The sequence below is a fragment of the Cynara cardunculus genome (assembly GCF_001531365.2).
Source record: "Cynara cardunculus var. scolymus isolate 2C chromosome LG 8, CcrdV1, whole genome shotgun sequence".
NCBI lineage: Eukaryota > Viridiplantae > Streptophyta > Magnoliopsida > Asterales > Asteraceae > Cynara > Cynara cardunculus.
Genome location: NC_037535.1, coordinates 7,267,196 through 7,327,242, shown reverse-complemented (window position 1 = coordinate 7,327,242; position 60,047 = coordinate 7,267,196). Strand labels below are relative to the sequence as shown.

Genomic DNA, 60,047 nt, shown 5'->3' with positions numbered 1-60,047 from the left:
GACAGCTCACTGAGTGTCTTGAAGTTGAGATGAGATAGCCTTTTGTGCCATAACCAGTTAATATCTGATGAGGCTTTGGAGAAGAAGCAGCTATTCTCAGTTAGAGGAGAATTCATGTTGATGATATAAACATTCTCTAGATGAGAACCAGTTAGAGCAACCTTATCATCTTTGTCGAGAACATGACAAGAATTCTTTGAGAATTTAGTTGTATAATCTTTATCACATAGTTGGCTGATGCTAAGAAGATTGTGCTTCAGTCCTTCAACATATGCAACGTGTTTGAAAGTTGTTGTACCGTTGGATAATATACCAAAACCTTTGGTATATTCTTTTCCATTTCCACCGAAGGTTACAAAAKGTCCTCTTTCTTCCTTGAAGTGAGTTAAAAGAGATTTATCTCCAGTCATATGTCTCGAACAACCACTGTCCAGATACCATATGCCTTTGATAACCTGAGCAAGGAAACAAAATAAGAATGCTATTGGTACCCAGCTATTAGGGTCCAGCTTTGTTAGAGGCTTCATCATCTGATGCTAACGAATTAGTATCAGTACATGGCATCACTGAACCTAAAAAGGTTTGAGTGGAAAGAGGAACAACCCTTGACACTACCAATGTAGTTTCAGTGGAAGTATTCACTGAGTCTGAAGAAGAGACTTTAGTGGTAGGGATTACAACGTCTGATACTGAAGACTTTTCAGCAAGAGTTGTCTTCGCTGAGCCTGAAGATGAGGCTTCAATGATTTTCTTCACCATGACTGTAGGAGCAGCCTTTGTGGATATTTTCACCTTAGTTGATTTTCTCAGCCTTGGTTACTTTCTTGCTCAAAGCTGGTGAACCAGCTTTAGCGGCAGAAGGACACTTATTGGCAATATGTGTTCTCTCACCATAGTGTTTATACTTCCTAAAGCTAAGAGTTGCTTTAGGGACAGGAAGTATCAGACTAGAAGCGGGACCAACTCCAAGGATTCCCTTCTCATTAGTTCTAGGAGGAACCTTTGAGGAATTGGATTCCTTAGGTGAAAAGTTCACCTTGAGCTGTGACTTATATTTCTGATGCGATTTAGATTTTTTAGTCCCTGAAGAAGAATAAGATTTACAAGCTGAAGGAATAGACCTAGATCTATTAGACTTGTTAGACTTCTTAGGACAGGATGTTGTGACAATGGATTTACTTTTGTCTTTGCACCCAGAACTCGAAGGAGTTCCTTCAAGATGACTCTCAGTAAAAGAAGAGGACTGAGAGGAAGAAGTGTTAGGAATAGAGGAGACGAAGGTACCAAACTTGAGCATGGACCTGTGAACAACACGTTCTTCCTGATCATAGGAAAATCCTAGACCAGTCATTATCTTGGCGGGGATCTGAGCGTTAATGATCTCAGAGGCTTTGATGGAATCTTTGCACCACCCTTCAATGGTAGCTTTCTCAGCCTTGAGTTCAGCGATAGCTTGCTCACGCTCAGCGACAGCTATCTCACGTTCAACAGTGATGGCTTGGTTTACCATAACCTGATCTTTAAGATTTTCCTCAACATAGGTCAGTTCTTTGATCTTAGAAAGACAAATTTTCAATTTCTCTTGAAGGTCAACGTTAAGCATCTTAGCTTTTGATTTGCCATTGAGGGCATTGTAAAGGTCAACAGTCAGTGTATCTAGTGCAGAAAGACTAGAAGAATAAGAGGGTTCATTCAGGAAACATACCTGAATAGAAGAAGATGGCTCAGAGGAGGTAGATGCTTCAGAAGATCCTTCATCAGCATCAATGGCCATCAAGCAGATGTAGGCTTTATCCTCTTCGTCAAAAGATGATTCATCAAATGATTCAGCCTAGTCATGCTCTTCAGCAATAAGGCCATTAGCCTTTCGCTAGATGTTCTTCATCTTCTTGTATTTATCCTTCAGTTTTAAGTATTTTTCATCTTTGGTCCTGAAGGAGGAAGGAGCTTTAGAAGATGGCGTCGCAGTTTTCTTTGATCTGCATTCACCTGCAAATGTCCGGGCCAGTGACAATTGTAGCAGACAGCTGAAGCCTTGTCTATTCTTTCAGACTTTGGCTTCTCCCTGAGGGATAGCTGAGGAGACCTGCGGAAGTTGCTCTTACTGGAAAACCTCCTAAATGACTTAGTTAGGAGTGCCAGGGACTCATCAAAATCGTTAAATCAGATTCTGAAATGTCCTCAGAAGAATCTATCTCTGTGATGACCACGGGAGGTAGAGAAAAGACGAAAGGGGTAGAAGACATTTCAACTGAAGAAGCTTCAGAGATCAAAGCTAGAGGAGAGCTTTTCATTTCCCTGGATTCTCTTACAAGATTCCTTTTCAGTTGACAAGATTGCTCAAGAAGAGAAAGAAAACACTGCTCTGATACCACTTGTTGGTCCCGTAAGGGTCTACAAGAAGAGAAATAGTTTGTAGAAGGGGGGGATGAATACAAACACAGTATTTTCAAATTTAAAATATATATTGATAGAGAAGATCAATACAGGTTTTACAAGATTGTTTACGAAAAGATAAGGTATTAAAAACTTATCTAAACAATCTTTGGTTACACACAAAGCTTTAGCAATTACAAGAAAAGAAGTTGCTAAAAGAAAGATCATTTACTTAAGCTAGAAGATGCCTGAAGTAAGAATTAGGTTAGAGAGAGAGATACGCTCACTCTGCATGGAGAAGAAACACTTCTATTTATTCCCAGTGCATTAAATGTCCATTTAATGCAATATGGTAGGTTTAAAGTGTGTGTCAAGCCTTAAGAGGAAGGTTTGTCCTTTGCTACAGTGAATAGTACAAAAGCACTATTCATGAGCAGACATCCTTACCTAAAGTTGGTGGACAAAGAGTCGACTAGTCGGCTCCGTACCGTACTAACTTTTGTAAGGGTATGGGTTTTGTCCTTTGTGTGCATAAGGACAAGACAATAACAATCGTGCTAAGCAAGCTTCCTTTGATTGCTGAATGCTGGAATGACTTGAAGGTCTCATCATCATTCGCTGAAGCTTGAGCAGTCTTCACACATGTGTAGACATGCTTGTAATCACTGAATATCGCTTCAAATCAGTACTCGCCGGTCTCTAATCTTCAGTTTCAGTCTTCGACGTTTGCTGAAGGTTCTTTGGTGTGAGTGTTGTCTTCTTGAAGTATTGCAAAAGTCTTGTAATTATCTGTGTTGATCCAGGAATAAGAAGCCTTCAACAAAATTGAAGATTAGTTGAAGTGAGACCAAGATCGTCACTAAAGAGGATTGGATTGTCATCTAGCCGAAAGAAGATCAATATAAGATAAGTTAAAAGTAGTCTAAAAAATACTACTTTTGGCAAGCCGAAATTAGAGTGCAAGATTATCTAGCAAGTTTGGCTCATGAACTCTACCAACTCTCATCCTGGTATGGGCACATGTTTGGCATGTCAAATAAAGTAAGTTCTAAAGTACTATTTTATTAGTACCATACTTCCTTTATTAGTCCCTCTACATACAGAAGGATGAGTTGGGTTAACAAATGTCTACATCAACTTCAAAGGATGAAATGAGGAGTACAGGTATGCACTGACAAATCAGATGAAGACAATCATTAAAGTTGGATTGAAACATTTAAGGCATTGATGACTATAAAAGGTCATCATCGTCATTTGTTTCAACTCACCGATTTTTAAAAGAAATCCGAGTGATAGTTTCTTAGGCAAATTCGGCGTCAATCATCTGAAGGATGATGTCAGCACTTCAAATCTGATAGCGTACCTTCTTCTCTTACTCCTTCAGTTGTTAGTAAATTGATCACTAGTTAGATTGTTTAGGATCAGGTCTGACCATTATAGGTTATGAACAAATTTGTAATTCTTTCTTATCTTCAATAAACATACATAATAAAAAGTGAAATTTTTTTGTGTTTGTATTCAACTCCCTTCTTCTGCAAACATACTCTGTGCTAGTCATTACATTCCACTATCAACAAGTGGTATCAGAGAAATTTGTATAAATTCATAAACAAGATCCATAATGGCTCCACAACTAATGACAATGGCTCCTATCCAAACCACCTCGTTTTCAGAAAGACAATTTATCTCTTTGGAAAAACTGGATGACACTCTTTGTTGAAAGAGTTGACAACCAAATACTAAACATTCTAAAAAATGATCCATATATCCCTACGACCTTTTGTCCTGGTGATAGAGATGAAAATGACAACGTTATCGGACCAGGAAGTCAAATCATTAAAACTCTGTATCTATGGACAGAAGATGATAAGAAGCAAGTTGTTGTTGTTATCAAAGCCAAAACTATCATTGTAATGTCACTTCCAGATGATGTCTATCTTCTATCATGAATCTTACCACACCAAGAGATATGTGGAACACCCTCATAGTTTTGTACGAAGTGACATCAGAAGTTAAACAGAACAAAGGATTTGTCTTATCAGACAGTACGAACTGTTTGTGTCAAACAACAACAAATCTCTCACCAATTTCTACAAGATGTTCAACTCTCTTCTAAATGATCTCAGAGTGATGCTCAAGTACTGTGTAAATTTATGGACTGTTTACCAGAGTCATGGGAAAATATAACTATATGTTTATAAACTTCTAAGGATTTTCATCATATTCTTCTTACTGCTTTATATAGAACATTATATAACCATGAGCAAACTAAGGTTCTTAGAAATAATGTCTATCAAGAAGTTAGAAATACAAATGTTGCCTTTGTTTCCTTAGATTTCAAAAAGTCAGAATGTGTTACTTCTAAAAAATGACACAAATTCAGATAATTCTGAGGAGTACCACAAAAGTGTCACCATTGATACAATGAATCCAATAGTAAAAAAAATAAAATAAAGACATTAGTGACTCGATTTTCTTTGGTAGTGTCAAACTTCAACAAAGTGGCTAGAAAAGGTAATATTCAATGAAGATCCAAAGGAAGATTCTCAAAAAGGATTGTCTTTCATAAATCAAAAGATGTCTTCCCAAAATAAATCTAAGAATGAGTGTTACAACTTTGGAAAGAGAGGTCACTTCGCAACAGACTGCAAATCAAACTCCTTTTTTTCTTCAAAAGGTTCTTCTACCTCTCATCCTTCCGATAAAAGGTTAATAGATAACAGACTAAGAGAAAAGCTTAAAAGTGAGATATCAAGAAATTTTTAGAGAAAAGAAAAAGAAATGATGGCTGACGGACAAGACTAGATGAATCCACAAACTTGTTAGAAAATAAGCTAGAATAAAGAACATATGTGTGCTATATGGCTTATCTAACTGAAATAAGTGATTCAAATAAAAGAACTATTGATGGCTCAACATCTGTATCCAAAAGTGTCTCAAACAAAAATTCATAATCTCGAAAACAGGTACACTTTACTTCTTCCTTCTTCAAATTTTTTAGAAAATATCTTGATTTATCTTTTCATGCTGATAATTATTATCTCAAAAGAAAAAAAAATAATACACTAATTTCTCTACTAACCATAAAAGATCTATTACTGGATGGGCATCTAGACATTAACCTCTTGTTGCTTGTAGGAACCAGGTCATACCTAAATATGATATTTGGACAGTGGATGTTCAAAACACATGACTGGTTATATTTCCTTGCTTAAATATTTCTCGATGAAGGGACCATCTGTCACATTTGGAGATACTTAAAAGTGTCAACACTAGGTTATGGTCTTCTAACAAATAGGTCAATAACTTTCAACAAAGTTGCTTATGTAGAAGGACTTAAGTGCAAACATAATTCTACTTTGTGACAAAGGTTTTTCTGTTAAGTTTGTTGAAGGAAAATGAACCGTTCTCTCTTGACAACAAAGAAATTCTTTCAGGATTTCTCAAAAAACAATGTTTATGTAATTGACATGTCTTTTGCTCGATCCTCAATTCTTCAAAATGTCTGTTTCTTTCCTAAAGATTCATCTGAACAAAAATGGTTGTGGTATAAACATCTTTATATCTGAATTTTAAAACAATCAATAGACTATCACAAAAGGGTTAGCTAAAGGTCTTCCCTCTGTGTATTTTTCAAAAAGTTGTGTAGATCTTCTGAAAAGGGGAAGCATTCAAAGTCAAATTTTTAGATCCAAAAGATGTTCATCTATCACCTCTCGTCTTCATCTTCTTCATTTGGATTTAAGTGGACATGTAAATGTATAAATTTTGGGTGGAAAACGATACACTCTAGTTATTGTAGATGCTTATATCTGGGTATTCCTTTTACAGGCAAAAAATGATGCGACTGAATAAATTATTCACTTTATCAAAAGAATTGAGGTGTTGAATAATACTTCAGTTCGATCGTTAAGAAGTGACAATTAAGAACTACATTCTAGAAAACTTTTGTTCAAACAAAGGAATTTCTCATAACTTCTCTGCTGCTAGAACTCCAAATGGAGTCATGGAAAGAAGAAATAGAACTTTGTGTGAGCCAGCTAGATCAACAATTAGTAAGGGGTGTCTTCCTTTTTACTTCTGGGATCAAAATATAAATACCGCATGTTTTACTCAAATTTGAGCCACAATTATAAAAAGACATCAAAATTTTCCCTACGAATTATTTCGTGGACGTAAACCAAATATCAGTTTCTTCCATATTTTTGGATGTATTTGTTACATCTTGAGCGATAGAGAGTTCATCTTGGAAACTTAATCCTAAATCTGATGAACAAATATTTGTCGAGTACTTTTTGGTTTCAAAAGCCTTCAGAGTCTACAATCGACGAAGAAAATTCATTGATGAATCAATTCATGTTCATTTTGATGAAAATGAAACTGCACCATCCTCATCCACTGATACTTTCAATGAGGATGAACTCAAGGAATGGATTTCATCCCATATCATGAAATCCAGTCAAAACTCCCCTCTAACCATACTCAAGATTCTACTTCTAACCCTTCTTCATTTTCAGAACCTGTCAATGATCAATGTGATTCACCAACATTTCTATCATTGCTCAAATTAAAAATGATGTTTCAAACCCCATCATTACTTCCTCTTAAATTTTTCCCTAATCGAATTACTCTCTTTCATATCCCTCAAATGTCTCATCGTTAATATCAATATCCCATTTTCCCTTCCCCTCCCTCTGCCATAAAAATGGACAAAAATCCATATTATAGAGAAAATTATAGGGGATCGTTACACATGGGTCAAAACAAGGAATTTTTCAAACATGTGCCTATATGTTAACTTCTTATGCTTTATTGGACCAAAACGAATTGAAGAAATCATTGAAAATCCAAGTTAGGTAAGTGTTATACAAGAAAAACTGATCCAATTTGAATGGAACATGTTATGGAAACTTGTTCCCAAACCTTTTCACAAATCCATTATTTGCACCAAATAAATATTCCAAAACAAGATGGATGAAGATGGCACAATCATTAGAAAGAAATCTAGACATGTGGCTTAAGGATATAGTCAAGAAGAAGGTATTGAGTATGATGTAACCTTTGCCCTTGTAGCAAGCTTGAACCATCAGAATCTCTCTACATATGTTTCTTATAGGGATTTCAAAGTTTATTAGAAAGATGTCAAGAGTGTCTTTCTAAATGGTAAATTATCAAAAGAAGTATATGTGAAACAACCTCCAGGATTTGAAGATCCAATAAATCATGGACACATATACAAACGTGATAAAGCTCTATATGGTCATAAACAAGCTCCTTTGGCACGGTATGACACTGTATCCTCCTTCCTTCTTGAAAATAAATTTATTCGTGGCAAGATTGACAACACTCTTTATTGTAAGAAATGTAACGTTGATGTTATTATTGTTCAAATCTTTGAGATGACATAGTTTTACTGCAACAAATGTTTCTCTTTGTGAGAATTTTGCTAAACTCATGAAGAGCAAATATGAAATGAGCATGATTGGTGAATTAATCTTTTTCTTAGGATTGTAGGTCAAACAAACAAATGATGACATTTTTATAAGTCAAAGTAAATACGTCAAAGATTTGATAAAGAAATTAAAGTTTAACCACTGTTCACCTATGAAAACACCAACGACTCCTCCAGTAAAGTTATACTCTAATCCAAATGGAAAATCAGTTGATGTAACCAATTATAGAGGAATGATTGGTTCTCTCTTATATCTCACTACGAGTCATCCATATATTATGTTTTCTACATGTCTAACTGCTAGATAGCAAGCTAATCCGAAAGAATCACATTTGTTTACATGAAAGAAAAATCAAGTATCTAAAAGGAACTCCTAATCTAGGTTTTGGTACCCCAATAACACAATATTTGAACTATTTAAATACTCAAATTCTGACTATGCAGGTTGTTAAATAGACAAAATAAGTACTATCGGAAGTTATCAACTTCTTGGTAGAAAGATTGCAAGTCAGTAAAGCAAGAAACATAATCAGTTTCAATATCTACTGTTGAAGTTGAGTATATGGCTGTTGGTGGCTATACAACTCAAAATTTATGGATGAAAAATCAACTGTTGATTATGATATAAATTTTTCTGCTATACCTATTTTATGTGATAATTATAGTGTCATTGTAATTGTCAACAATCTTAGTCTACATTCCAGGACCAAGCACATTGATATCATATATCATTTCATCAGAGATTTCATATCCAAATGACATGTAGAACTTCATTTTATTCCAACAAACAATCAATTGGCTGATTTATTTACTAAATCATTGAATGAATCAAGGTTAAAGTTCTTAGTAAGTGAATTAAGAATGCTAAATGTTTAAAAATGAAAATGATATGAATAATTAGGCTATATGTTAGCTGATCAGCTCATTGAATTTTATTCAAAACCTTCCATTCAAATGTATAGAGGAATAATATGAGGCATACGTTTTTTTTTTATCTAAAGTGTAAAAATCTGAAACCATCAAGTATGATTATTTTTCTTAATCAAATCATCAATAAATTTCTTCTCTCATCTTTCGGATTCTTACTCATCCGATTATATTCTTTCTTCTATCCTTCGGGTTCATATATAGTAATTTATTTTCATTTCTGAAATCTTGGTGCTCGGATATTCAGAAGTCATTGATAGATACATCTACACCATTCTCTCTAAAATATTCAGTAATTTTGGATTTTCTTTTCATCCGAATGCCTTTTTCTTTCCTTTCAAAGCTCAACCTACCCATTAAAGAAAACCAAGGGATTTTAGTATATGCCCTCTGCGATAATCATGACGAACTGTCAGAAGTTTAAGCGACTGTATAGTTATCAAGACTAAATTGTCTAATCAACCACCAGTTTTGCTCTAAACTCATGATTTTCTTCTGCTTATAATCCCCACATAAGTACATCCTTTATCCTCCAAAGTCACTTTCACCGTTCTTCAAATCCATTGACCTTATTGTACACATGTCTGAACATATTCTCCATCTTCCATCGTCTTCACTCTTCTTCTTAAATGGTTCTCTTCTTCCAAGCTCCATTTGTACCTAACACTTCATTCTCCTCAAATGAATGTCAGTTTAGAACATCAAACTACATAGCTTATCTCTCCAAAGGTGAAAGAACTTCTCAACATCACAACATGATGGACTTTCTTGCTAAGAGTCCCCTTTCTCATGCCCTAACTACCACTATAAAAATGAGCACCATTTTACTGGGAAACTTTTGGTGCTCACGTATCTATGATGATGAAATAAATAAAGTAACAACAAGCACACTCTTAAACAAAGAGTTTACCATCAATGTTGATGATGTTGCGAGAATGTTCCATCTTCCTCTTTTTAGAACGATGGTGTTCCAGAACCTTGCCTCAAATGAGGATCTTGAAGATGTTTTGACCATTCTTGAGTACAAATCAACTGACTCCTCTGTGAACATTACAAGCACCATATTATGAAAGAACATATGCAACGTGTGGCATTACTTGCGCACCCAACTGACATATTGTTTAAGTAACAAAACTGGAGGATACGATCAGACTTCTAGCTACATCAACCACTTAGCTCGTGCATTAATCTTCCAGCGATACATCAATTTGGAAAGTACTTTTTCAAAGACTTCATGAAAAAATATTACAACCAAAAACAAGCAAAAAAAGGTGCATGCATCCATTTCTTGGCCATGATGATTGCAGACAAACTTGGAAACAAGATTCCTTAAGAGATTTCTTTTAATATACATCCAAACTTTGTGTCCTTCCAATTAGTAAACATTGAAGTCTTGTCTTCAGACCCTATAATTTCGACAGGTATGGTTGTTTTTGCAAAAAATGATGGTCTTTTTCGGAGTAATCATTCTTCTAGAGAAGCAACTAGGTTGTTTCTTAAAGAAAAAATTGATCTCTAGCTAGAACACATTCCAAGAAATCATCATTCTCTTCTATTACCAAGAAATCATCCTCCTCTTTTGTTACCAAGAAATACAACAAGAGATAGAGAAGTCGATTTGAGAATTTTGAAACTGTCCTTCAGATTCAAACTTTATCATCTCAAGATCTCTCTTTTATTGGTTAAACGCCTCTTCCTCTCTCCTATATGATGCCAAAAGAACCGTTAACATTTAACCAAATCTTACACCATTCTAAAACAAGACAGGAAAGGAGGCTTGTATACCGAGCCAAATGTGACGCATTACTAATGCTTAGATATACCTTCAGGGTTCATCAAATCCTACAAGATAATAACTCCTCATATAAAGTCATCTGTATTGGTCACTCCATACCAGTAAGCATCCTAACCCCAAGCCAACTCCTCAATGGCCTCTTAACAGGACATTGTTGACAAATCAACACCTAACCCTAATACAACTACTATATCTCAATATGTATCTAGTAGTGATTCAGAATCCTCTGAGTCCTACACATTAAATTCCTTCTCTCAAGCCCCACTATCACACCCTTGTTTGAAAAAAACTCTAGCTTCACACCAATCTCACTATTCAAAGATTGGACACTCATCCAACACCCTATCTAATGCGCACTCCTCCTCTTCATCCTCACAACACCACTATGTCACCTTTAGCCTCTCTATCTCAGCAACTAGAAGAGCTTAAAAGATAAATATCTGCCTTCAAACAGCTTACATCTCTCCTAATAAACAATTGGAGAAAGTTTTAAGCTGCATGAGAAAATAGCCACTAATTTGGTTCATTACTTTGTTACATCTTTGAAACAATTACATTCCAAAGTAATTGATCAGAATCTCATTGTCCAACTGTTGTTTCAAGACAATGCCACTTTTTCTGATCATGTGTCCTTCACTCTTGAGGATCAAGCTCGGATGATTTAGATTGAGGAACATCAAGAAAGAATCGACATTTCTCTTCCGATAATGTGTGAATATGTTGGAAAATTTCTTGCTTCCTCTGGTGCTACTGAGGGGGAGAAATTTGGATCAAATAATTCCAGCAGCTTAAATAGCAAAGGACAAAAAGAAGCAAACTGATAAGGGGGAGCAAGCTAAAGACAAATGGGGTTTTTTTGCTAATCTCACATGGCATGGAGTAAGTCTCAATGCCCAAGCACAAAACCCGAGCTAGAATGAATGAGTGGATTCCATATGCTTCTGCAATTGGATCCATCATGTATAGGATGTTATGCACCATGCTAGATGGCTCGTATGCTTTGAGCATGACAAGTAGATACCATTAAAATCTAGGTGACAGTCATTGGATGGCAGTCAAGAACATTCTTAAGTACCTAAGAAGGACAAAAGACATGTCCTTAATCTATGGGGGTTTGGAAGAAGATCTTAGTGTAAACTGTTACCACAGATGCTAGTTTCCAAACTGATCAAGATGATTTTGGATTACAACCGGGCTATGTTTTCACATTAAACGGGGATATATAACTTGAAAAAGTTCCAAGCAAAAGGTTGTTGCACAATCCACTACAGAAGCTGAATACATTGCTTTTTCGGAAGCATCGCAAGAAGCTGCTTGGATGAAGAATTCATTGCAGAGTTTGGGGTAATATCGAGCATAGAAGACCCTATAAATATATTTTATGAAAATAAAGTTGCCATTGCCTGAACAAAGGAACCTAGGTCACATTGTAGCACCAAAAATATTCACAGGCGTTTTCACTATATTCGTGAAATAGTGGAAAGAGGAGATGTTTGTATTCGCAAAGTTCAGACAAATCAAATCTGGCCAATCCATTTACGAATCCCCTATCGTAACCTAAACATGAGGGTCATGCTAGGTCTATAGGACTTCGTTATGCTAAAGATTGGATTTGAATCAGTATTTTAGTATTTGGATATTTTTAGAGCTTATAAATCATAATTGTTTTATCTGATATGATATACAAGTATGTGATCATATTTACTAATATTTGTTGTGTTCTATGTTAGCATGTTTAAATCTAGGAATAACTCAGTTATCTAAAACATCTATAGTCAATTATAATTACGAGAATAGTTATGAATTAAGATTAATGTGAATTAGTTGGTTGCTTTTCACAAATGATGAAAGTAAGCAATATATTACAGCCAAATTCACATATGTTTTGTTGGAGAACAAACATTGGAATTGACCTACTTTTAAGATCACTTCATGGATCGGTGTTATGAGTGAATCTTGAAAATGATAATATTCTTATCCCTAGACCTGAGATACATATTAGGTCTTAAGTGAGAGGAATGTTATGCTTTGATATGGTCAAACGTTGTTCTTTAGCCAAGCGGTTATAAAGGTTATCATTAGGTATGCCATGATACACACAACAGGCATATGTAGTCGATATGGAATTTGTTCTCTCATTTGATGAGAGAGTGACATCTCTAGGCCCCTTGATAATTCAAAACTGATGAAACGCATGGCCATGCTCAAACTAAGTTGATTTATTCAACGGTGTTTGGAGAAATCATTTTAGATCTTGATCGAGAAACAAAATGGTTGAACACCATATGAGATTGATGTTGATCCATGTCTCACGTTCAATGGATGTTGGCAACAACGGGATAACGAAAACCCTACCTATAACATTGATACGTTACTTGTAAGCTTAGAGATCAATAAATGCTAGGATGACGCATATTTGTGTGTTATATGGGTCATAACATCTTGCAAGATGGTTACTACTGTTTGTTTCGAGGTATGTTGAATCTTGTGCAAGTGAGAGATTATTGATCTTAAGTGTCCAACACACAACATGTAATGATATGACTAATAACACATGAACCTATAGCATCACACACATAGAGCAAACAGACACCAACTACATATTTGAAAGATACTTATACATACCTTTGTTTTATATGTATATAATTTATGTTTGACATAAATTATATTTATGTACAAAATAGATTAAAAAGGAAAAGATAAAGGGAACCAAATGATGGTGTTTGGTAACACTTTTTGTTACTTTTAAAAGACAAGTATATGTTATATATAGAGTTGGCAAAAAGTGACTCAACCCGAACCTAGTTGGGTTGAGATTTTCAACTCGTTTAAGTAAATGGGTCAATCACGTAACCTATTTAAATGGATTGGGTTGGATTGAAATTTGCGGCATGTTTCAACTCCTATGTTTCAACCCGTTTTCAACTCATTTATAATATTATATTATATTATTTTTAGTTAAATATCATTATTAAAAACGAATATGAAAATGAAATACTTAAATATCATTATTATAACCAGTTCTCTCCCTCTCGTTTTTAATTAAATATCATTATTTTATTAAATTATTCTCCCTCTCGCTTGTTAAATACTTAAATGTGAAAGTGAAACCCTGATAAGTAATAATCAGTTTATGTTCATCGCGTCCCCCTCCAAGTCTTCAAATGGAAGTTGAGTTACTTAAAAATTAAAGGTTTTCAATGATATTTAAACAATTTATTTGCATTTATGGTTGTGTTTTATTCAAACTTTGAATAATATATTTATATTTGTCACAAAAATTAAATAGTCTAATCCTTTTATTTTATTTAAAATTTTAGAATTAAATGTGTCAACTAAGGTTCAACGTATTTATTTGACAAGTTGGGTTGAAAAAACTATAAATAAGTCAAACTCGCTGTCAATCCATTTATAACAGGTCGGATTGTGTTGAAAATCTCAACCCATTTAATTAAACAAGCCGGATTGGATTAAAATTTTCAATTTGTTTAATAAATGGATTGAGTTTTCGATAAAATCTTTAATACTATCCTAAAACTTTGAACCCGAATCCAACCCAACCCAACCCAACCTAACATAATTCATTGCCATCCTAGTTATATATTATTAATCAAAGTACATGTGTATGTCATCTTTGACTTGACTTTTGCTTATAAAATGTATGACGTCTATAACATATTAATGGAAGCATGGAGGAATACCAAAAAGTGAGGAAACATCTTTTTGGTCCTTGTAATTGGACAAAAAGAATGTGAGTCCACGAAATGATCAATCTTTATATAATCTTCAATAATCCATGGCAGAATCATATAACATGTAAGAACACTTGAGAGGAGATTGAGAGAATTAGTCAAATAGTCAATGCTCTTATTATGTACGTATTGTTTACAATGAAAGTTCTCCTACAAATTACACTAAAGACAAAACTATATATAGGGTCAAACTAGGAACCCTTCTAGTCAAAGTCAAACTGACTTACAAAGTCGAACACGATATCTTTACAATTATAGACAATGATAAAACTTTCAAGACGAATACAATTTAATACTGAAATTCAGTCATAACAAAGAAAGAGGAGGGTGTGACTCTCTTTCATGTTGTCTCTCATATATAAACATGCATACCTTAGACAATGTTGTTGGTTGAACCTTTTTGTAAGTTCTCTCTCAAAAACACTTCAATATACAAGAAGTTTTATGAAGTTCTTTTAGTTAGTTTTCTAAGTGTATAAAAATACTAGAAACTCCAAATGATCGAAGGTTAACACCTTCTTGATGTTGGAACTTTGCTCAGGTGTGGACCTTTTAATAGAGGGAGGCTAGTTGGTTCATCATCATCTAAAGGATCCATGCTTCTGCAGTTCACGTTTCAAAGGTCAAATTCTAAACTCCTTGTAATTGTGTTTTTGTATCTTAAATTTCATGCATGTGGATCCTTGGTGGGAATTTTAAGTACTAAAAATTGTTGTATGCTAATTGTTGTATGCTTTTGTTTCGTTGCCATGATATAAAGTTATTGGAAAATCCTCATACAAACCCCATAGATAATAATACAAATACATCTTATCCAACACTTAGAATAGTTCTTAATATCTGCCTTTTAATAGTTATATCTGAAGTATGACATCCATTCGGCTTAACAAAGAGTACTAACATCCGACCTCGATTCTTATAGTCAGATTCCATGTTTGTATTTCATATTAAGAACTCAGATTTCAACAGTCAAGAATCATATTTGGATTTACATCTTAGAAAATGCTTTTGGGATCAATTTTCCGATTTGATATTTCATCTTCTGAAATTAAGAATTCAAATTGAACATATCACATGTTTACTCAGTCTTGATTTCTGTAAACTCAAAATCTTCTAAGTCTATGTATATCATTCGAATATTCTACCTCATAAATAGTCTGTTTGGAATTTATTGTATAGCTTATAATTCGAAAAGATCTTATGTAAAGTCTTGTAACTATCTATGTTGATCCAAGAACAAGAAGCCTTCAACAAAATCGAAGACTAATTGAAGTGAGGCCAAGATCGTCACCAAAGAGGATTGAATTGTCATCTAGCCGAAAGAAGATCAATATAAGATACAGTTGAAACTCAAAAGTAGTTTGACAAATGCTACTTATGGCAAGTCAAAATTAGATTGCAAACTTATCCAGCAAGTTTGGCTCACCAACGCTTATCATAGTATGGAAACATGTTTGACATATTAGACAAAGTAAGTTGTAATTAAAGTACTATTTTATTAGTATCATACTTCCTTTATTGATCCCTCTACATACAGAAGGATGTGTTGGGTTAACAAATGTCTACATCAACTTCAAAGGATGAAATGAGGAGTACAAGCATGCACTTATCAATAAATCATATAAAGACATACGTTAAAGTTGGACAACAACATTTAATGCATTGATGACTATTAAACGTCATCCTTGTCATTTGTTGCTATGTACCCGTTTTGAAAGAATTTCTGAGTGATAGTTTCTTAGGCAAAATCGTCGTCAACCATCTGAAGGACTATCTCAGCACTTCAAATCTGAAAGAGTACCTTCTTCTCTCACTTTTTTAGCTGTTAGCAAATATGTCACTAGTCAGATTGTTATGATGAGGTTTTCCCTTCATAGTTTTCGCAATAAATCTTTAATACTTTGTTTTCAATAAACATACAGAATTAAAAGTGAAAACTTTATTTGTTTGTATTCAACCCCCTCCTTCTAAAAACACACCTCGCGCTAGTCATTACATTCCATGACCAACAATCTACAAATCATTGACTTTTGATAATTGACCCTCAAACTCACCGTACGGCCCTACAACATACCCCCTAGGGGGAATTGAGCAACAACCAACTCCGAATATCCCTCTTCTATAAGAATATCGACCAAAAATCTAACATAAACAATTATTCCCGAATTTTAATGCATATATCCTTTATAACTCCATCTATTATAATCCCTATTTCCCATTCCACTAGCTAATTTTCCCATCCCTTCTTCATTCCATAGTCCCATCGACACATTTCAAATACAGACATACCAAATAAGTTTTATTTGGTTCGGTTTAATCATATTCAACCTCATTTCCCACAAAATTTATCCCCTCCTCGTACTTCAATTTAAACAAGAAAATTCCCCTCATTATGAACAAATATCCCCATTCTCCACAATCCCATATTTCCTCCAAGTACAACTTAAATTGTCAAGAAGAATGTATTCCATATTAGCATCAACAAAATAACTATATAGATACTAAAGGGCATTTGGCACAACGATAATCCAACCTTTCTGGAGGTAAAGAGTTCTAACCTCACCAAATATGAGATGTGTGTGTATGTGAGTTTCATGTCGTATATAAATATTATATATTTCAATAAAATAATTGTATAAATGTAAAAGCATATGCTTCACTACCCCTTTTAATTTCATTCTCATCGAACACAACCACTCTCCTGCCATCATCTAGTTTTATAGGAAGAGTATATTTCCTTACTACTTCATCCTTACCCTTTCGTCTCTTCACCATATCCATAAACAAAGTACCAATTTTTATTTTTATTTGATTAGTCAACTTGATAAACTATCAAAATTAACAGATATACGACCTTTTAATACATGTGCATCATAATTAATAGACATTTACAGATACATTACTTTGGACAAAACCATCTTCCCTTGTAGAACCATCCTTCAATTGCACGCCTAGATCCATAGTCGATCCCAGTATCATTCTTCCAACCTCGTCTTGAAGAACTATGCTTTTTGTTTCTTTCAAATCTATTCTAGTAGTATATCCAACAGTCCCTTCCATTTTTTTTTACAGTCAAACGAGTAGTAATACCATTTCACTCCTATATAGCTTAATAAAATGATTAAACGTTTATATGTTTTTTACTAAAAATAGAATAAACTAAGGAGCCTTTTACCAAACACTTACGTCATTTAATTTATCTTGTGAACAAGGCAAGGCCAAGAATCATACCCCGTAAGAGACAACATAAGGAACGAGAATCTTAAGGGTCATTTACTAAACACTTACCTTGGTAAGCACTTAGCATTTCAAATACATTACCAAGTGAACATAACAAGGATCAATAATCTTACCCGGTAAAAGGGAAAACAATGATCGAGAGTCTTACCCGGTGAGTGAAGGTGATCGACTCTTACCCGATAAGCGGTTATCGGGTTATAAACGTGTTACACCCTCAAATTCGAAAAGAACGACTAAATTAAATCTTTTGTTATTACATCAAATATATGGTAAATCCTTTTCTATAAATCAATACTTGAATTACCTCGAATAACATATCTACAGTTAACATCAATAATTGATAAACCAATCCTTATATAAAAACTAGGTCAAGGTCGGGTGTTACTGAAACTCAATAACAGTAGTTATCTCCAAATGCAGAAGATGTCACTGAATAGCTAGATCATTCTCAAGTCTCTAGCTAGCACTCAAATCATCACAATATCATTAGTACCGAACGCGAGTGAGGACCTAATGCACATGCCGACAAATAAAAAGTTAGGCTTAATGTGTGGTGAGTTCAAACAGTTTTCATCTTAATTATAAATATTACAACTGAAAGGATGATTATTTAAAACATAATTTCTCAAATCAATTGTCCTCATTGTAAAGCAGCATCTTTTCCAAAACTCACTATCTTCATGATGAAAAACTATAAATCAAATACTCATTCAATATGAATTCAAAATCCAACACTCACTCCAAAAACATCGATAAGGTTTAGTGTCCAAATATCGTAAACATGGACAAAATCTCTTTTAATCATAAATGCTCCAATAGGTAAAATAAGGTTCCATACCCAAAACCATAAAAATGGAAAACACTTCATACTCGAAACAACGCCGAAAACATGGATAGTACTCCACCTGAAAATAACACCATTTGGTGATGGGGGAGACCCATACCGTCGAGTATGGCAAGCATATGAATAAACCAAAAATCAACGTTAACAAGCCCGAATTAGGGATCATAAGGTCATCAAGTTCAACCACCCACAATCTGCAGTTTGAGTCTTCTGCTGATTACCTAGGTGACTCTTTTACTAGAAATGCTAGCCAACTAACAGACAACACGATCATCGAGTTCAACTTTTTTAGTTTGTATCTCAAGTCATCCGCTATGGATCATATGGTCATCGAGTTCAACTTTCGAGTCTGTACCTCAAATCCTCCGTTACATCCATAGTTTCTAGCAAGAATATAGAGACGACAATCCCATTATAAACCAATAGATCTATTACATTATAATCTAAAATTACATGACACTAATTGAATGACTAACGCATCCAAATGTGTAATATATCATATAATTATGTCATAACTGCATATAACTTCAGAGCTCAACATAGAGCAAATAAATAGGACAATTGTCCCCAACACTCATATTAGTCAAAACTGAGTCAAAAACTCAACAAATCAATTGACTATTACATGAAACTCATCAATAAAAACGTATTTAACCAACGTTTATGCAAACACATGTACTAAATCATGATCAACTCAAAAACTCATCTTTAGTTGGGATAAATCACTTTCCAACTGAAATCATACCATTTATATTTCCAAATGTCACATAACATAACAATATGCGTTTTCTAAACCAAATACATTACAAATGCATTTATCATCCAATAATATTCATTTGTAAAATCATCAAAAGACCCCACGCCTGTGATTTATTATCAAAATGTCCAAGAATCCAAACTACGGGTATTTCATGAGATTTATAAAATCAAATATATCAAATATGCAACACTCACCAAATAACCCACATATTTGATAAATATTAAGTAAAACATATTAGTACTTCAAAACGGACATTTTTGGCATGTACATAATTTTCACAAAGCAACTTGAACTCATCTTGCTAGATTTAGGCTAAATCTAAGTTTTACTCCACAACTTGAGCTTCCTTGGTGAAGAGGTGAAACCTTTTGAGTTAACTATTAATCTAAAGTGTGAAGTTTCCAAAATGCTTCCTTCCAATCCTTGAGATCTCAAAACACCAAGCTTAGCCTTCCAAAAACCCCAAAACTCGACCTAGGGTTCCAAAGTTCATCAAGAGTTGCGAGAAAATGAGGAAAATGGAGAAGGAGATGGTGCCTACTAGAAATTAGTTGTTACCCGCTATTTAAACCCATCGGGCATTCCGTGCAGCTTCACGGTGCGGCTTAGGCCACCCGTCCTTCCTCGACGTGCTTCAACCAAGAGGGCGACTTCCCTCGGTTCGACTTAGGTGGCCTTACACGGAGCTTCATATGATGCTCGATCTTCCCAAGGTTATCTATGAATTTCGACCTACGACAGTAGCTTAGACGCCTTTTGGCACGGGATACGCCACCTAAAAAGCCGCCCGACACGCTGCTAGGCATCCTGTTACCCAGTTCTGCCGTTTTTCAACTCAAGGTATTGGTAGGTTATATCACACACCTTTAGACTAATGAAATGAACCATACAATATGGCCCAATATCTTCTTTCCAAGTAATAGAGTGGTAAAATACCGGATTATCGTCCACGAAAATTGTAGCAAAAGTTTACTGAGAGTCCAATGAAAGAGATGATTTTAGATGATGATTTTGAAAACTTCAGTTTGATATTCAGGTGATTTAATACAGATAACAGAATAAATAAAGATAGCAAGGGTGTAAGACTTGTGGTGAGACCCAAACGCAAATTCCAGTAGCCAATGCTGTAGGAACGCTACAGCAAGCAGTGTTTCAAAACTTAGTTCCACCATCTATTTTGAAGGTATTCCTCTCGGACTTCACCATTGCACTATATTATAGCTTTCAACCCATATTTCTATGTGGTATCCGAACCAGGGATAGTGACAAGATGGTGTCTTCAAAATATATGGATAAACAAATCTCTTTGTTAAAAATCACTCTCTCGAGTCGATTCTCATATCATTCAAATTGGCATGTGTTCTAGATAGTTCATCTCTGAATCTATCGCACTTTGACACTTTTAAAGAGTGACCAATCCGTTGGGAGTTAAGTTTGAAAGAAAGACATAAATGACAAGTCTCTTGTTGGCAACTTTCTCAAGTCTACCTCTTATATCATTCAAGTTGATGTGCGTTCAATGGATTATATCTAAGTCCATGGCACTTTAACACTTTCAAAGTGATCAACTCGTCAAGAAGTGTACTTGGTTTTTATAAAAACTCGAATGAAACAATGGAACATCGTTTATGAAAACACTTAGCTACTTTCTTTTGGTTTGAAAATCTCTCATTTCCGTCTCACACCCAAGCTATAAATTTAGCTACTCATAATGAAATGTAAATGACAAGTAAAGTAAAAACATAAATGTAAATTGCGAAAAACAAATGACGATAATGTAAATTGTGGAATGTAAATGACTAGAAATGTAAAGGAGCGTAATGTAAAGAAAGAAAATTAAAAGACAAGAAATTAAAGATGAAAAACTAAACAAGACTTTGATTTCTTCAAAATATGTTTACAAATCAACTTTGGAGAGCTGATTCTTAATCTTGGATGATCAACTAATGAAGCCTAGCACCTTCTTTTATGTAACACCCCAAATCCACACATTGCATATAACACATATTTCATATATAGAATACATGTTCTCCCCACATAGGTCCATGATACAAGAGTTTGGAATATAAAATACACAACCCAAAAATTTCAAAAGTACATAATCTTGTATCCTAGCGTCTAAGCTTCCAAATACGGCTAAGCACATAGGGAAGTAATTCACACAATACTATTTCCCTTATCATTACCTGCACACATAATTTTGGAAACACGAAAATGAGGGTTAGACATGAATGTCTAGTGAGKTTCCCTTCTATGTAATGCAGGGTGAAGATCACCAAAACATTTATTTCAAATCAAACATCTTATGAAGCAAAACTGAAAACATACTACTTTGGTCCATCGGGCCTCTGGTCTCAAATAACACTTAGAAAATATTTTAAACATTCTTGACCAGAGCCCCTCTGGTCTTTTACAGAGCTTCTGGTCTCTCGACCAGAGCCTCTGGTTTAACTAAACCAGAGTTTGAATATATTTCCAACAATCAGGACCAGAGCCCCTCTGGTCTCTCTACCAGAGCTTCTGCTCTTCATGACCAGAGCCTCTGGTTGGAATCCAAAACTTCACTAATATAAACTTTTAATCAATAAGTTAACCTTTTTCATAAAACAAGTAATTGATAAAAAACTTCATGTTCAACCAGAGCCTCTGGTTGTACTAACCAGAGCTTCTGGTTCCAAATACATGTCCAACCAGAGCCCCTCTGGTTCAACACTTAACCAGAGCTTCTGTGGACTGTTTTTCATAAAAAGACTTAAGTACAAAATTCTTTTCTTAATTATTTAAAATATGATTTTGACATTAGAAAAAAAATCTTAACAATAGATACAAAACCTTTAATCCAAATAAAACCTTTAGTAAAAACTTGCTCATCCTTTCAATCAAAAACCAGAATCCTCTTGGTCAAACGATGAGGACCAACCAGAGCCCCTCTGGTTCCTTACAAGGAACAACCAGATCCCCTCTGGTTCCTAATGATAATAACCATTTTGTTTCAAAACGCTTTTAACCAATACCAATGACCATAGGCCAAGTTTTCCCCTTCTCAWTAGCATCAATACCATTATTTCTAATAAGAACAATATCTTTGAGTTCTCAAATCACAAAGAAGTAAGGATTCAAATCTATTGTAGTCTTAAAAGACATAATAGCAAGAGCTATAATAATCACATACAATTGTCACCCTTATATCCAAAGGTACACCTCTCCTTGATATGTCACCCTTATTCCAAAAGACACCTCTCCTTGATATGACACCCTTATTTCTTCTTCAAAATCTATGAACTAGTGCGGATGAAGGACCGCAGTCACAACCATCTTATCGAATCCTCATTCATAGTTTTATCCATAAAAATCTTTTCAAACTCAAGAACAATCTTGTCTTTCAAAGATTTTCCAAAACATCAAGTTTCTTTTAAATCCTCAAAACATGATATCATTTCCAAAACTGATTTAAAGAAGCAAACTCTTCTTTATCTTTCCAACAATAACAGTAACACCTTTAAAACTATCAAAATAGTTTTACCATCTTTCCTTCAAAACCAACATCAAAACTCATAGCATATATTCAACAATAAAAACTCACAGTTTATAAACAAAGGTAGTTTTAAAAGAAAACTCACAGTTTATACACAACAGTAGTTTAAAACTCACCTTATAAACAGATTTCCTGAAGACAAACACACAACAAAAGCTTACTCGTAACACAGATTCTTCAAGAACACCTTTCACCGCCGCAAGCTTTCTTTTTCTTTTGAACAGACTTCAATTTGAAAATGATAAGATAGAATATTATCTTTTTACTTCTTTAAATACTCTCACCAACACGGTGAAGATTATTTTAGTTATAAAACTTAAAGGCGGTGAAAGCTTCCTCCAATAAAAATAATCTTGGGCGGTGGATTTTTTATTATAAAATTCATAATATCTTAACCATGAAGATACCATGATTTCACCCGAATATTTAAACCCAATAAACACCACCTCATGCATGTTTCACACTATATGCATACACGTATGAATTATATATGTCATGCTATTATTTCACAATATGCATGATATCATATTMACATTTCACATAAATGCTTCATGCATTTTTACTTAAATATGCACATTTTACATAATCCACATAATAAACATATATAATTTACCTCAATCCAGGTTGTCTCAGACCCGATTATAACATTTTATACACAAAGATGCTAAATAAGACAAAAGTAATACCTAGAGGTTATTGTCCAAAGGGTAAACCACAAAAGAACCCAAAGTACATGTCTAATTACAATAAACCCAACAAATGTTTTAATCACAGATTTTTAAACAAAAGTCAGCAACTCCAGTTGTCTTCCATTAAGCACAAAAATGCAGCAGCTTAATCAATAAGATCTTCAAAAAGTTGCGCATGTATCAGATCACTGCTGCTCCAATGCTGTAGCACCACATTGTTAAGCAAAGAATTCCATTAGCTTCCTCCTTTGAGTACAAACAAGTTAACCACATGATTTAGCTCCATAATAACAAAGATACAAATAAAGCAATAATAATGACTCAAAATAGGGATAAAAGGAAAATAATCTAACTAAGAATAAGTAAAACGAATGCTTTAAATATTGAATTCTCAACATATATCAGGTATCCTAACACAAACGAAAAATGGATTTGGATTTAAAATCTTATATAATAAAAGAATTAAGTAACCCGAGCCTCCCGAATTTTCTAAAATCTCTTCAGTTACAAAAATATGGGTGTTACAAAATGCTTACAATCAATCCAATTTGATGGTCGTGAATGTTACTATAAGTTAAATGAGAGTGGTGACTTTTGCCGGTAAGCACTTACCCGATAAAAGTTTGGTAAACGGCCGCTAGTCAATAAATGGGTGTGTTGACTCTTACATCGGTATGTACTTACCTGATAAAAAGCGCTTACCAGGTAAAACGTTCTTACCAATAATCAATTTTGATGGCACATAATGTTATCGATAAGGTAAGTAAGGGGTAACTCTTGTTGGTAAATGTTTGCCCAATAAGCGTTTGCTAAAGAGCAAATTTCATAAAAAACCCAACGAAGTATTGTATTTTGAATTACTAAGTCGTCGAACTATTTTTTTGAATGAAAAAGTCATTAAACTTTTTCATTTTGAATTATTAAGTCCCTAAATTATTTTTCTGAATGATAAATCATTAAACTTTCACATTTTGAATGATTAAGTCTCTAAACATTTTTTGTAATAAATAAATTATCGAGCTTTTAAAAATTGGTTACCTACATCTTTTTAACAAAAAACTATCTGTAACCGGCTAGGAAGGTTTTAAAATTAAAGAAACATAAACCATTTTTACTGTTTTCAATCTCTACGCCCTTCAAACCCCTCGCAAACAACGGTATCACTCCCCCTAGCCACTCCTTGTCGCCCTATCGTTGTCCATTCTTCATATCAGTTATCACACTGTTGGCTCTATCATTAATCTCCCGCTTTTTGATCTATTTTTAGGGGGATTACAAATAATTTTATTTCAAGATTTTTCTAGTCGGTTACAAGTTTTTTAGGGTTAAAATGATGTAAGTAGCCAATTTTTAAAAGTCTGTTGATTTATTTTATTCAAAAAAAGAATTCAGAGACTTAATCATTTAAAATAAAAAATTTTAATAGTTTTTTCAATACAAAAATAATATAAAGATTTAATCATTCAAATTAAAATATTTAATAATATTTTTATTTAAAAATTAATTTAATAATTTAACCATTCAAAATAGAATAATTTTTTATTTCTAAACTTTTTCTCGTCGTTAAACATCCCTACTTGAAATATTAAAATTATTTAGTTAAATAATATGAACGTTTTTTTAATTAAAATTATATTTATTAATAAAAAGAAATCGTATATTTAGAGAGAGAAGAAAATTTTGTATAATATACGAATAAAATCGGGCAGCGGACCAACTTTGACCTACTATTTTCAATATTTTAATTCCAACTGCTAAAATTAATATCTTAAATAAAAGAGTGAATCACACTTTTTGATATCCAGTTTTGCTTAAATTTTGGATTTGATCCTTAAAATAAACTATCTTTATTGGTAGTTTTTAATTTTTTATTTTCATAACACTCATGGTTTGTACATTTAACAATGTTAGTTGGTAACCATCATGAAAGACTCATTGGTCTTTAAACAAATTTTAGGGACCAAAAATACAATCTGCTCTAATATATAATGTAATTCACATTTTTTTTAATTATTAAAAAATATTTTATATATATCCATTCACAAATTAAATATCTTAAATAAAGTATATATTAAATAAAAATCTTTATATTGATTTTAAAAAGTTTAAAACTCCCAAAAAATATTAACGTTAAAAAATCTCAAGTTAAGAAAAAAAAATTGAGATAAATTCACATATATTTTGAGTTGTGAATTGAAATATACGAGCAAAATATTGATAATTAAGTTCGGTTAACATGAGTAGCAACCATTATGAAAGACTAATTGGTCTTAAACAAATTTTAGGGACCAAAAATGCAATCTGCTTTAATATATAATGTAATTTACGTTTTTATAAAAAAAATTATTAAAAAAATATTTTATATATTCATTCACAAATCAAATATCTTAAATAAAGTACATATTAAATAAAAACATTTATATTTATTTAAATATATAAAATTCCCATAAAAAATCAACATTAAATAATCTCAAGTTTAGAAAAACAAAGAGATTGAAAAAAATTCACATATATTTTGAGTTGAGAATTGAAATATGCGAGCAAAATATTGAAAATTAAGTTTGGTTAACTGAGATTATTAATATATATTTAAACTACAAATAATTACAATAACAACAAAATAGAAATTAAAAATTAAGGTTAGATAAATAAAGTGTACTATCTAAATGTATTACAATAAATTTATAGAATGTTTTTAGACGTTCTAATAAGTTTTTAGAATACTTATGATAAAAAAGTGTCGCATTAACACTATTTAAAAAAGTTTTCTATAAAAACAAACGTCTTATAAAAAAGATCGGTTTTTAGAACACTTAATTTTTTAGGTGTCATATAAACCTAATTTTGTTGTAATGATAGTTTTTTTCTTAATTGTTTAAATAATTAGTATTTATCTAACCTTAATTTATAATTTCTATTTTGTTGTTATTGTAATTATTTGTAGTTTAAATATATATTAATAATTTCAGTTAACCAAACTTAATTTCCAATATTTTGCTCGCATATTTCAATCCTCAACTCAAAATATATATGAATTTTTTTTCGATCTCTTTTGCTTTTCTAAACTTGAGATTATTTAATGCTGATTTTTTATGTGAATTTTATATATTTAAATAAATATAAAGATTTTTATTTAATATGTACTTTATTTAAGATATTTGATTTGGAATAAATATATAAAATAATAATTATTTTATAAAAACGTAAATTACATTATATATTAGAGCAGATTGCATTTTTGGTCCTTAAAGTTTGTTTAAAAACCAATTAGTCTTTTATAATGGTTGCTAACTAACATTGTTAAGTGAAGGGACCATGAATGTTATAAAAAAAATGAAAATTTAGTAACCACAATTGTAAATAAATTGTTTTAGGGATCAAATCCAAAATTTAAGTAAACTACAAGGACCACCAATGCAATTCACCCTAAATAAAATATTTAATTGGTAGATGCCGTTCCCCTACTTTTTGGTTTTATGTGCCGTTAATTATTTATGAAAAAAAATAGGCGTAAATTTATGTATAACTTAATTAACATTATCTTTTTTAGAACTGTATATATTAACATTGATTTTTTATACCAACTTCAAGTTACATATATGAAAATAGACATAAAATCAAAGAATCCTTTTCTTGAACCAAAACCGAATGCATGTAATCGGTTCGGTTTTCGGTCCCAAGAATACTTCAAAGTCGATATTCAATGTTCGGTATCGAGAATTTCCCGAAAATACTGAACCGAACCGGGTAATCCAATAATTATGTGACTATTCCATATCCCACTATTTTCTAAACTAATCCATCTCTATTACTTTGATCAAAAAATCGGTATCACCATAAAAAAGATCGGCCCTACAATATCACGATCAAAAAATCGGTAGTATCACACCATCAAGAAATCGACCTATCATCATCAAAAAAAGTCGGCTCGTGCATGGATGAAACTTAAGTAAGTTTATATATACCACAAGTTTTTGTATACCATAAGTTTTAAAATATGTTTGTCAATCATAAACTAATTTTTTTGAGTTGATTATTGGTTGATATTATAACAATTTAATATTGATTATAAGTTTAATGTGTTTTCTTTGTTTAGGGAGATAATACGTTTGTTGAGGAAACCTCTTATGTGGTAGTCGACGATGATTCGGTCCTAAGTGGTCCGAAACCGAAACCGAACCCGAACCGGTACTGAATTTGTACATACAGTACAATTTTTGGTCGTCGTTTTCAGCCCCAAATTTTTTTGATACCAACCGTTTCGGTTCCGGTCACAGTACTGATCTCATCCCCATATGAAAACCTGTAGTTTATTCAAATTTTAAGTGATGTTTTGAGTTTGCACATAACACATGCTACGTTTAAGAGTTTTTTAATTCAAAAGAATAAATATTAATATTTAAAGACTTAAACGTTCAAATAAAAAAAGTTAAAGTTACGATATTTAATGTTTAATATGTCAAAAATACGAAAACTAATAAATAATTATAAGTCGGTATCATGATACTACCATAGTACGAGACTGTATAATTACAAAGTTAAGATTATTAAAAATACAAATTCCAATAATTAATTACAATATTTAATATTTATTTCATAACATGGTTAAAGTCTTTTTTTGATGTTGATCTTTTTGCAAGAAGAAAACTAAACGTTCAAAATCGTCCAACAAATAATATATTACCATGTTTTTTTATATTTTCAAGGATTGGAATATAAAAAAATTATTATTTATTTTTTTAATTTGAAATATACTTAGAATTGAAGTCAAATAAATTATATAAAAACAAGTATTTTATTGTTTTAATTTAACTGCATATCTATACTATATTATAAAGCATTTGACAAAAATTCTTAAAAATCATCTTTTATACATGATGTACTGTTTATTGATGTATATTACTTAAAATTCAAGATTACAAGTAAATTATGCATAAGCACAACTTATTTAGCTTCATATTTGAATTCTTGTGACTAACTGTAGATAAATATAATCAAATACAAGATAAAATTCTCATTTAAATATATCTAAAATATAATTAGGATAATTATTAAGTTATAACAGAATACTTAGTTATTATCTTTATAAAAAATTATATTATTAAACCAAAAACAAATTATTTCATCATTATATCTAAATTAAATTATAATAAAAAATTAAATTAACGAAATTACACAAAAAATGAACACTTTATATATATATTTTTAATTTTTATGATATATTCAAATCTATATTTTAGAAAAGAAAATTATTATTTGTTCAAAACCACATGAATCCATATTATAATATCGACATAGACCAAAAAAATAAAACGAAACATTAAAATCGAGATATATCTCACTGCATTGTGCGAGTACTTTTCTAGTATTTATATATGTGTTTTTGTGCGAGTACCTTTTTAGTATTTATATATGTATTTGTAAAAAGACGGGCAAAAATCAGTTACGGCTAAATCTTTATAATTGGTCTATACCCCACAATGAACCAATAAAAACAAGTTATAAGAGTGGTTACTTCTTATGATTCGGTCCACTTCGGTCGGTAGATTTTTCTAGTTTAATACTTTTGACTAGGAAAAAGCAAACCTATGATGATCCATTCTTAAAGAAATCGTAGCCGATAGAGACTAATTGGTCCCTCTTCAAAGGGTAAAATTGCGGCTTAATTAGATTTATTGGTCTATTTGGCTTATTTGCACAACTCATTTGGGTTGTTTACTTACGGCTTATTCGCACAGAACATGACTTAATCGCATAGATGACACCCTACCCCTTATTTAAAGCACCTCCTCTTTTCCATATGAGACACTCCACCTTCGGCTTCTTTATGATTTTTTGTTTTGATGTTCAAATAATTAATATTGGTGGGTAAATCGATCATTTATGTTATTCAGACTGTTGGTTCAAATAAAAAAAAAAGGTAAACAACAACACTCATTTATCCAGACAGACAAATTTATCCATACAGAACTTGATAAAAATTTTGGTAAACAACCCTTAATATATGTATGTGTATGTATATTTAGACATGGACAAAATGGTTCCAGTGACCTAAGTATGTAACCGGTCCTAGACCTTGCCCTCTATCGGACTCAAGCTTCAGTTAAGCGTATTCAGTTACGTACTTATATGCAGCCGACTAGGGTTGTTCGTGTGTATGCGTTCCTTTTAAACCAAAATAGTCAAGATTTCCCAAATACCAATACTCTAACTTATGAAATATAATTTTTAAAATTAAAATATGATATTAGTCCCTAGAATCATATTCAATTCAAAAACCGACATTTTACAAGTCACTAAATGGAATCCTTAGACCGTTTGGTTCAATTAGAAAAAAAAAGGGGTAAATAAACAAAAACAAAGGGAAGCATTTGACATTGAAGAAAGAGAGCCAAGATTCATGCCATATGGTAAGACGAAGACAATAAACTTCACACAGAAGAATAAGAATAATCCTGATACAAACAGATAGATTGATAGATAAACAAGAACCAAAACATCCAACTTTCAGAATCCTCTCAAATCTCTACATACAAATTATGCAGACCAAAATTCAAAACAAGTATCCCTAAACATCCACCATCCTTTTCCTAATTTCCTCCTATATTACCCCTTACTACTCAATCAATCAATCTTCACTGATGAATAGATCAGCCTTGTGAACCAGAAGCACGCGTAGAAACCAATCGTGCCCGTCAGCACAAAGAAAGCATATGACGCGATCAGCATATACCCAAAGTACAATATGCCAGAAACCGGCTTCGTGATGTTCAGTTTCGTGAAGAAGTAAAAGATCGTGTATAGGAACAGGTATAAAGCAGAAGAACCTGATGTTAGATATGATCTCCACCACCAGAGGTAGTCTTCGCTACAAAGCTGGAAGTAGCATAGCACTATTGTGATCTCGGCACAAGTCACGATCAGAATCAAGAACACGATGAAAAGGAAACCGAAGATATAGTAGAACTGCTGTAACCAAATTGATGTTAGTATGAAAAAGAGCTCGATAAAGACTGCCCCGAATGGAAGTATACCACCAATCAGGATGGAGAAAGCCGAGCTCATGTACCAAGCTTGTTCAGGTATTTGCCTAGGGATCTTATTGGTTTTCACTGGATCTTCAATTGCTGGCTTTTTGAAACCAATATAACTTCCCACAAAAACAAGTGGAACGGATATGCCAAACCACAAGAATACCAACGCAAACATGGTACCAAATGGCACTGCCCCGGAGGATTTCTCACCCCAGATCAAAGCATTGAGGACGAAGAAAATGGCAAAGGCGATTCCTGGGAACATGAAAGCGGTTTTAAGGGTGATTGTTTTCCATTCGGTTCCTTTGAACGTTTTGTAGAGGCGAGCTGATGCATACCCACCAAAGATGCCCATGAGAACCCAGAGTAGAAGGAGGGCTGTCATGAGCCCACCTCGGTTAGATGGTGAGAGAAATCCTAGCACAGCGAAAATCATGGCTATTAAGATCATGCCAAAGAACTGAACACCAGTTCCGACATAAACACACAGCAAATCCGAGTTAGGTGGAGGACGGAAAACATCGCCATGAACCAGTTTCCATCCCGTTTCTTCTTGGGCCTCTTCTTGTGTTTCTAATTGGTTGTATTTGGAGATGTCACGGTAAAGCGTCCTTAACATGATCATAGCCACCATACCCGATAGGAAAAGAACAATCATAAGGGAGTTCACAATTGAAAACCAGTGAACTTGATCATCTGCCATTAGAAGATAGGTGTCCCATCTGGATGCCCATTTGACATCACTCTCCTGTAGATCAAAAGAAATGCACAATATTGATTGGAATTAATAATACTCCTTCTGTCACAAAATAAGTGTCTTAGTTTGTCCCAAAGTGTCCGCTTTCAAAAGTAAAATTGTGAGATGAAGAAATTCATTATCCCCTCCATTACCAAAGGTAACATTGTCATTTAGTTAACTAAAAAGTATAATAATTAAATATTTCTAAACCTGTGTCTTTTTTTCATAGTGGATATTTGTTTTGGGACAGAGGGAGTAATAGTTGTGCTATATCTTTAACGTAAGACTGACCTGGAAATCGACATCATAAGTGAAGATGATCTCCTTCTTATCTTCGACCTCTTGTGGAGGGTCAGAGCTGGTGACCATCCGTTTGGCATGTGCGTCACAGGTTGTTAGACGGGTCTTTCTGCTCCATTGGCCATCATATTGATGCTTGACACTGGATCCAACCAAACAATCCCACAAATACAATCCTCATAAAGCTACCAGGCTACCACTAAAGTAATGCATCAATTATCAAAACAACAAAACTCTTAAGTGCTATTACCTGAAAGCATTGACTTCAAATCCTACAATCCTTGCAGAGTCTGTTTGAATGTCCTTGTGAAACTTGACTGTGAATGTCAAATGATTGTTGATAAAATACTTTTCTTCCTTTGTCTGCAGATAATCACAAGTTAGAAAAAACACTTAACTGGTTCAAAGCTGATAAATTGAAGTTAAATTTGCTCTTGTTACTGAAGGCTGTTTATGTTGCTTACTCCAGCATACTGTACTTTGCGTCCGACAAAAAATCCATGCTGATATATAATGGGTGAATCCTTTTCCATCCTTGTCATGGGTACAACCAGAGGTAGATTGTCCAATATCCTGTCCATGCAAGCTTGAAAATTAATTACATGAAGAACTGGAAGTATAAAACTACTCCTTCCGTCCATATTTCTATTTTAGTTTGTCTCGAAAAGTGGTCCACTTAAAAAAATAAATGGCTACTTTCCAATTCTACCCTTGTGAGATGGAGAAATTCATTACCCAATGGTAAAATTGTAATTTGGTTAATTAAAAAGTTTAACAACTTGCACATTTTAAAACCATGTTTTCATAAATTGTGGACATTTATTTTGGAAGGGAGGGAGTATATAATAGCTCAATTCAAACTCCTGTGTTCAGCACTCACATGTTAACTCTGTACTCATCATCTATCTTCTCCTTAAATTCTTTGGCTGTTTTCTCATTTAGTACTACACGACATACAGCATTGCACATCTGTGGCACTAGCATTTGAAACTGCAAAGTAACTTTGGTTAGGAAACTCTAGCACACAGCACAAAAAGGATCATAACTGACAGGCAATCTCCAAAAACTGTAGTTTACCTCATAGGGAGAATTTTCTATACGATCACCGCGAAGAACTTCCCCAAGATTCTCAGCACTATCAACTATCTTGTCTGGGCGACAATAAGGGACAGAATAATAAGAATAAGGGAGCTGGGTTTTTGTAGAAGCGAGTTTGTTTACTTTTACCCTCAGAGCATCTCCCTAAAACACAAAACAGAAACTTTTTATACACTTGATAACAAGGGCCTTATCAGCAGGAATTTCAAAAAAAAAACTCGAGCATAAGACAGTGCCACATTGCCACTGGCAAACATGTTTTTGCAGCCTGTGATAACAAAGAAACCAGGATATTGTCGCTTACCAATCAGTCAAGTTGATTAGAGTGCAAATGCAACCAAAATGTACAAAGTATATACTTATGAGCTATGTGCATATGTAAACAGAGAGATGCTGCATGTTCAGAAGTCTATCCGAATATTAACAGGCTTATTTCCAGTTCACATATAAGCTTTAAGACATATATAGGAAACACTTAACTTCACATTTAAAACATGGGTTATTCGATATACTTCACCTAGATTAAGTCGTACAGCAGAACATCAAGAAAAGTGACACCTAGCTGCCCCCTAGTGACATACAAACATTTTAACCATTGACTATGGTTTATCATCCATTTTATCATTACACTATACTGTCTGAATTTCATGTTCACACAGTTGTCCTCCATTCTACAAATTTGTGTTAATTTGAGATAAACATTATACATGAGATATCGGGTTTATCAACATAAAGATGTTTATCTAAATCAAAGAAAAAATAACAAAAAGATACACATGCTTACTCATTGAATTCGGAATTAGCAAACACTATCAATTTTGAATGATTTTCATTTGTTTAAAGAAAAACTTTAAACATGGGGCTCCATCTTGCCCTTTGTGTTATTTATTAATAACTGTAACTGTAAGTTGTTTTTACGAGTGTTGTTGTGTGTGTGCATACATATACACACATACAAATGGGGTAGTAGTATTTAACGATATCATACAGGAGTACAGCACTGATAGTTAATAAGCAAGAGGTTCTCCACATACAGCAAGTAGGGCCCCACTTGTTGGCCATACAGGGGCTTACATATGGGAAGATCTGCTCGATAAGCATTATTAGCAGTGTGTGGGGTCCTAAAGCTAATAAGCCCAACTGTTATCTTTTCATCTTTTGAAATTAAATCATTTTCTTGAACATAATCTAGCCGACCTAGTCGTTATAACATACATCATCCAAAATTCTTTCTTAGTAGCTAAGAACTAAAAACACCAAGGACATGCAATAGACATGGTGTTACCACAATAATCAGAAGCTGTGATCTCAGAAGACAATGATACCAATGAGGCAGGATCAAGAACAGAATGCTATTGTACAAAGATATAAGATCACCATACCAAGTAAAAACTCCAGCAAAAGTTTCCATTTTTTATGTATCTTGTCGGATTAATGAAAAAACACAAGCTAATGCATACAGAAATGAATTTTTACCAATGGATCTTCATGAAGAATATACAAAATATCAGATTCTTCCACAATTACATTCAAATCAATAAAAATACCACACAGGTGGAACGATCTACTTGAATCACAGTTAATGAGCAATAAGCAATACCCTAACTAGAATGAATAGAGTAGAAATATAACATTGAGATAAAACAGTATTTCTTGCCTTGAAGAAATCCTGAGGAGCGACACCAGGAAGGTAGAAGGAGTGTCCATGGATGGATAAAAGAAGAAAAACACAGATCCATATGTGATGAATCGGAAACCCTAGATGCGATCGGTTACCCATATCATGAATCAAAGGGAAAGATGAAAGATTTCAGATCTGGTTCAAATCTGTGTATGAATCTCTCAAATTCTCTTGTAAATCCCTCTCTCTCTCTCGGGTCTGAGTTGTGAGTTTGGTTTTAATGGCAAAACCTGCATCCAATTGGGGATCAAGAAGATGAGTGGAGAGTGGAGAAGATTAAACTAACGACAGCCGTTGGATCCCTTTCTTTATATGGATATGATCGACGGTTTTGACTTTTTAGTTTGTACACACTTCACCATATTAAATTTTATTCATCTGTAATAAAAATCAATATGTTTAAAGTAATTATAAGATTATTAATATTATTTTTTTAGCAAAATTAATTAGTTATTGTTTCCTTAACTAATAAAGGGTTTTTTGTTTGTAGCTTTAACTTATCTCACAGCTTATTTAATCGGTTATAAATTATTATTTTTAATGGTTTAATGAATAAAAAATGACTTATTTAATAAGCTTATTGGGAAGAGCTTTATACATAAAACCTAACGAACTTTTTAATTTTAAGTGATTAAATCCCTAAAAGAAAATTTGAATTATTGAACTTTTTTCATTTTAAATGATTAAATCCCTATATTTTTTTTAATAAATAAACAATCAAAGTTTTATAAATTGGTTAACATCTTTTCAACCTCCAAAAGCTACGTGTAATCGGTTAGGAAATTCAAAAAATAAAAACTAAGGTGTCGTTTACCAAACGCTTACCCAAGTAAGCACTTACTAAGTCATTTTATTTTATCGGATGAATATGACAATGACTAAAAATTTTACCCGGTAAGAGCGAAAACAAGAATCGAGAGTCTTATCCGGTAAGTGAGGACGAGAAAACTCTTACCATGGTTAGCGCTTATCGGGATAAATTATTGCATACGATACGTTTTAGTGAATAAAATCTTACCCGGTAAGTAAGCGATAGTGTTGAATTTTTACCGATAAGTGCTTACCGGGTAAGTATTTAGGTAAACAACCCCTAAATCAGATAGCCCTAGTACCCGATGTTATTGCTCCCCCTCGTTGCTCCATCGTCGTCCGCTCTCTATCAATGTTTATCGTCGTCATTGGTCTCTACCATCGATTTGCCTCTTTTTGATCCTCTTTTTTATTTTTCGGTTTTCCCTCTTTTTTAATTTATCTATATATATTTCTTTAAATTGATGTAAAAAAAGAAGAATTGAAAGATAAAAGAATAGATCAAAAAGAGGGAGATCGGGGCAGGGTCTAACAGCTACGATTGACAATATAAAGAATAGACGACCATAGGATGCGAGGGGAAGTGATGTCATTGGGTGCAAGAGGTTTGAATTAAGGGGCTGTTTACTGAACACTTATTTGGTAAGTGTTTACCGAATAAATTTTCTTATTGGATGAACATGACAAGGGTCAAAAATCTTACCGGGTAAGAGTAATGAAAATGATGGAGAGTCTTACCCAGTAAATGAAGATTATGACTTTTACCCAAGTAAACGCTTACCCGGTAAATTGTTGCATTTAATACGTTTTGATGTACTAAAATCTTACTCATCAAAATAAATTATAGTGTTGACTCATATAAGTAAGCACTTACCGAATAAACATTTGGGTAAACAGCCTGTAAGTATGGTTTGAGAATGTATATAACCAATTTTTAAAAGTTCAATGATTTATTTATTAAAAAACGTTCAAGTATTTAATCATTTAAAATAAAATAAAAAATAGTTTAAGAACTTAATCAGTCAAAATAAAAAAGTTGATTGTACTGTTTTGAACATTTCCCGAGAAAGAATGTAAATACGCTGATGAACTACACCATTTGTAATAGCTTCTCCAATAGAACATTTTTTGATAAATCTATAAAATTAAACTGGTTTACGATTGTAAATATGACGTTTCTTTATAATAAGAATTGCACGTAGATTTTATTTGATAACCGATTTTTATGACACCCTCCTTAATAAATTATACCATTGAAAAGGAGAAGTTAGATCCAAGGCTCGTAACCAGTTTACGATTGTAGATATGACGTGTTTTTGGAGAGGTATTTAAATTTCTTTTTCCTCTTTATTTATGTTGGAGGAGAATTTATAGAATCTATTGAATTAAAAATTCTCAAAAACTCTATTTTAAATGGAGAGGTATTTGCTGTTTTTTCAAAACCACATAAAACTGTATTATAACATCGGCTGAGACAATAAAAAACAAAACATTAAAATCGAGATATATCATGCTACATTACGTGAGTATGATTTAAAATGGTTAATTTTTTTTGAAATTAAACTGTTTTTTTTAAGGCAATGGGAATATGGGATGGGGATTGCTTAAATATAGAGATTGCTTAATAAATAATCCAACTGCCCACTAACTAATTTTGGTAGTCAGTACCCATCTCTATAAATTTTTTATATACTCTAAATAGTTATTATAAAATGCTTTTTAATTATATAAAACGTTTTTAAAAAACCACAAAAAGTAAACAATACGTTTCATAATTTTATATTTTTGGTAGTTACGAGATGTAAAATGATAGCTTGAAAAATTAGTCAATTACAATATTTTATAATGTTATACGAAAAGTAATGCGTTGTATTTTCATTCATTATCATATGTAAGCCAGATATTAAAATATCTGATTTTGAAATGAAGGTTTTGGGACTTTGTTACATAGAGTAAAATACGTTACTCATTTTCATTTTATGATATAAGATGAAATCTACGATTACTGTTAAGATGCAATGCTAGTCTCTCTAAACTAGTATTATACTTTCGGACCTTTTTAAGTGAAAAAATATATATTAACAAATGGTGAAGTTGACTAGGAGCGGTAGAGAATCAGAATAGAGATGATGAAAGTTGGGCCAACGAAGCCCAAATCATTGTGGTCCGGTCCAAAGGAGGCCACTTTGTAACCAGGCCGACCCGTCTCATTCCGAGTCTAAACTCAAATAGTGCAATAACTGTTTCCATGTGGATGTGGTATGGATCTAATCTAACAATGGCAAACCCCTATTCAGATTTCAGAGTCGAGTGATTGTTATATGGATCAGATTGAACTGATTACTGACTCTCTCTACTCTGTAATGTTAATGTATGGTGTTTTATAAAATTAAGACAACATGGAACAAGTTGTTTTTGTACTATTTAACAAACCAAACCAAACCAAACCAAACCAAAACAATCTTTCTTTTTTTATTTAAGAAATTGTTAATTTGTGTAAAGGATTTTTTTTTTCTAGTTTGTTTTTTTAACATGAACAATATATTTTTTATACAAAAATACTTTGTGCCGTTTGGTTTGCTGGATTTAAAATTAGATTTCTTTTCAATTTTGTATTTCATTTAAATAAAAGTCCGGAATTAAGATCCGAGGATTTCATATGATTTGTTTTGTAACGATATTTTATAAATTATTCGTAAAGAATGGAATGAAAAATTTCATTCCAAATCCTTAAAAAACATCTCGTCAAAACCAAACGCTTTTGGTTTGTGAATTTCGCAAGATTTGAAATTAGATTCCATTTCAACCCCGTTTGGTTTATATCGAAATTGAAATCCCACAAACATAGGATTTAGATAAAAATCATTGAACTAAAAAGAAATTAGAACCCCATATTTCTAATTAGAGATGGTCAAAAACCGATCAGAGGCTAAACTGGTCCCAAATTGGTACAAAGTGCATGTAATGTTGGTTAATGTTAATAAAAAGATGACTCTCGATAGGCGGTTCCTTTTCGGGCGGCTGGAGGACAACCGGCCGCCTATGGGTGGTAGGGAAGGGTGGGTGGTACCACTCAAATCATTCTCCATCAAATCATAGTCTAGAGCCAAATGAAACTGATTCCATACGTTTCCGGATTGGATTCAATCGGCCTCGCTCCTTTCTTCATTTCAAAACTGGGCTAGCCGGTCCCCATAGCGACCAAAAATCCTAAGCCCTGCAAGCCCGACCCAATTTTTATAAAAAAATCTTTTTACACGTATATGTTATTAATTATGATTTTCAAAATTTAGCATTGAAATAGACCGTAAATACTTAATTTTTTTTGAAGAACTTGAAAACATTGATTTAAAAAAAAAAAAAACTTGTATTATAGTTGATATAAACTTGAAAAAATAAATGAAAAATGGGTAACCTAAGCTTGAAATTCGGTATAATTTGTAACTGTTCCAGACCGCTATAACCGGTCCCAATTAGTCTCGGACCCAATTTGAGCATCCTATTTCAATAAGAGGGGCAAAGTTGGAAAATTTTTAGGCCATACCTATTTCCAAATGCAGAATAAGGCACAACAGAAATGGTGTCTTTACCACCATTAGTTACAGTTACAGCAAGTCTACAAGGACTGTCAACATTAACAAACAACAGAGCTAATCAGCATCAGCAGTAAAATCAGGCTCTGGGGGTTTTGGTAAATTCACCAATTCCCCACCAGTCTTTAGATTCCGGTCCCGATCCCGGTTCCGCTGGACCCCACGAAGCGCATTGGCTGCGAATCTCGAGACCAAGAATGTAGCACCAAGGCTGCGAGGACCACCGAGGGCGGCCTCTTCTTCTTCCTCCTCTTTGCGCCGCTGCTTTCTCTTGCAATATCTCCGCCATGCTGCCTGAATGAAGCATGCCGCCCAAGTCCGCCACTGCTGTGAGTAAAACCTGAAAGTGTGTTGTACCTGTGAGAATATATGAAACCCCATTAGATAACTCACTAAAAACATTTCTCTTGGTAGAGAAGGGAGGAGGTTCCAACATATACATAGAAGAAATGATCCAAGTCTTCTGGCAGTATGCCGTACCTGTCTGCTGTGCAGCCGCCTAAACTGCGCGGCAACAAATTTCAACTCATCAGCTGGTAATGCAAACGCCTCCACCTCTCTCAGAGCCATAACGGTTCTAGTTGAAGATGGAAGGTTAGAACCGGATTTCGGATCAAGTGCCCACGTTAGGAGCTCCTCTCCACAGAAGTCTCCTTCTTTAAGCAAGCTCCGGTTGAAAAAACCGCTTCTCCCACCATCCGTCGTTACACTCTCCAACCGCCCACGTATGATGAACAGCATTTCATCCACCGGATCTCCTTCTCGCACAATGTAGCTATTATACGTGTATAAACACGGTTTTAGTCGTTCACAAATCGCATCAAGCAACCTCTCATCCATCTTCTCAAACAAAGGAACCTGAAATTAAAGGAAGTCACCAGCTTAATCCATACAGATAGCTTAATCCATACATAGTTTAATGGAAAAACAACCAAAGAGTTCCCAAGTTACCCACCCTCTTGACCAAAGAGAGACAAAGGTGACGCTTTATGTCCCTTCTCAGATCCTTGGGTAAATTCTGAACCAAATTCTCTTCATCCACTCCACGAGTTTCTAACCACTTGTACTGATCATACCGCCTTACACGCTCACGAAGATCCTGCGGAAGTAATCGATGATGCATCCACTGCTCCGCGTCACGCCTCTTCACTCTCATTTCTTCAAGACGGATGGTAAGAGATTGAAGGTATGTCTGTTACACCATCAAACAAACACCATTAATCTCATTATCAAACCATCACATCCATATCCAACTATTATATCATTTTGAAAGAACCATAAATATTTTGAGGACCTGGGAACTAACTATTTTTCATGTATCAATTCATTATGAATAATTTTTTTTCATGAATATCCATCACGACATTCGTCATGAATAAGACATAAATACCGGGGTCTCAAGTTCTCATTGCCCCTTGTTCATTATATCATATATGTTCATAGCCTAACCTGCATGTTGCCAATCAACAGAGCAAACAGAATAAGCCCGGATATGGCCAGTGTAATAGAAAATATAGACTCTCCAGGATAAGTGCTGGTTTGAAGCCCCTGCCCAAGAGTACTGTCACAAACAAAAATCTTATTAGTAGATAACACTTCCAACTAAGATCCGTATTTCTATTAAAGAAAGGTTATTGAATGTTCATTGTGGTTCTTTTATGGAAGCAAATTTTGATTATAAACAGAGGAATATTGAAGAAATCAATTAACCTCAAATTCTGCAGCCCCCACCAGAGGCAGTAGCAGTACTTGGATACGAACTTCCTTGATGAAACGATTCCCGATAACAGAGCCTGCTGGAAAATTCCAAAATCGAATGGTGGATTGTCACCATCTGGGGTGCAAGCCTCTGTTAAAACCAAGCTACTGATATTGCTCCAGCTACCGTAGCCTGGCATGTGGTCATTTCCGCAATACAAGAAATTTGTATCGTGATTGCTTCTTTCGCAAGCTCTTTGCCAACATGTATCATTACGCTCTACAGACAATATGTACCACAAGGCCCCAACTATCTGCAAAAAGGAAAAAAAAGTTTAACAGGTAGCTAAGAAAAACTATCCTAAGGCTCATTTGTACCAATGAATGCACCAACACCAAGTCCAAATTTTGTAAAGATGAATAAACAGGTTTAAATAAAATATGCTATAAATCTTCATGTATTACTAACCATAAGGGTACGAATAATTATTATATACCAACAGGAGGAGATTGGTTATTGGTTGATATTACAAAAAATTAATTCAAGCTCCATTACAATGAAACGCAAGTCGAATGATGTCCCACTGCTTTAGCCTAACGGGTAAGGAGGTGGACGTCCTTGCAGAATGAATGGAAGGTCTGGGATTCGACTCCAGGCACCATCCACCTTCACCAGACTTTACAATCACACATCTTATATATTGTTACCTCAAGGGCATAATAATAGTAGAGGGAAGTTCCATAGAGAACCCGAAGAAAAGTTGAACAAGGGAACTGCTATCTACCATTGGATCTAAAAAATAGATGGCCTAGATCTGAATGTAACCGCCTCTATAGTCATGGATTCGGTTTTGACTAAATGTAACCCCCCGGGTAATCATTCACAGCTTTTGGATTAAGAATAGATGGATGGATCGGATTTAGTACCCTTGTTCTCCTTTTTTTAGTGTTCTTTTTGAGCCCACCCTCCTAATATAGAATTATTAGAACAGTGACATTGAATGTAGCAGAAACATGGATAACCATCTAAAACAGTAGCTTACATGACTAGCAAGCATGTACAGCAACAAATAATAAGCAGCACCGGCCCATGCAGTTTCAGCAATAACACCAGCAGTCCTTTTCAGTTCCGAAGTCAAAGGCGCGATTCGTGCAACTCTGGGGATATACTGAAGTAAAAGAATGAAAAATATGGCTTGCTTTGTAGACAGTACATCTGAACCTCTAGACCTCTGTAGAAATCTCCAGATAACAATCTGCAATATTATAAAATGATGTAAAACCGAACAACAAAATTCTCCCACGTATCCTGCATATTTCTTACTGATCGGTAAAAATTGCAAAACCAAACCAAACAAATCCCACACAAAGGTAGGGTTGGGGAGTGAGATGTATGCAGACCTTGCCTCTACCCTAGAGGGTAGAGAGGCCGTTAAAATCCTAATAGAAGAACAGTCAAAATCTTTCCTCATCAACGGAGTTCTCATAGCAATTATACAAGTTTCTTGTTAGGATGGAAAACTTCTACAACCAATGGATGGGCAAACAATATAAGAGAAATTGCCAAGCAGAACAAGAGAAAAATAATGCATTAAGGCTCTTTGTGGTTTGAGAAAATAATGGAAAATCAAGAATCCTTCAAGATTTTATTTCTTTACCTATTTGAAGTGGTGCCATATGTGTAACTTAACACATATGGGAAGCTCATAATATATAGATATGTCCTCCAAGATTTTGTTTCTTTAGCTATTAGGGAGCCGTCAGTTAGGGTATCAGAGGCCTGCGTTAGATGGAGGGTTGCGTGTGTTTTCTTACTTCTTATATGTTTCCTTTGTGCCTTTTTCTGCTTTTGTTTACTTTTTCCTGTGTGATAGTCTTGCTTAGTATGTTTCTTTTCCTTATTGCTCATACTCTGGATATATATAATGGGTTTGGTTTGGTTATGTAATCCAAGAACTTCAACATCCCCTAATACACTTTCTGTCTCTACTTTTAGCAGCTAACTTCAAAGGAAGGAAACTAGTGGCAGAGAAAATGATGTTGAAGTGAAAAAGTCTGATACTCTAAGTTGTGTGATATTCCATAAGTTCGTCTAAATTAACTACTCCCTTGGTTCCAAAATAAATGTCCACAATGAAAAAGGCGGACAATTTTCGAAATATGTAATTATTACACTCTTTAATTCACTAAATAACAATTTTACCCTTAATAATAGAAGAGGTAATGAATTTCTCCATCTCATTATTAAGGGTAGAATTGACAAGTAGGCATTTGTTTTCAAAGTGGACATTTATTTCGGGATAAACTAAAATAGAAATGTGAACTCTGGTAAATTCGGTATCTAACCTGTGGCAGGGGCAGCACAGCAAGAAAATCAATGATAAAATACCAGCGCAAGTATCTCTTAGCTATTTGTGCAGGATCTATCACAAGTTCACCACGTCCAAAAACCCGTGATGATGGGGCAATGTAAGCAGTTCGGAATTGAAGTGCCATGTGAATAAGATAGAAGGAATCAACCATGGTCCTCAGTGTTGTGACTATGATGGCTAGCTTTCGATCTATCCCAAGGCAAGTTTTAGACTGATCAAAGACAGGAAGATAGAAGAATAGCGGATCCACAGATAAGGCAAGAATACAGGAGACAACAAAAAACTTATTCCATGTGAGAAGGAATTTATCTTGAGGGTCGAAGATCTTTTTCTCTGAAACCTTAAGATCTTCTGCAAACACAGCACGAGAAACTCCAAATCCAAGTGATCGACCAATTGATATAAGTCCTTCGGAACCTTTCCTAATTCTCTTTTTGAAAGATTTTGAGGGGATTGCAGTTGCATGATTCGGACGACTTATTCCCTCAAATCCATGTTTGTTTAAGGCAACTGAGGAAGAAGGTGATGATGATCTAGAATCTAAATCATCCAACCTGTAAATGCAAAATGGAGAAAGCAATTATATAATTAATGAAGCATCCCAAAATTAGAAATAAGTACACAAATACAATAACTCTACTGGTTTCATGGATCAATTTTTCTCTGTAACCAAAGGGATGCTTGAGAAAAAATTACCTCATAAATTGGGACTTTGATCCACATCTGAACATTTTGTCCAATCGTAACACAGAAATCCAATAATCCAACTGTAGACCAACAAAAGAGTATGAGGTTAGGGAACTAATGCAAGACCAACACCCTTGGGGTGCGTTTGGTATGCAGAGGTACCAGACATAACAAAAGCTTCTTGTTCCATATGTGATGCGACAATTGGACTCGGACTGGACTGGACGAGTGGGACAACAAGGCATTCTTTCTGCCCTACCAAAATAGGTGGAACAAATTAAGAGAGATTGAGATAAGCTTAATAAATTATTAAATTGGCGCCGAAGATGCATTTTAGGGCCCTATGAGTCTCAATCAAAGATTTCATGACAAAGTCTTTTAGGAAAAACTCCCATAAATGCCGAGAATGAAGAATACACCAACTTTCTATAGCGTTGTACACTTACGTTCTCTCTTTATACTTTCTTGCATTAAAATCAGTTAATTTTCCTTTACCGATTGTCTCATTGGAGGCTGGCTCCAAAAGATCAAAACCCTTTAGTGATCCTCTTATTGGAACCTAAATCAGGCAGTATCAGTGAACCACATCCAAGATTCCACTTTCCACAGATTAAACCTATGGAGACAACAAAACCTAGTTCTACTTCAATCTCATGCAATTGCAATTAGATGTCCAACAATCGATCTGACAGTGAATTAACACACCCTAAAACATCCATTGTCCACCCAGCAAAATAGATGAATGTCTATGATTTTAGGCTTTTATTGGTTCCATACTCAACCAAAATTATTTAACTATCAAATTAATCACGATCATATCAATCCCATTACTCTTGTCCGATTTTAATCGAAGTGACTAACATAAATGATCGATTTGGATGAGGAAAAGAGAGGGAAAGAACAATTCGACGGATCATCTCAGTCCGATACTTTATGTTGGTTAAAACCGTCCAAAATTGATGCAATCGATACTATTTCTAGAATCCGATTCATAAAAAAAAAACGATTAAACTCATTTCAGATACTTTTACTGGTCCAATTTATCACAAAACTCGACGAAATCCGGTATATTCACAGACGATGATCATGTGTTGGCAAAATTCATCTTCGTTAAGTCCACCAAAAACAGAATTGAACTATCGAAAAAGTAAAACTCAAAACCTAAAACATATCTAACCGCAATTTTGTTTTCTTGAAGACTATCAAAATCAAATACAGTGATCAATTACATCAACAGAAGAACAATAATCAGAAACATGAGTGAGAACTGAACTTACAGTTGAAAAATGTCCGCCGGACTAAAACACCGCCACCATCGGAGGTGTTTAATTGGGAGAGAAAAGGGGCTAAAATGGCGAGAGAGAAATCAGGGCCCAAGGGACCCAAATAAATCTTCGAAGATGTTTCCTTATTTGTGGCAAGGTCCGATGTAAACGTATCCCATCATCAGATATTCAGATTCAAACATAAACATCAACTTTTTACAAGATAGAGTAAACTACAAATTTGGTCCCTGTTTTTATCACAAATCAAACCTTTTCCCTCTACATTTTTTTAAATTCTAAAACGGTCATCGTGGTCAGCAAAAACGATCAGATTTGAGGCATCTCTCTCACATCTGTTATAATATTTGAGTTAAACGTACGGCATTTTATCGATTTTTTGTTTTTGTTCTGATCAAAGTCGATTTTATGATTTTGGTTCATGTCGTTTTTTATTGGATAAAAGACATAAAATGGATAAAATGACAAAAATGTTTTCCATTTTAATGGCTGTTAGAGCAGACGTCAAATCCGGATACTTTTACAAACCATTATATGATCATTTTGTAATTTTAAAACTATAAGGATAAAAAATATTTATTTTCACAAACTATAGGGACTAAGTTTGTAGTTTACTCTTAAATGTAAACAAATTTTGTTTGGCATTTAATGTTATTTTATTAAAATAATATAAAAGAATATTCAAATCCCAATATCTATATTATATTATAAATTATTTGACAAATATTTTTAAAAATTATTTTTTATGCATGAAATACTTTTAATGATTCATATTACTTAAAATTCAAAATTACAAGTAAGTTGTGTGTAAGTACAACTTATTAAAACTTCATGTTTGAATTCGTGTAACTAACTGCAGACAAACATAATCAAATAGAAGATAAACATCTCATTTTAAATATAAAAAATATAAAATATAATTAAGATAATCATTGACTTCTAACAAAATACTTGATTATTATTTTTATAAAAAATTATATTATAAAACCAAAAATAAAAAAATGAATTCAAGAAATACACAAAAAAGAAATTTTTAAATAATTAGTTTGGTACTAAAATCGATATTTTTTTTTCAATTATTTATGGTATCTTTATAATTATATTTTATTTAAAAATAAAAACATTATCATATTCTCAAAACCACATAAAATCGTCTTATAACATCGACTGAAAAAAAAACATTGAATTCGAGATATATCTCGCTGCATTGTGCGAGTACCTTTCTAGTAATCAATAATTTATAGAGAAATATTCTATAACTATTTGATCTATTTTAATGTATCTTTACTACATGCAATTGAAAAACCAGATTCAAATTTAAAATATATCAAAACTTTACGATTAAAGAAGTTGTGGAATACTGCTACTGCCTTAAAATAAACTATAATTTTACAGTAATGTTGAATTATACGTTAATAGATTGTTTTTTTATAAATAACTGAAGTAGTTATTATTGCTGCTAACTTAAATAGACTAGATATTTTGTGGTCGATATTGAACCACTGGTCAATTAATGAAGGTAATCGAAATTTAACTACGACTCAATGCCACTGATTTTGCAACCATCGTATATTGTTTCCAATTGTGATTAGAGATTGTCTTGGACTTAATTAAGAATTAACAAGGAGCTCGTTTATGTTATATTATAACAGTATTCGTGCAATGCAGCGATATACATCTTGATTTTTTAATATTTCATTTTATTCTTTATCTCAGTCGATGTTATAGTATGAGTTTATGTGATTTTGAAAAAAACGATGATATTTTAATTAAAATATAAATTTGAAGATATCATATAAATTTGACAAAAATAAATATATCGATATTAGTATCAAATTAACTATTTAAAATTCATATTTTTTATGTAATTTTTTTACTATAATTTAATTTAGATTCAATAACGAAGTAATTTATATTTGTCTTAATAATATAATTTTCTTATAAATATAATAATAAATTATTTTGTTAGAACTCGATAATTATTATAATTATATTTTAGATTTTTTATATTTTAAAATGAGATGTTTATTATCTATTTTATCCGCAGTTAGTTACGCGAATTCAAACATGGAGCTTTAATAAGTTGTACTTACGCATAATTTACTTGTAATATTAAATTTTAAGTAATATGCATCAATATACAATACTTCATGCATAAAAAATTATTTTTATTAGTTTTTGTAAAATGTTGTAATATGCATCAATAAACAATACTTCGTGCATAAAAAATTATTTTTATGAATTTTTGTCAAATACTTTATAATATAGTATAAATATAGATATATGCATGTTAATTAACTTGATTATTGCTTGATTGTAACAATAATGATGTCAGTTATGATCGATATATACTAACCTGATGAATGAGACTCGTGTTCTTTCAGTAGAGGCGAATCCTTATATTTTAAGTCTAACATAAATTATGTTTTGACCCCTATTTCTAAAAACTGATTTCAAAATTAGGTGTCGTTTACCAAACGCTTACTCGGGTAAGCGCTTACCAAGTCACTTTACTTTACCGGATAAATATGACAAAGACTAATAATTTTACACGGTAAGAACGAAAGCAAGAATCGAGAGTCTTACTCGGTAAGTGAAAACGATGACTCTTACCATGGTTAACGTTTACGAGGATAAATTGTTGCATACGATGCATTTTAATGAATAAAATCTTACCCGACAAATAAGCAATAGTGTTGAATTTTACCGTTAAGTACTTACCGAGTAAGTGTTTAGGTAAACGGCCTCCTAATCCCTGCTAAAATATCATTCAAAACTCTAAAGTGTTATTCTTTATGTTTGATGCTATAACACAAGTAAGAATAACCAATCCAAAAACCTTGGTTTAGTCAAACGTTTTCTTTTAACATATTGGATTCAATAATATACTAAACAATTTTTTTTTGAAATATAATCATTTTTTATTTTTGATAAAACAAGTGTTTGACGAAAGTATCTAATAAAACAAATGTCCTATAAATAAAAACTAATGCATGACAAAAAATCAAATGTCGTAGGTAAAGAGTCAAAAAGAGAAATTACTGATAACTTCTCAACGTAGACAAGCACTGTAATAGTATTATATTTAGATATATAATCGTCACATAAGTTAAAGTGATATATGATATTGCTAGTCCGTTCTAAAGCTTAAACCCTAGAAAACCGTTTTAGGTTAACAAATCCCATGTTACACGTAGATTTGTTTACCATGGTCATTAGCATACACAAACTTCATATGATTCAATAACACCAAACTATTTTTATGACATGCAAAAAGACCGAGAATAAACAAACGTACAAGAATGTCTAAGACATAATCAAATCAAATCAAATTTAACGCAAGTTTTTAACAAACAAAACCGAACATTTCAAAACTTAATCCACCCTAAAACATATCTAGAAAATAAAGCCAAATTAAACGTAGAACATATTAATCAAAACATAATCCTAAATATTTTCTTTAAACCATTGTGATTGCAACCATTGAAGCCATCGCCACGGTGTAAATATCAACCCTGAAATTCAATCCGGCATCACTTTTTTTCGGAGACTCTGGCGGAGTAGATACGGACGGAGATGATATTTTTGGAGACGATTCCTTTGGAGAAGGTTTAGGAGCGATAGAAGGAGACGATTCACCGATTGAGCCATGTTTGTGAGATAAAACCTTAACCTCAAGCTTTACACCTTTGTCGCAATGTCCGGTAAACCCGCTAATGAAAAAGAACGGTCCGGCCTTGTCGAGCACGATCGTGGTGTTACCATCATGGTACTCTTTGAGGGGTTTGTTTTTATTGCATTTCTTGTAGTCTTCTTCATCCACTTTTAACACGGAATCTACTTTTGAATCGTATTTGAACACTGAAATTTATAAAATCCAATGTTAACGATTACGAAAAAGAAGTCATTGAAAACACCCTAATGGAATAATAATAATGTCAAAAAGATTCGATATTTAACATGAACATCCCTTCAATATGACATAGGGTTTCATGTTTATATATATATATATATATATATATATATATATATATATAAATTGAAACAAAAACACCTTCATTTTACAAAAATACAAGAAATAAACGATTGCTTTTACTTTAAAACAAAGAAATTACCAAGAGAATCTCCAATCTTAAATCGTTCTTTTTCAGCCCATTGGATCAAGTGATTAGGAGAAGTAGAGACACGCCAAGAATTCTCGTTTCCACCGACCAAAAACTCTCGTGCTTCGGAGCCACCGAGAATCATCGACAAAAACATTAAACCCCCGAAGAAAACAGATGGAAGCAAACCCATTTTTCCAACAATTAAAACAAGAAATTAAATATTCAAGATTTTTCAGTTTGAGAAAGACGGGTAAGCACTGCATTTTATACAAGTTAGGTTAGGAGCTAGGGTTGGGAGAGTCCAAAGCTGCCAATCATTGCCACGTCAGAGTCATGGGTTGGTGTAGCCGTTTGAAAATTGAGAATATCTCGTAATTGATAGTTACAAGTGATTTATGATTTAAAATTCAAATAATTTTGAAGAATTGAAGCCGTTTCGTTTTCAAGTAATAGTAAAGAATCAAATAAATGGGTATAAATTTGGTCAAGTTGGAAATTATGGAACATTAATTTCAATTAGAAATGTTATGATTTTGTTTCTTGGGAAAATGGGATTTATTTGTGTATTTATTAGCATTCAAGTTTCACCAATTCCCTCTCATTTGTTATTGTTTTTTGTTGTTAATTTTTCATTTCAAAAGATTTTTGCAAACTTATATATAATATATTATTAGTTGTCTATATATACTATATTATAAAACATTTGATAAAAACTCTTAAAAATTATTTTTTATGTATGAAGTACTGTTTATTGATGCATATTACTCAAAATTCAAGATTACAAACAAAGTGTGCGTTAAGTACAACGTGTTAAAGCTTCATGTTTGAATTTGTGTAACTAACTGCAGATAAATATAGTCAAATACAAGATAAACATTTCATTTTAAATATAAAAAATCTAAAAATATAATTAGGATAATCATTGAATTTTAACATAATACTTGATTATTATTCTTATAAAAAATTATATTATTAAATTAAAAACAAATTACTTCGTTATTAAATTATAATAAAAAATTGAATTAAAGAACTTTTAAATAGTTAATTTGATACTAATATTGATATATTTATTTTCGAAATTTTATGATATCTTAAAATTTATATTTTATTTAAAAAATAAAAAACATTATTCTTTTCTGAATATCACATAAAAACCATATTTCCGGAAACCAAACAGCTTTTATCCCCGGAAGGCAGATTCTTGATGGGTGTTTAGTGGCAAATGAGTTAGTCCATTTGGCGAAAAAACATCTCTAGAGAAATATTAAAACGAAACATTAAAATCGAGAGATATTTTGCTACATTATGCGAATACACTTCTAGTTCCTATAATATAATGAAATTCAATATTTTTAATAGAAACCGAGGACTAAAAATTGGTATTATTTCTTATTAAAACGACTTAAATTTGAATAAAACAAAAATTAAGAAGTTAATTAAACGTATGTTGAAGTTTTAAATTTAAAATAAAATAAAAATTTGTTCTTGTTTTAATGATGAAGTTGTTATATGAACTAGAAGGTATTCGTGCAATACAGCAAGATACATCTAATTTTAATATTTTGCTTTATAATCTGGGTCAATCAATGTTATAATACGATTTTATGTGATTTTAAAAAAAAAAAATATTTTTATTTTTAAATGAAATATAGATTTGAAGATATTATAAAATTTTGATAAAATTAATCGATATTAGCATCAAATTAACTATTTAAAAGTCCTCTTTTTTGTGTAATTTCTTTAATTTAATTTTTTATTATAATTTAATTGAATTTTAAAAACAAACTAATTTATTTTTGGTTTAATAAAATAATTTCTTTAAGATAATAATTAAGTATTATGTTACAACTTAATGATTATCTTAATTATATTTTAGATTTTTTATATTTAAAATGAGATGTTTATCCAATATTTGATTATGTTTATCTGTAGTTAGTTACATGAATTCGAATATGAAGTTTTAATAAGTTGTATCTACGCATAATTAACTTATAATCTTGAATTTTAAGTAATATGTATCAACAAACAGTACTTTATGCATAAAAAGTTGTTTCTAAGAATTTTTGTCGAATGTTTTATAATATATTATAGATAAAGATAATTAAATATGTAACATTTGTTGTTGTGAATAAGGATAATGGCATATAATATATGTTAGTAGCTAGCGTTGATGATTATCTCATATTTAATTATGTTTATTAATTAATCATTAGTTAATTTTATAGAAATTAAAATCCTTTAAAAATTTGTAGATAGATAAGACTTGTAAACTTCAAATTTAAGAATTATTCATTTTTAAGTAATAGTATAAGGATATTTGCACAATACAGTGAGATACATCTTGATTTTAATTTTTTTTTTTGTCTAAGTTGATGTTATAATACTACGATTTTATGTGCTTTTAAGAAAACGATAATATTTTTATTTTTGAATTAAATATAAATATGAAGATATCATAAAAAAATACTGATGTTAGTACCAAACTAACTATTTAATTTTTTTTTTGTGTATTTCTATAATTTATTTTTTATTTTGGTTTAATAATATAATTTTTTATAAGATAGTAATTAAATATTTTATTAGAAGTCAATGTGTATCCTAATTATATTTTAGATTTTTTATATTTAAAATGAGATGTTTATGCTCTATTTGATTATGTTTATTTGCATTTAATTAATTCAAACATGAAATTTTAATAAATTGTACTTACGTACAATTTACTTGTAATGTTGAATTTTAAATAATATACATCAATAAACAATGCTTCATGCATAAAAAATAATTTTTAAGAGTTTTTTCAAATGTTTTATAATATAGTGTCGACATATTACATAATAAGTTATCTTTAAGAATTTTATATAAATGTTTTATTTATATTATATTATAAAACATTTGGGTAAAACTTTTAAAAACTCCATTTTTACTGCATCAAGTACTTTTTAATGTTATCTATACTTTAATGTTGTATATTACTTAAAATTTGAGTTTACAAGTAGACGCTTCACGAGTACATGAGAAACATAATCAAATACAAATAAATATCTTAGTTTAAATATAAAAAATCTAAAGTATACTTAATATAACTATTAAGTTTTAACATAATACTTAATTATCATATTTATAAATAAATTATATTATTAAACCTAAAATAAATTTATTTTTTTCTTAAACCTAAATTAAATTATAACAAAAAAATTGAACTAAAAATTATCTTTATAAAAAAATATCATATTATTAGACCTAAAATAAATTACTTTATTGTTAAAACTAAATTAAATTATACTACAAATTGAATTAAAAGAGTTATACAAAAAACGAAAAGTTTTAAATTGTTAATTTGATACTAATATTGATAGAAATTTTTATGGGTCTTCAAATTTATATTTTATTCAAAATACAAAAACATTACCGTTTTTTCAAACTGTTTTAAAACGGAACATTAAAATCGACATGTATCTCACTGTGTTATGTATATACGATTCTAGTAATAATATAATATATTTAAATTAAACTCTTAAAAACATATTAAACACATAATATTTTAGATTTGAAGTTTATAAATAACTATTATACCTAAAATGTTAAGTTTTATTAATATTACAGAATATTCTATCATTGTATTTATCCACCCATAAAAACTCCATTACGGAGGTGTTTGAGATTGCTTATTTAAAACAACTTATGCTTTTTTTTTTTTGTAAAAGTGTTTATTAACTTAGGTGGTGTCAAATCGGGGTTTTACAAAAAATGTTTGGATTAACTTACGACGGTACCAAAACGCAATAAGCTGATAAGTTGTTTTTTTAGTGTTTGACAAATTTTGTTTATACATGTAAAATAACCAAAAAAGGCATTCTTCCATATTAGGGATTGCTTATTAATTAAAACTAGGTCAATCAATTGTAACAGAACATCTTCAGCCATCACAACATTTGTTTCTGCCGTCGATACCAGACCAATCGAAAGAAATGATCAAGGAGGGGATCCGCATACTAGATAAGAAGTCGTTGAGGGGATATATAAAAGCCATGCCATCTTTGGCTTCGAAGCTCGAGAATCAAGTTGATAACCTGGAAATCAAAGAAGTTGGGGACGACAATCTCAATTTCGTCTACATCGTTATCTCTCCATCTGGTTCGCTTGTTATCAAACAGGTTTCTCCCCAGTTAAGAGTTGGGTTGTTCATAATCAGAGAATTTTGTCATTAGTTAGAATTTCGTTTGTGTCATTGGGGTTATAGTCATTCGATCATGAAGATCATTTTTTAGCTTGATTTATGTATCTGGAAAGGGTATTAGAAAAGGGTTAAAAATGTTAATTGTTAATAAGTTGAATTTGATAAGTTAGGGGAGATTGACTTATAAAAAAATTGCTTATCACCGATTTGGCACTGGTATAAACAACTTTTTTTTTCTTCCTCATCCAAACACTTAAAATGACTTATTACGCAGTACCACACTGAAACAAGTCAATAAGGAGTTTTCATAAGCAAACCCAAACACCCCCTACAACTAAAATAAATAACATTTTTATTTTAAATCTATAACATCTAAATTATAGAAATATTTTAAATTAAAAAACTAAATCCCACAAGAAATTTTTAATCTTTAGAGTGGATTTGTTCTTTTAAATAAACTCTATCTTGATAGTTTTTGACTTTTCAATTTTATAACACTCATAGCTGTTTCAGTTAACATCATAAGTTAGTAACTGTTATAAAAGACAAATTGATTTTTGACAAACTATAGGAACCAAAAGTGTAATTCGTTCTAAAATTAGTTGTCACTCATATTTAAAAAAATTCTTTATATATCCAATCACAAATCAAATTTGTCAAATTAAAACACATAATAAATAAAAACAACTTTTGAAAACTTAGAAACTTCTTCTGTCAAATCCTGATCAATAAACCTACAAAATCCTTCAAATTGAGCAATTACAATCCAAGAAGTACCAAGTACTTGGACGTGGACTTGGACCACTATTCGAAATCTTAGTGAAACACTGGATTTGTTTTCAATTAAGAGATGAGAGAATTAAGGATACCCACCAAAAAGACTGGATATGCAAGTATGATAACTTATATGTTGTTCTATATCTCTTCCACAATGGAATCTGATAAGTGAGATTTCGAGTAAGTGTGATGTATTAGGTGTATCCGTATTTGTAGAAGCCTTAATTTTCGTGCTTATCTTAATTGTTGGTTTAGTCTCATCATATTTATTTAAAAAACCTATTTAAATTGACAAAATGACTTTTGCGTTATAAAATCTCAAATTTAGAAAAACAAAAAAAATCAATAAAAGTTCATATATCTTTTAGGGCGGGCAATGTAAGTAAAGTATTCTAAGTTAACTGTAATCAATGTGATATTGTTAATACACAGTCAAATTACAAATAATAACAAAAAAAAAAAAAAAAAAATCCAAAAAGCAATAACATTTTAGACATATACAACTATTATAAAGTTTAAAAAGATACAAATTATTCAAACAATTAATAAAAACTATTGTTAAATCCTACAAAAATAATAAGTAATTATAAAGAAAATGTTTTCATATATTTCAATGTCCACTCCAAAAGATATGTAATTTTTCATGATTTTCTTTGTTTTTCTGAACAGATTTTATAACATAAAAGTATTTTGTAAAGTTAATAGTTTTTAAAAATAAATAGAAATATTTTTATTTAATATGTATTTTAATTAAAAAAATTGATTTGTAGTCAGATATATAATTTTTTTAATAAATATTTAAAAAAAATGTAAATCACAATTAACTTTAGAGTAAACTACACTTTTGGTCCTTATAGTTTGTTCAAAGACTGATTTATCTTATTACGGTTGCTAACTGACGATGTTAACTGTAGGGGCCCTGAGTGTTATGACTTTGAAAACTTTAACGACCACCAATGTCGATAGTTCTTTAGAAACCAAATCCAAATTTTGAGCAAGCCACAAGACCAATGTTATTCACTCTAATCCTTAAGCTGATATCAGTATCAATATATAGTTTTGGGGGTTTTACTAGGTTTTTAGATCAGCAAAACTTGTTCAACCATCGTTTATAATTTATATTTTATTCATACATAATAAAGTAAAATTGAAGGTTTGAGTTCTCAAGTTAAAAATCAAGATTTCATCGTCTTGCAATACTAGAATATACTTCTAGTCTTCGTTAACAAACCATACTGCAACTGGTGATTTGAGATTTTTATAAATCGTACAGTTTGAAATGAAATGCCTAGACCATAAAATGACCGGTTTAATTAGGCAATTGCTAATTATGGGTTTTAAATTTTAAACTGTAAACTAAAAAATTAAATCGAATCGAAGTTTAACTTGAAATGCAAGTTAAATCAACAAATCAATCATACTCTATAATTTATAGATTATACATCCAACTTGGTAATTGTATATTAAAAATGTGTATGCTTAATTGAAATAACACTAAATTGGTATTCGTTATTCGTAAATCTATACTATATAATAAAGCATTTGACAAAAACTTTTAAAAAATAATTTTTATGTATGAAATATTGTATATTGATGCATATTATTTAAAATTCAAGTAAATTATGTATAAGTACAACTTATTAAAGCTCCATGATTAAAATTGATGTAACTAACTGCGGATAAACATAATCAAATAGATGATGAATCTCTCATTTTAAAATATAAAAATTCTAAAATATAATTAGGATAATTATCGAGTTCTAACAAAATAATTAATTATTATTTTTATAAAAAAATTATATTATTAAACTAAATATAAATTATTTCGTTATTGAACCTAAATTAAATTATAATAAAAAATTGAATTAAAAAATTAAACAAAAAATGAGGAATTTTAAATAGTTAATTTTGATACTAATATCGATATATTTTTATCAAAATTTTATGGTATCTTCAGTTTTATATTTTATTCAAAAATAAAAATATCATCATTTTTTCAAAATCACATAAAAGTATATTATAACATCTACTAAAATAAAGAATAAAATAAAATATTAAAATCAAGATATATCTTGTTGCATTGTGCGAGTACCCTCCTAATTAACTTCTAACTCTCAAGTAAAATGTAAATCTCAATCTATTAAAGTTTGAAAAACTTATAAGTACTAGAGTAGACTTGCTAGCCCAATCTGTAAATTTGAAGCCTAAACCCAAGCCCACCACTAAAATAAAATGTAGTGATGGCCAAACCGTCTTAGCCCGACCCGACCTGAAATATTAAAAAGAGAGCCGTTTTTTTTAAATTCTAGCCGTTATGTAGTCGTTTTTGACAGTTTTTTTTAGCCTCAAAACATTATAAATATGTAACAAGGTTGAGAGGTTTACATACCAAGTTCTCAATTCACAAAAAAAGTTCAAAATTCTCAGTTTCTCACTATATTTGTAAGACACCGTAATTTTAATTATAATAAAACGTATTTTTAAAGTGTATTTAAGTGGCCCGTACGACAAATTTAATAATGTATTCAAAATATATATCATTAATTTTTTTAAAAAAATGATTTTTTAATATTGGGACCAGGACCCTATAACCAATTATGGATTGCTTGACCAATCTTCCCCTTTTCGACGGGGACCGGTTTTTGGCCATCACTAATAAAATGATATGAGAATATTTATAGATATAAGCGGTCCGATTGGTTAGAACGTCAAAACGCATACGAGAGTAAAAACGATAATACATTACAAGAAATAATAACTTAGAAAACATGTGGTATACAATAACATGAAAATGCCGTTACTTTTCCTTCACTTTCGACAAATAAAGTTTTTTATTTACTTTATTTCCCTTTCTTATAAATGAATTCTTAAGGATACATAATTACAAAAACATATGGATTTATAAATAGTCCAATGATCATATCATCAAGATGTAGGGGACCGGAGGTATGTATAGTTCATCTGTACGTGATACCATCAATTGTTGATAACGTCAGAGGCTCCACAAAATTTATGGAGTGAAGTTTGTCTTACTGCAAACGTGATCTTAAACAAGATTCCTCATAAGAAAAGTAGTCAATTTCCTTGTAAAATATGGAAAGGTAAACTACCTTCCTATAAAAGGATGAAAGTATGGGGTTGGTTGGCCAAAGTTCAAGTTCCTCTACCTAAACGGACTAAACTATAACGCCTCAACCCACATATTGCATGTAACACATATATTTAATACCAAAGAAGTACATATTCACATACATCTGGGTCCCATAGTACAAGAAACTATCATGACCAAATACAAGGTCCAAAAATTCAAAATACAATCTTGTACTAAACAACAAAACTAATCATCAGAAGCAATTCCTCATCCGAAATGCATATAAGAAAAACATTAAATCTTTTCCTTTCCTTTACCTTCTACACCTCCTGCAATACACATTTTAAAATCACAAAAACGAGGGTTAGACTGAAAAGTCTAGTGAGTTACCCTAATCATGTAATTGCADGGTGAAGGATCACCAAAACCTTTDTAAAAYAACTATTCATATATATAACAAATATATGAATACGCAAGAAGGTAAAATCACATCATTTTCCACTTTCAAGCTAACCACGTAGCTATACAAATTCCATACCTTCGAATCGATCGDGTTGCATTTAATGCCACTTTTAAACCTTTTCTTATCAAACGAGGTTTAAACAAAGATTCAAGCCAAACCTGCCGTTTCCTTCTCAATAACATCCAGACTATGATTTCCAATAAGAACCCTGATCCTAAATCTTTAAATCACAAAGAAAAAAATATTCCAGACTACGGTAGTCTTAAGGGATATAATAGAAAGAGTTATATAATATCATACACAGACAATGCCACCCTTATAACAAATGTACACATCTCCTTGATATGCCACCTTTATATCAAATGGACACCTCTCCTTGATATGCCACCCTTATATCAAATGGACACCTCTCCTTGATATGCCACCCTTATATCAAATGGACACCTCTCCTTGATATGCCACCCTTATCATTTCATCAAAACATTTATAAAATAATTCCGATAAACCGCAGTCATTGGAATTGTTATCAGTTTGAAAACATTTATATCAAAACTTCATTTTTATGACAAGATAATAACTTTTTTTTTTTTTAAAACATGACATCATCTCAAATCCGGTCAACAAATCCAGTCAACAAGTCCGGTCAACAATCGTCCGGTTTAAGTACTTGGAATAAAATTCACTTTGTCCGGATATCAAATCCGGTCAGCATACCACATACTCTTTGAACGGTTTTCACTTAGAACAAATTCACATTTGAACGGATATCAAATCCGGACAACAGTCCGTTCAAGACTTGTCCGGTTTAAAAATAAACCGCTCCCCATGTGGTCGTATTCCTACTTCTCAGTATAAAATTTTAAGTAATACTAACAATTATAAACCGCTCAACACTCAACCGGTTTACTAACTCCAGACAACAAAACTGCTCATGGCTTGTCCGGTTTAAACTAGTCCGGTCAATAATCCACTCAAGGCTTGTCCGGTTTAAATACTTATCCGGTCACTCCTTGTCCGGATAAACACTTAAACAATATAATCAAGGTTTCTTTCCAAAGGATATCAATACGAAGCATGCAATTAAAACCAGTAGAATCTTTATACAAAAAGATTTAGAAACCACTCACCTTATAAAGCTTTTGAAACCAAAATGCTTGAAATCACCCCTTTGAAATCCAATCCTTGCAATCCGGCCAACACACTCTTTTTAAAAGCAAAACTCCTCTCAAAATAAGTAAGAAGAAGCAAATGAAGGGGCTAAGCCCCTATTTATAGTTGCCAAAAGTAGAAAGTCGGCTAAACCGCCTTCCATACCCCTTTCCCACCTCATGCTTAATCCATATGCATACATGCACACATACATATTCCATACATTCATAGCACATGCATGCATAATATATCTTATGCATATGAATATATATATATATATACATATATATATATATCATGTATTTCTATATATATATATATTCAATTAATACCCAACTTCACATACTGGCATGTATCGATTTATCATGCAATTCCGTAATCATTTAATCAAATACTCATGTATTAAATACCTTGGGTAATAACCAGGATCCGGTTATTACATTATCCACCCCTCAAAAGAATTCCGTCACGGAATTCCTTTAATCAAAAAGCCACGGGTATTCTGATATCATTTTTGACTCCAATTCCCAGGTCGCCTCTGGTCCCTTGTGAAACTTCCACTGTACTTTAACCAGACTTATCTCTTTGTTTCTCAACACCCTGATCTTTCTATCTACCACGGCTTCTGGTGTCTCTACAAAATTCAATTTACTGTCTAATTGAATTTCTGGCAAAGGTACAGCTAGATTCAGATCAGCCAAACATTTTCGCAGGTTTGACACATGAAAAGTGTTATAAATCCGATTTAGTTCTTCTGGTAGCTCTAACTGATATGCTATTGGCCCAATTCGCTTACAAATTCTGAACGACCCAACATACCTTGGACTGAGCTTTTCCTTCTTCCCGAATCTGATAACGCCATTCCATGGCGAAACTTTTAACATTACAAAATCACCTACATCAAATTCGATGAATTTTCGACGATTATCTGCGTAACTTTTCTGGCGATCCTGTGCTGTTTTGATTCTTTCGCGGATCTGTTCAATCTTTTCGGAAGTTTCTTGAACAATTTCAGGACCCGTTAGCTGTTTTTCACCCACTTCATTCCAGCACAATGGTGTTCGACATTTACGTCCGTACAATACTTCATATGGTGCCGCTTGGATACTGGAATGATAACTGTTGTTATATGCAAACTATATTAATGGTAAGTGATCTTCCCATGATCCTCCGAAGTCAATAATACAACTTCTWAACATATCTTCAAGAGTTTAAATAGTCCTTTCACTCTGTCCATCAGTCTGTGGATGATAAGCTGTACTTAGTCGAATTTCAGACCCCAGAGCTTTCTGTAATCCTTCCCAGAACTTTGAAGTAAACCGACTGTCTCTATCAGAGATAATAGACAAGGGAACACCATGTCTGGTAACAATTTCTTTAATGTAAATCTGTGCTAGCTTTTCTAAAGAGTATTTATCTCTTATCGGTAGAAAATATGCAGATTTGGATAAACGATCCACAATTACCCAAATCACGTCATATCCTTTTGGTGTTCGTGGTAATTTCATAACGAAATCSATGGTAATGTGATCCCATTTCCATACAGGTATTTCCAAAGATTGGAGGCTTCCATAAGGTCTCTGGTGTTCAATCTTGACCTGTAAACATGTTAGACACTG

At 32.3% G+C, this 60,047-nt stretch overlaps 3 protein-coding genes across 4 annotated transcripts; all 3 read right to left on the bottom strand.

Annotated features, from left to right (window-relative positions):
- Positions 1–29,771: 29,771 nt before the first annotated feature.
- Positions 29,772–34,429, bottom strand: LOC112516525 (transmembrane 9 superfamily member 9-like). Its single transcript, XM_025123607.1, has 7 exons — positions 34,199–34,429; positions 32,521–32,685; positions 32,324–32,433; positions 31,908–32,016; positions 31,694–31,806; positions 31,435–31,585; positions 29,772–31,152 (listed from the first exon to the last, which is right to left on the bottom strand). The coding sequence occupies exons 1-7, from the start codon at positions 34,319–34,321 to the stop codon at positions 29,995–29,997; spliced, it is 1,929 nt and encodes a 642-aa protein (XP_024979375.1). The 5' UTR covers positions 34,322–34,429; the 3' UTR covers positions 29,772–29,994.
- Positions 34,430–38,564: 4,135 nt separating this feature from the next.
- On the bottom strand, positions 38,565–44,741 carry LOC112517147 (probable cyclic nucleotide-gated ion channel 5). 2 transcript variants are annotated; one of them, XM_025124489.1, is made up of 9 exons: positions 44,660–44,741; positions 43,392–43,462; positions 42,670–43,249; positions 41,367–41,579; positions 40,336–40,637; positions 40,075–40,186; positions 39,581–39,817; positions 39,106–39,483; positions 38,565–38,982 (listed from the first exon to the last, which is right to left on the bottom strand). In XM_025124489.1, the coding sequence occupies exons 2-9, from the start codon at positions 43,424–43,426 to the stop codon at positions 38,683–38,685; spliced, it is 2,157 nt and encodes a 718-aa protein (XP_024980257.1). In that variant the 5' UTR covers positions 43,427–43,462; positions 44,660–44,741; the 3' UTR covers positions 38,565–38,682. The 2 variants fall into 2 exon arrangements, with proteins under 2 accessions (XP_024980257.1, XP_024980256.1); XM_025124488.1 differs by lacking the exon at positions 44,660–44,741 and having other exon boundaries at positions 43,392–43,795.
- Positions 44,742–48,125: 3,384 nt separating this feature from the next.
- On the bottom strand, positions 48,126–48,928 carry LOC112516122 (mavicyanin-like). Its single transcript, XM_025123133.1, has 2 exons — positions 48,781–48,928; positions 48,126–48,526 (listed from the first exon to the last, which is right to left on the bottom strand). The coding sequence occupies exons 1-2, from the start codon at positions 48,923–48,925 to the stop codon at positions 48,126–48,128; spliced, it is 546 nt and encodes a 181-aa protein (XP_024978901.1). The 5' UTR covers positions 48,926–48,928.
- Between the last annotated feature and the right edge of the window lie 11,119 nt (positions 48,929–60,047).

Bases quoted from the DNA above. Each gene is read 5' to 3' on its own strand.
- LOC112516525 (XM_025123607.1), bottom strand. From the start codon at position 34,321: ATGGGTAACCGATCGCATCTAGGGTTTCCGATTCATCACATATGGATC. The intron at 32,017-32,323 runs GTGAGTGCTGAA...TTGCATGGACAG, and splicing joins GATGAGTACAGAGTTAACAT to GATATTGGACAATCTACCTC. The intron at 31,586-31,693 runs GTAATAGCACTT...GGTTGGATCCAG, and splicing joins TTTGAAGTCAATGCTTTCAG to TGTCAAGCATCAATATGATG.
- LOC112517147 (XM_025124488.1), bottom strand. From the start codon at position 43,714: ATGCATCTTCGGCGCCAATTTAATAATTTATTAAGCTTATCTCAATCT. The intron at 39,818-40,074 runs GTTAGGCTATGA...ATGGTGTAACAG, and splicing joins TGTTGATTGGCAACATGCAG to ACATACCTTCAATCTCTTAC. The intron at 38,983-39,105 runs GTACGGCATACT...ATATTCTCACAG, and splicing joins GGCGGCTGCACAGCAGACAG to GTACAACACACTTTCAGGTT.
- LOC112516122 (XM_025123133.1), bottom strand. From the start codon at position 48,925: ATGTTTTTGTCGATGATTCTCGGTGGCTCCGAAGCACGAGAGTTTTTG. The intron at 48,527-48,780 runs GTAATTTCTTTG...TATAAATTTCAG, and splicing joins TAAGATTGGAGATTCTCTTG to TGTTCAAATACGATTCAAAA.